General features: G+C 41.6%; 1 protein-coding gene across 1 annotated transcript; it reads right to left on the bottom strand.

Moving 5' to 3' along the window:
* Positions 1-39,136: 39,136 nt before the first annotated feature.
* LOC133535603 (beta-1,4-galactosyltransferase 1-like) lies at positions 39,137-70,247 on the bottom strand. Its single transcript, XM_061875560.1, has 6 exons — positions 70,022-70,247; positions 55,394-55,629; positions 49,776-49,963; positions 43,415-43,537; positions 42,104-42,208; positions 39,137-39,266 (listed from the first exon to the last, which is right to left on the bottom strand). Exons 1-6 carry the CDS (start codon positions 70,245-70,247, stop codon positions 39,137-39,139), a joined length of 1,008 nt encoding a protein of 335 aa, XP_061731544.1.
* Positions 70,248-72,089: the final 1,842 nt, after the last annotated feature.

The raw sequence follows: 72,089 nt of genomic DNA, 5'->3' as shown, positions 1-72,089 counted from the left end.
GGCATGTAGAGTTGGGTGTCATCAGCATAACAGTGAAAGCTAATACCGTATTTGCGTATGATGTCACCTAGCGGCAGCATGTAGATGCTGAAGAGTGCAGGGCCAAGGACCGAACCCTGGGGAACTCCACACGTTACCTTAACGTAGTCCGAGGTCACATTGTTATGGGAGACACACTGCATCCTATCAGTAAGATAAGAGTTAAACCAAGACAGGGCTAAGTCTGACATACCAATTCGTGTTTTGATACGTTCAAATAAAATATTATGATCGACATAAGTACTATTGTTATGTTATGGATTTATTCCTGCTGCATTATTGTACCCTTATCAGAATACTTCATGTTGCTGTATTACATGAGTATTTATTTCGGTTGAACGTACACGGAATGTATTAGCAATTGATTTTATTGAAAAGTATGTGATCGCCATCCTTCCATCCGTTCATCCATCCATCTTCTTCTGTTTATCCGAGCTCGGGTCGCGGGGGCAGCAGCTTAAGCAGGGAAGCCCAGACTTCAGTCCGTGGAACGCTCTCCCTGACCACTTCAGGGCACCACAGACTGCGGATGCTTTTAAAAAAGGCTTAAAAACCCATCTTTTTAAAAAAGCCTTTTTTTTAGTTATATGCATACTACTTCTAGGTATTAGGCTGTTCTAGTTTTTATTTTTATTATCTTTATATTTTTAATACACTGTAGCAATTTGAGGTTGTTTACTCATTGCAAAGTCCATCCATCTTCTTCCGCTTATCCGAGGTCGGGTCGCGGAGGCAACAGCCTAAGCAGGGAAACCCAGACTTCCCTCTCCCCAGCCACTTCGTCTAGCTCTTCCCGGGGGATCCCGAGGCGTTTCCAGGCCAGCCGGGAGACATAGTCTTCCCAACGTGTCCTGGGTCTTCCCCGTGGCCTCCTACCGGTTGGACGTGCCCTAAACACCTCCCTAGGGAGGCGTTCGGGTGGCATCCTGACCAGATGCCCGAACCACCTCATCTGGCTCCTCTCCATGTGGAGGAGCAGCGGCTTTACTTTGAGTTCCTCCCGGATGGCAGAGCTTCTCACCCTATCTCTAAGGGAGAGACCCGCCACACGGCGGAGGAAACTCATTTCGGCCGCTTGTACCCGTGATCTTATCCTTTCGGTCATGACACAAAGCTCATGACCATAGGTGAGAATGGGAACGTAGATCGACCGGTAAATTGAGAGCTTTGCCTTCCGGCTCAGCTCCTTCTTCACCACAACGGATCGGTACAACGTCCGCATTACTGAAGACGCCGCACCGATCCGCCTGTCGATCTCACCATCCACTCTTCCCCCACTGGTGAACAAGACTCCTAGGTACTTGAACTCCTCCACTTGGGGCAGGGTCTCCTCCCCAACCCGGAGATGGCATTCCACCCTTTTGCAAAGTGCTTTTTACAAATAAAATCTATTATTATTATTATTATTAATCCCTCTCTCCATCAACTTTGTCCAGCTCCTCCCGGAGGCGTTCCCAGGCAAGCAAGGAGACATTGTCTCCTCCAGTGTGTTCTGGGTCTGGGTCTCTTACCGGCCGGACATGCCCTAAACACCGCCCCAGAGAGGCATCCGGGTGGCATCCTGACCAGATGCCCGAACCACCTCATTTGGATCCCCTCGATGTGGAGGAGCAGCGGCTTTACTTTGAGCTCCTCCCGGATGGCAGAGCTTCTCACCCTACCTCTATAGGAGAGCCCCATCACCCGACGGAGGAAACAAATCCCAGCCGCTTGTACTCGTGTTTTTCTCCTTTCTGTCATAACCAACAGCTCATGACTATAGGTGAGGATGGGAAAGTAGGACGACTGGTAAATTGAGAGCTTTGCCTTCTGGCTCAGCTCCTTCTTAACTACAACAGATTGGTGCAGGGTCTGCGTTACTGAAGACGCAGCACTGATTTGCCTGTCGACCTCACCATCCACTCTCCCTCACTCATTAACAAGAGTCCGAGGTACTTGAACTCCTCCACAAGATCTCCCCAACCCTCAAATGGCACTCCAACCTTTTTTGGGCAAGAACCATGTACTCGGACTTGGATGATGACGTCACAGGAAAATGGCCAGTGTCTTCGCAGAGAGCCGAAAATAAGGCACTTTAAAGCTTTATTTAGGGATATTCCGAGACTGGTAAAATTTTGAAAAAAACTTCAAAAAATGCAACAAGCCACTGGGAACTGATTTTTATTATTTTTAACCCTTTTGAAATTGTGATAATGTTCCCCTTTAAAAAGTGCATGTTAGATTTTTTTAAGAAATCTTTTCTTAAGGCCCAGCCTCCCCCAGTTTCTGCATCCAGTGGCCACCTGGTAAGTTGAGTTTGGAACCCCTGCACTCGGGGGAGCATTCTCCAGTACTCCCTCGAGGAACTCCAAAAAGGGAGGGTACTCTCAGCTGCTGTTTGGTGCGTGAGCAAAATCAGTCTGGGAAGCTACTCTCTGGTCTACCGGGTTGAACTCCAACGTCCAGGCTCTGAGCTGAGAGACAAGAAGAATTGGCAAACCTAGCCCGTTGCCTCTCACTGCTTGCAACGCAACACTCGAGAGGACTGGTTCCAGAGCCCTTCCTCTGCGCCGAAGTGAGTCCGACCCGATTTAGTTCTACACCTCGCGCACCATCTCAGGCTCTTTCCCCTCCAGCGAGGTAACGTTCCACCTCCCAAGAGCTAGCTAGAGTACCAGACCGCCAAGAGCCCTGCCGTCGGCTGCCGCCCAGCACACGCTACATATCCCAAGTTGTATTTTTTGCTCATGTGCCTTATGGCATCCTGACTTGTTATTGAAGACTTGGAAACCTGAGCTCTTGCCTCGTTTCAGCATCTGAGGTTACAAACCCTAATGGAGCTCCTCTGCAAGTTGTTACGGGTGTGCTGGTTCCTGCTAGTTAGCGCTGTCGTCTGTAGGTGTCATGCACGTGGTGGTGCACGCACACGGAATGGAAAATGAATATCAGACGGGGCCGAGCGATGTGGGCGTGCAGTCGCAGCTGCAATCAATATGTAAAACAAGTGAAGCCGGAGATGGGGGGGTGCAGGTGGAGAGGAGGCGGGAGACGACACTAAAAGCACATTTGAATTTTCTTCATAATTCTCTGCTGGATGGCTGCTTAGCTGAAGGCGACGGATAGATGTGAGAGGGGAGGAATGTGTGGGAGGACGAGGAGGAGGAGGGAGAAGAAACAAAAGGAAGGACATGGACGGGATGCCAGTGTGCGGCCTCTGAGGGGGAGGGAAGCTGGGAATTGATTGGCTTCAAACGGGAAGGCAGCGCAACAGCGCTCGCTCGATTTGACGCTCACAGACGACTCCATCCATCCATTTTCTACCGCTTATTCCCTTTCGGGGTCGCGGGGGGCGCTGGCGCCTATCTCAGCTACAATCGGGCGGAAGGCAGGGTACACCCTGGACAAGTCGCCACCTCATCGCAGGGCCAACACAGATAGACAGACAACATTCACACTCACATTCACACACTAGGGCCAATTTAGTGTTGCCAATTAACCTATCCCCAGGTGCATGTCTTTGGAAGTGGGAGGAAGCCGGAGTACCCGGAGGGAACCCACGCATTCACGGGGAGAACATGCAAACTCCACACAGAAAGATCCCGAGCCTGGATTTGAACCCAGGACTGCAGGACCTTCGTATTGTGAGGCAGACGCACTAACCCCTCTGCCACCGTGAAGCCCTCACAGACGACTCAACTCATCCAAAGTCTTTAACACAGGAGTTGAGATTAGTGTTCCGGCAGTATAGCTCGGTTGGTAGAGTGGCTGTGCCAGGAACATGAGGGTTCCAGGTTCGATTCCCGCTTCTGCCAACCTAGTCACTGACGTTGTGTCCTTGGTCGAGACACTTTACCCACCTGCTCCCAGTGCCACCCACACTGGTGTAAATGTATCTTAGATATTGGGTTTGACTTTGTAAAAGTGCTTTGAGTCAATAGAGAAAAGCGCTATATAAATATAATTCCCTTTCTATGTTCAACATCAACACCTGTTGTACACCGGGTTAGCTCGGTTGGTAGAGTGGTCGTGCCAGCAACTTGAGGGTTGCCGGTTCGATTCCCGCTTCCGCCATCGTAGTCACTGCCGTTGTGTCCTTGGGCAAGACACTTTACCCACCTGCTCCCAGTGCCACCCACACTGGTTTAAATGTATCTTAGATATTGGGTTTGACTTTGTAAAAGTGCTTTGAGTCAATAGAGAAAAGCGCTATATAAATATAATTCCCTTTCTACGTTCAACATCAACACCTGTTGTACACCGGTTTAGCTCGGTTGGTAGAGTGGTCGTGCCAGCAACTTGAGGGTTGCCAGTTCGATTCCCGCTTCCGCCATCCTAGTCACTGCCGTTGTGTCCTTGGGCAAGACACTTTACCCACCTGCTCCCAGTGCCACCCACACTGGTTTAAATGTAACTTAGATATTGGGTTTGACTTTGTAAAAGCGCTATATAAATATAATTACCTTTCTATGTTGTACACCGGTTTAGCTCGGTTGGTAGAGTGGCCATGCCAGCAACTTGAGGGTTGCAGGTTCGATTCCCGCTTCTGCCAACCTAGTCACTGCCGTTGTGTCCTTGGGCAAGACACTTTACCCACCTGCTCCCAGTGCCACCCACACTGGTTGAAATGTAACTTAGATATTGGGTTTCACTATGTAAAGCGCTTCGAGTCACTAGAGAAAAGCGCTATATAAATATAATTCACTTCACTTCACAGTCTGGTACACAGTCTGGTCTACAGTCTGGTCCACAGTCTGGTCTACAGTCTGGGCCACAGTCTGGTCCACAGTCTGGTCCACAGTCTGGTCTAAATTCTGGTACACAGTCTGGTCTACAGTCTGGTACACAGTCTGGTCTACAGTCGGGTCCACAGTCTGGTCTACAGTTCGGTCTTATCTGGTCCGTAGTCTGCTGTCATGATGTTCTGGAACACACTTTTGCTCCAACAGAAGTGGACTCAAGTGGTCCAAGAACCAATAATAGGTGTTCTCCTGTTGCATCATTTTACATGGCCCGCCACATTTTATATGGGCGGCATAGCTCGGTTGGTAGAGCGGCCGTGCCAGCAACTTGAGGGTTCCAGGTTCGATTCCCGCTCCTGCCAACCTAGTCACTGCTGTTGTGTCCTTGGTCGAGACACTTTACCCACCTGCTCCCAGTGCCACCCACACTGGTGTAAATGTAACTTAGATATTGGGTTTGACTTTGTAAAAGCGCTATATAAATATAATTACCTTTCTATGTTGTACACCGGTTTAGCTCGGTTGGTAGAGTGGCCGTGCCAGCAACTTGAGGGTTCCAGGTTCGATTCCCGCTTCTGCCAACCTAGTCACTGCCGTTGTGTCCTTGGGCAAGACACTTTACCCACCTGCTCCCAGTGCCACCCACACTGGTTTAAATGTAACTTAGATATTGGGTTTCACTATGTAAATCGCTTTGAGTCACTAGAGAAAAGCGCTATATAAATATAATTCACTTCACTTCACAGTCTGGTACACAGTCTGGTCTACAGTCTGGTCCACAGTCTGGTCCACAGTCTGGTCTACAGTCTGGTCCACAGTCTGGTCCACAGTCTGGTCTAAATTCTGGTACACAGTCTGGTCTACAGTCTGGTACACAGTCTGGTCTACAGTCTGGTACACAGTCTGGTCTACAGTCGGGTCCACAGTCTGGTCTACAGTTTGGTCTTATCTGGTCCGTAGTCTGCTGTCATGATGTTCTGGAACACACTTTTGCTCCAACAGAAGTGGACTCAAGTGGTCCAAGAACCAATAATAGGTGTTCTCCTGTTGCATCATTTTACATGGCCCGCCACATTTTATATGGGCGGCATAGCTCGGTTGGTAGAGCGGCCGTGCCAGCAACTTGAGGGTTGCCGGTTCGATTCCCGCTTCTGCCATCCTAGTCACTGCCGTTGTGTCCTTGGGCAAGACACTTTACCCACCTGCTCCCGGTGCCACCCACACTGGTGTAAATGTATCTTAAATATTGGGTTTGACTTTGTAAAAGCGCTATATAAATATAATTACCTTTCTATGTTGTACACCGGTTTAGCTCGGTTGGTAGAGTGGTCGTGCCAGCAACTTGAGGGTTGCCGGTTCGATTCCCGCTTCCGCCATCCTAGTCACTGCCGTTGTGTCCTTGGGCAAGACACTTTACCCACCTGCTCCCAGTGCCACCCACACTGCTTTGAATGTAACTTAGATATTGGGTTTCACTATGTAAAGCGCTTTGAGTCACTAGAGAAAAAGCGCTATATAAAATATAATTCACTGACAGGTACATGCATTCGACTGTCTGAAAAGGAATGTCAGGAGATTAGGGTTGTCTCCATACCAATATTTTGGTACCAGTACCAACATTTATTTTGATACTTTTCTAAATAACAACAAAAATATTTGAACAAAAAAATCTTAATATGTTTATTATTGCAATTAAGTCCTTAAATAAAATGTTGAACATACTAGACAACTTGTCTTTTAGTAGTAAGTAAACAAACAAAAACTCCTGATTAGTCTGCAGTAACATATTGTGTCATTTATACACCTATTATTTTGTACACATTATAAAGGACAAACTGTAAACATTGATTATTAATCCATGTGTTCGTTTACTGTTATTTGCTTATTTTCTTTTTTTAACATGTTATATCTACACTTCTGTAAAAATGTAATAATCACTTATTCTTCTCTAGTTTGATACTTTATATTAGTTTTCGATGATACCACACATTTAGGTATGGATCCGATACCAAGTAGTTACAGGATCATACATTGGTCATATTCAAAGTCCTCATGTGTCCAGGAACTTATTTACTAACTTTATAAACATAATATACATTTAATAAAAAGGTAAAAAGATTTTGTGACGATAAAAGTAGTATTGACCAGACACGCTATGGTTCTTGGCATCATTTCAGTGGATGTCAGGTGTAGATCCACCTATGGAGTTTGTTTACATTGTGATGTTGGTGAGCTATTGTATCCTCCGACGGTGTCAAGTAAAGCATGTTTAGCTTTTCCTCGTCCTGCAGTGATAATAATACTTGTAAGAAAGTTACTTTATTTGTTGCCATGGAGGCCAGAATTAGTGATTTAGAAATACATAAAACACTGTTATGTCTTAAAGGGAAGATTATCAGCAGACCTATGTAAGCGTCAATATATACCTCGATGGTGCAGAAAAAAGACCATCTATTTTTTTAACCGATTTCCGAACTCTAAATGGGTGAATTTTGGCGAATTAAACGCCTTTCTGTTTATCGCGCTGGAGACGATGACGTCAGAATGTGACGTCGCCGAGGTAACACACCCACCATTTTCATTTTCAACACATTACAAACACCGGGTCTCAGCTCTGTTATTTTCCGTTTTTTTTGACTATTTTTTGGAACCTTGGAGACATCATGCCTCGACGGTGTGTTGTCGGAGGGTGTAACAACACTAACAGGGAGGGATTCAAGTTGCACCACCGGCCCCAAGATGCCAAAGTGTCTGCCGCACGACCCCCATTGAATGTACCAGAGTGTCTCCACATTTGACCGGCGATGCTAAGGCAGACATGGCACAGAGATGTATGGATAACCTGCAGATGCATTTAAACGATAGTCAACGAAATCACAAAGGTGAGTTTTGTTGATGTTGACTGCCAGCTAATCGATGCTAACATCCTACGCTAATCGATGCTAACATGCTATTTACCGGCGGTGCTAAGGCAGACATGGCACAGAGATGTATGGATAACCTGCAGATGCATTTAAACGATAGTCAACGAAATCACAAAGGTGAGTTTTGTTGATGTTGACTGCCAGCTAATCGATGCTAACATCCTACGCTAATCGATGCTAACATGCTATTTACCGGCGGTGCTAAGGCAGACATGGCACAGAGATGTATGGATAACCTGTAGATGCATTTGCAACTATATTACGTTTCCTTCCAGCCACATTTAATGCGAAAAAAACACTTACCAATCGACGGGTCTCAGCTCTGTTATTTTCCGTTTTTTTGACTATTTTTTGGAGCCTTGGAGACATCATGCCTCGACGGTGTGTTGTCGGAGGGTGTAACAACACTAACAGGGAGGGATTCAAGTTGCACCACTGGCCCCAAGATGCCAAAGTGTCTGCCGCCAGAATGTGCCAAAGTGTCTCCACATTTGACCGGCGATGCTAAGGCAGACATGGCACAGAGATGTATGGATAACCTGCAGATGCATTTAAACGATAGTCAACGTAATCACAAAGGTGAGTTTTGTTGATGTTGACTGCCAGCTAATCGATGCTAAGATGCTACGCTAATCGATGCTAACATGCTATTTACCGGCGGTGCTAAAGCAGACATGGTACAGAGATGTATGGATAACCTGCAGGTGCATTTGCAACTATATTACGTTTCCTTCCACCCACATTTAATGCGAAACAAACACTTACCAATCGACAGATTTAAGTTGCTCCCGTGTCAAAAGATGCGAAAGTCCTGATCGTTTGGTCCGCACATTTTACCGGCGATGCTAACGCAGCTATTCGGCCATGCTATGGCTATGAATAGCGTCAATAGCTATTCGCTCAATAGCTTCAGTTTCTTTTTCAATATTTTCATACTCCAACCATCTGTTTCAATACATGCGTAATCTGTTGAATCGCTTGAAATCCGAGTTTGAATCCGAGCTAATGTCGCTATATCTTGCTGTGGTATTCCCATTGTTTGTTTACATTGGCAGCACTGTGTGACGTCACAGGGAAATGGCCAGTGTCTTCGCAGAGAGCCGAAAATAAGGCACTTTAAAGCTTTATTTAGGGATATTCTGAGACTGGTATAATTGTGAAAAAAAACTTAAAAAAATACAACAAGCCACTGGAAACGGATTTTTTATTGTTTTTAACCCTTTTGAAATTGTGATAATGTTCCCCTTTAAAGCAGATCTTCCTGAGGGTGTTTCAGTGTTATAACTTCACCTTCACCTAAATGCGTCCATTCTCTGTGTCTGCTTGTAAGTACTCTGTGTGTGTGCGCTGCCGAAAATGCTCCTCAGCTCGTCAAACCAGCAATGTCACCACGTGACGACGCGCCGTCATGCTTGTAAAAAAATATATATATATATATGGCGAACTGGTACTTTTCAAACAGAGTATAGTACCGTTTCTGATTCATTAGTACCGTCATACTATACTAGTACTTGTATAGCGTACAACCCTAAAGTAGATATACTACATTAAATAACATTCCTCCAGTCCGAAATAATCCACAGATTGTCAATGAATGTGATATTAAAAACAATCAACCTGCCTGACATTTGTGGTGTTGTTTTTTTTATCATATCATATAATTGTTGGTGAAACGTGGCCAGCATCAGAAGATTAAAGTACCATTTTAAAGGAAAAATAAATGCTATTTATATGCTGAGTCGTGTTTATCCGTTAAACCATATCCAATTATATTTCCATATCGTCCAGACATTCACAAATTGTAACAATTTCGAACAACCATTTTTAATATTTCGCTCCAAATGACGTCACGGGGGTTTAGTGTTAGGTTACAGGTTTCGCTTGGAAACAATTAGGGTGTGTAAATAAACATTTACAAAATATTTCACAAAGTATACGGAGAACTGGACAGCATAGTTGTCTCTGTTGAATGTGAAAAAAGGATTGTATTATGAAACAAATTAATATCGATGAACACATGAACCTGCCATGACTTGTCCAGAGTCTACTCTGCTTTATGCCCTGGTGCAGGTGGGATTAGCTGGCTGGATCTACACCTGACATCCACTGTAATGATACCAAGTACAAGAGCATATCTAGTCAATACTACTATGATTACAAAATCTTTTTCCTTTTTAAAAAAATAATATTATGGTTATAAAATCAGGAAATAGGTACCTGGACACATGAGAACTTAAATCATGACCAATGTATCATCCTGTAACTACTTGGTATCGAATCAATACTAAATGTGTGGTATCATCCAAAACTAATGTCAAGTATCAAAGAAGAGAAGAATAAGTGATTATAACATTTTAACAGAAGTGTTGATAGAATATGTTAAAACAGAAAATAAGCATATATTAACAGTAAAGGAAGAAGTAGATTAATAACCCATTTTTACAGTTTGTCCCTCATAATGTTGACAAAATAATAGGTGTATAAACAGAGGTGGGTAGTAACGCGGTACATTTACTCCGTTACATCTACTTGAGTAACTTTTGGGATAAATTGTACTTCTAAGAGTAGTTTTTATGCAACATACTTTTACTTTTACTTGAGTATATTTATAGAGAAGGAACGCTACTTTTACTCCGCTCCATTTATCTGCAATCAGGTCGCTACTCGCTACTTTTTTTTTTATCGATCTGTTAATGCACGCTTTGTTTGTTTTGATTTTGTCAGACACGCATTCAAAGTAGGAACTACACATGCCTGCGTTTCACCAATCACATGCAGTCCCTGGTGACGTTGGACCAATCAAACAGAGCCAGGTGGTCACGTGACCGCCACACGTAGAACCCGACATGTTGAAAAACTTATTGGGGTGTTACCATTTAGTGGTCAATTGTACGGAATATGTACTATACTCTGGAATCTACTAATAAAAGTATCAATCAATCAATCAAAAATGTAAAGGAAAAAAGGCACTTTTTATTTCAACCGTACTTCCCGTCAAAAGCCTAAAGACTGATCGCACAGTTCCTGTCTTCACAATAAAAGCGCCGCTCCATCGCGCCTGCGCTAACAAAATTAGAGTCTCCGAAAGCCAGAGCAAAAAAACTAGCAAACTACGGAGTTTGCCGCCAATGTATTTCTTGTAAAGTGTATAAAAACGAATATGGAAGCTGGACAAATAAGATGCCAAAAACCAACGACTTTCATGTGGTATTAGACAGAAAAGAGGAACTTTTTTTTCCCTCCACTTGAAAATTTGGACGTTATCAGCACTATACTGTCTGATTCCAATCAATGCAAGTCATCAGAATCAGGTAATACACCAACTTATATTCTTGTCTTCATGAAAGATAGGAATCTATGTGTTAAATATGCTTGTATATTCATTAAAACACCTTTAACATGTCAACAAAAACGGCAAAATAAATAACTACAAATTATATACTGTATATATATATATATATATGATATGTGTGTATGTATATATGAAGTAGATCACCTCGACTTGGTCATTTATTAAGTAATTGATTTACGTTGAAAAACTTATTGGGGTGTTACCATTTAGTGGTCAATTGTAGGGAATATGTACTGTACTGTGCAATCTACTAATAAAAGTATCAATCAATCAATCAATCAATGCCTACTGAGCCTATGGTGCTGTTAAGTTATTGTGACTCAATTTTCCTTAATATTTTTATTTTAATGTATTATTATTTAATATATATTATTGTTTTAGTTGCTTAAGAGATATTCCTGGCTATGAATTTGCTCATTGCTATTTTTATGTTTTTGTGCATTATTTGTTGCCGTCATCATTAAACAAACAGGTTACTCATCAGTTACTCAGTACTTGAGTAGTTTTTTCACAACATACTTTTTACTTTTACTCAAGTAAATATTTGGATGACTACTCCTTACTTTTACTTGAGTAATAAATCTCTAAAGTAACAGTACTCTTACTTGAGTACAATTTCTGGCTACTCTACCCACCTCTGTGTATAAATGACACAATATGTTACTGCAGACTAATTAGGAGTCTTTCTTTGTTTACTTGCTACTAAAAGACAAGTTGTCTAGTATGTTCAACATTTTATTTAAGGACTAAATGACAATAATAAACATATGTTTCATGTACACGAACATTTTTTTTGTTCAAATAAAGACAATAATGTCACTTTTCGTGGTACCCTTTATTTAAAAATGTATCAAAGTATCGAAATGTAACCGGTGGTCTTTTCCTCTGCCTTGTGTGTTGTTTATGGGTTTCTCAGCTGCACTTTACTGACAACACAGAATACAATCGTCATCAAATACTTTGTGCCATCGTCGAGCCCCTACACAAATATAATAATGAACAAGAAATGAATTAAAGTTCTTAACAAGACAAAATATTTTCTGTCGTCGCATGGACGCCTACCTCTCCCGTTATCGTAGACAAAAAGGGAAGTTGGAGGGCGTGTCTAACGCATATAAAAGGACAGGTGTCACAGTAATTATTGCAGTAGGAGAGACAACGAGACAATGGTTCCACATTGACAAAACATCAAACAATATTCAGGTATTTACAAGGAACTTACATCCATCCATTCATCATCTTCCGCTTATCCGAGGTCGGGTCGCGGGGGCAACAGCCTAAGCAGGGAAACCCAGACTTCCCTCTCCCCAGCCACTTCGTCTAGCTCTTCCCGGGGGATCCCGAGGCGTTCCCAGGCCAGCCGGGAGACATAGTCTTCCCAACGTGTCCTGGGTCTTCCCCGTGGCCTCCTACCGGTTGGACGTGCCCTAAACACCTCCCTCGGGAGGCGTGCGGGTGGCATCCTGACCAGATGCCCGAACCACCTCATCTGGCTCCTCTCGATGTGAAGGAGCAGCGGCTTTACTTTGAGTTCCTCCCGGATGGCAGAGCTTCTCACCCTATCTCTGGCGGGGCTCTCCCTTAGGAACTTACATATTTTGTGTAATTATAACAATAATAAAACATTAGAAAATACATTATTTACAAGACGTAATTGACCCTGTTACAGAACTACAATTTGGTACCGGTATAGGTACCAAAATATTGGTATGTAGACAACCCTATAGCAGTGTTAAGTAAAGAGAATTAACCAATAGTAAAAGTGCGGAGCCTTGAAGAAAGTGTTTTCTGCTGACTGTTTATGACAGTCAGTGCTTCTGAAAAAAAGCTATTTCTAAATCTGTTGGCAGGGTGGGTACAGTCGTTTGATATGTTTGTGGATTTGGAGAGAAGTCTACAATTTGCAACATTCTCTGACAACTGATTATTTTCTGTGCTGTGCTCATGCTTCTGTGTATTGTTCTCCTGTCAGCTGCTGACATTAGTACAGAACATGAGAATGCTCTCAATGGTGGAGCGGCAGAAAACGACGAGCAGTTTCTCACAGACATTGTTTTTTTTTTTTTTAAATCCTTAGGAAACTTAGTTGCTGCCATCCCTGAGACACAATAGCTGTCCACTGTCAGAGATGAGGGTTCCCAAGGACTTGAAGTCATTCATCTTTTCCACACAGAGCTCGTTGATGGACAAGGGGCGGGGGGTCAGCTCGAGGCGTCCTGAAGTATATGAGGAGTTTTTTTATTTTAGTAGTGTTGGGTCACCCGGAAAAGGGTGGAGTGCCATCTCCTTGTAGAGGAGGAGATCTAGCCCCAAGTGGTGGAGTTAAAGTACCTCGGAGTCTTGTTCATGAGTGAGGGAAGAGTTGATGGTGAGATCAACAGGCGGATCGGTGCAGCGTCTTCAGTAATGCGGACGCTGTATCGATCCGTTGTGGTGAAGAAAGAGCTGAGCCGGAAGGCAAAGCTCTCGATTTACCGCTCGATCTATGTTCCCATCCTCACCTACGGTCATGAGCTTTGGGTCATGACCAAAAGGACAAGATCACAAGTGGCCGAAATGAGTTTCCTCCACCGGGTGGCGGGGCTCTCTCTTAGAGTTATAGGGTGAGAAGCTCTGTCATCCGGGTAAAGCTCAAAGTAAAACCCCTGCTCCTCCACATGCAGAGGAGCCAGATGAGGTGGTCCGGGCATCTGGTCAGGATGCCACCCGAACGGCGCACTAGGGAGGTGTTTATGGCACGTCCAACCGGGGAAGACCCAGGACATGTTGGGAAGACTGTCTCCCGGCTGGCCTGGAAACGCCTCGGAGTTCCCCTGGAAGGAGCTCCACGAAGGGGCTGCGTAGAGGGAAGTCTGGGCTTCCCTGCTTAGGCTGCTGCCCCCGCAATCCGACCTTGGATAAGCGGAAGAAGATGATGGATGCCTTTGGACCTCTGCTCCGTACACTGACTCCTCTCCTGAAATGCAACCTACGAGGGTGGTGTCATCCGCAAACGTTATAATGGTGTTACTGGGGGGCAGTCATAGGTGTACAGAGCGTAGAGTAGAGGACTCAACACAGAGCCTTGTGGGGAGCCCGTGCTGTGGGTGGGACTGGCAGACTTGTGGAGGCCAAGCTTTACAGACTGTCAACTGGTGAGAAAATCCATGATTCTTGAATGGATTTGGGGAGAGAGGCCTAGATCACATAGCTTCCTGATGAGAATGTCAGGGGTGATGGTGTTCAACGCAGAGCTCTAATCCACAAACCGCATCCCGCTGGTTCAGGGCTCTGTGAAGAGCGATAGTGATGGCGTTTTCCGTTGACCTGTTGGACCTATATAAAAACTGCAAAGGGTCTAATGTTGGTGGGAGCCTGGCTTTGATGTGGTTTAATACCAACCTCTCAAAGCATTTTATATTAAAAGAGTTCAGTGCCTCTGGTCTATAGTCATTTAAAGTGCTGGGGGATGGCTTTTTGGGGACCGGGGTGATGGTGGAGGTCTTCAGACAGGAGGGGATGACAGCTGTGGTGAGGAAAAGGTTGAAAATGTTATTGAAGAGCTGCTTGGTGCATGCTTTGATTACTTTGCCTGCTACTCTGTCTGGTCCAGCAGGCTTCTGTGGTTCTCCTGACCTGAGCACATTGCACTCCTGAACTGAACTGAACTCCTATATGGTTGACTATCAAGGAGTGGGGACATCACATCCCCTGATGGTCTCTTAATCTCAAATCTTGCCAAAAAGCAGTTCAGCTCCTCAGCTCGACAGGCATTCATGTTGGATATTGGAGTTGCTGCTCTTGTACTTGGTGATGTGTCTAATTCCCTGCCAGGTCGGCTTTGGATCAATGTCTGTGAAATGTTGTCCTATTATTATTATTTTTTTTTTGTCCTGGTCCCATGTCACCTCCGTGCTAAACTGGCTCTCGGTTTAAGGACTACTACCTCTGTGGAGTCTGTGGATTATCCTCACCTTTATTGCCACCATCAATAGCTGCTCACCAGGGCTGTGGTTAATGACTCACTCTGGTTGGTCTCCACCCATCATGAGGACCGTGTGTTTGATGCAGATCCAGGGACTACTGTACAACAGGGCTCCCCTGCAACTGGATTTACCACGCAGACCCTGCTAAATCTACACGGGATCTGGCCTAAACACAGCCTCTGGTCTGCAGTGCGTCTCCTCGCCACAGCGCCACCCCATGTACTGATAATCTCTGCGAAACAGAAACCCCAGAGTGGATTATAGTGCCCTTCGCCCACTTAACAAACTGGATTCAAAACACTTCTCACTACAACAACTAAATGTCCAGTCTTTGTCTCACAAATCCCAATTTATTTGTGACCATACTCTAAAAAAATAAATAGATATTCTGTGCCTCTCTAAGACCTGGCAACAGCCGGATGTTTACTCAGTACTCAAAGAGGCCTGCCACCCTGGGCATCACTACTTTCATAAAGCCCGCACAACCGGCCGTGGTGCGAAGCCTGCAGCTTTATTTCGCACCAGCATCCGACTTTTCTCTCTACCTGGCTCCAGTGTCAGCTCATTGGAAAGCCTCGTTCTTAAATGCAATAATCCTTTTGTCAGCAACCAAGCATTTATCTACCATCCTCCTAAACCATAACCATCTTTCATCTCAGACATACATAGCTTTCTCATCTCACTGTGCACATCCTACAAAAGCATCCTGGTCATTCAGGATTTGAATATACACACAAACTCTCACACCTCCTGACAAACTTCTGATTTAAAGCATGTCCGGGACTACCTAAACCCGTAGCAGCTTGTTGTTGGTCCGACACCAAAGGAAGGCCACACATAATCCTCACAAAATCCATCCCTCTTACAGTTCTCTACATCCACAACATTGGTATATCTGACCATCAGGCAGTAGCAAAAGAGGTCCCCGTCACCAACGACATTAATTAAATTGACCATGTCTCGTTCACCCACCACCTTTAGCTTCTTTCCCCCCCCCCTCCACAATCATCAGTTAGTGACCTAATAGACTACTACAACAATAACCTTAGCTCCACCTTGGACATTCATGCCCCACAAAAAACCGGGACTGTCCCCTTCACCCACCCGGCACTCTGGTACACGGACAAGCTCAATGTCATAAAAAGGTCGGGCCGTGCCCTGCAGTGTGCCAGCAAAATATCGAACTTTACAGTGCATAAGCTGGCCTTCCGGGAACACAGTTCTTTTAAAAAGATGGGTTCTTCCGAGGATGTTGTAGTCGTAATGATTTGTGCAGTCCTTTGAGACATTTGTGATTTGGGGCTATATAAAGAAACATTGATTGATTGATTGAAAAAACAGGTCCGTCTAATACATAACAATTGTCAACAACAAACAATCAATCAATCAATGTTTATTTATATAGCCCTAAATCACAAATGTCTCAAAGGACTGCACAAACCACTACGACATCCTCGGAAGAACCCACACAGGGGCAAGGAAAACTCACACCCAGTGTGACGTCGGTGACAATGATGACTATGAGAACCTTGGAGAGGACCACAAATGTGGGCAACCCCCCCAGGGGACCGAAAGCAATGGATGTCGAGCGGGTCTAACATGATACTGTGAAAGCTCAATCCAGGCAATTCTAAAAAATTAGTCTTCACTGTAAACCATCTCCTCAAACCACAACTACCCTCATATCACACAACTATAACAATAAACTGCAACCTTTTCTTTGACTATTTCACATCCAACATTGACAGTGCCAGCTCGTCTCTCACACCTCTGCACAGGTTCATCCTTTACATCCGGATAACACCCATTACACAACATCTTCACACTTGCAACGTAGCAGGAGGTCAAGAGAATTATCTGCATTGCAAAACCATCCCTAGATCCCATTCCCTCCCCTCTGCTCCACGGTTACAAGAAATTCATTAACCCCCTCATAACTAAAATGATCAATCGTTCTCTCAAAACAGCTCTTATGAAACCCCCTCTGAAAAAAACAACCCTTGATCCCAAGCCCCTTTCAAATTACAGACCAATCTCTAATCTTCCATTCTTATCCATGACCACCCTAAAAAAATGTTTCCTCTCACCTCCAATTCAATCTCAAAAGTAACAGTCTATATGACAATTTCCAATCCGGTTTCCGAACCTCCTACAGCCCAGAAACGGCTCTCATCTGAAAAACCAGTGATCTGCTGATGTTTTCTGAAACCGGTTCCACATCCCTCCTCATTATTCTCGACCTCTCAGCTGCAATTGACACAATTGACTACCACATCCTCCTTCACCGTCTCTAGCACTTCATCGGCCTTTCCCCAACACAACCCTTTCCGTTCCTACCTCATTAGCAGGATCGAGGGGGTATGCTAAATCTCGTTCTCAAACTGTCACCTGTGGGGTCCCCCAGGGCTCTGTACTCAGTCCAACCCTCTTCACCATATACATGTTTTCCCTCGGGTGTGTCGTGAGCAGGCAGGGAATTAATTTCCACTGCTAGGCTGATGATACACTACCTCATAGTCTCCCCCTCTGGTTCCCCCACTGCCTCTGTTGCTCGTCTCAGCTCCTGCTTGGATGAGATAAACGCATGGATGAGATAAAACTTCCTGCAGCTGAATGGCTCAAAAACATCCAAAATGGTACCAACAACTCTGCTCTTCCTCCATTGTCTCAGTTTCACTCTAAGGCCACAACACACCCCTCTTTTCAACTGTTACCAGTTTTGGGGTCAAAGTTGACCCCCACCTCTCTTTCGACAATCATGTCTCCCACACCTGCAAAACCTCATTGATCACTTCTTTGACATTTATAAACTCCATCCTTTCCTCTCCCAATCTGCAGAGAAGCTTGTCCATGCCTCTGTGTCCTCCGGGTTGGATTACTGTAAGGCACTTCTCATTGGGATCCCTGGCAGGAGCATCTAAACTGGGTCTTAACGAGGGTGGGGTTATACGAGCCCATCACCCCCATCCTTCGCACACTTCACTGGCTTCCCGTCTCTGTGCGGAACGAATACAAGTTCCTTCTGCCCACCCACCACCGACTGCACGGGGATGCCCCCACTTGTCTCAGATCTGCTCATACAATACACCTCACCCAGAACCAGGTCAGGCCAACGGCACCGTCTGCACGTTCCTAAGAGTCAGACCATGGCGGTTAAGGCTTTTGAAGCTGCCGCTCCCCGTCCGCGAAATGCCCTTCCTGACCACCTCTGGGCCCCACGCTTTTTAAAAAGACTGAAGATGCACCTTTTTAGAAAAGCTTATGTAGCACTTTGGGGTTTGTTTTGAGATGAACAGTGCATTATAAATACATTGGATTATTAATATAATATGTTTAGTTTTCTTGATGCCTCTTTTCAGGTCATCTCTCCTCTTGCTGAGTGACAGCTGGCTCCAAACCCTTACTTCAGGCTTTGAGTATAGTTTGTACATCTTTATTATTATTTTTTAAATTTATTTATCTATTTTTTGTCCTGTCCATCTTCTCAGTTAAAACATATAGTTGATGTAGATGCCCATATCGGCTGTTCAGATTTACTTTACAAAAGAGAAGTGTAGAATACTTCTCTCGTTGCCTTATTTGAATTTGACTTAACTAATGAAAGTTTCTACACCATGGTTTCTAATTTGGAACATGTTTGACATGCTAACTGTGTCAACACAGGTTGCGATGTAGCACATAACAGCCTGAGTGTAGTCTTCCAGGCCTGGTTGTATGAAAATGTCCAAGTGTGTGCGCAATAGCAGTCGTGTCCTGTCCAAGAGCCCCCCTCCGGCCAAGTTTGAAGAGTTTGGATTTCAGGCTTTGTCCTCCTAAGGCTCGTATGAAGAGCAGTGAAAAGGGATCTGAAAGTCCCAGGTGTGGAAAGGGAGCTGCTCTGCATGCTTGCCTGGAATTTACTTTAGCATCGTAGTATCGGTAGATACAGTGGTCTGCCTTTGACTGACAGGGCCTCAATGTCAGGAGAACAGTAGCGGTGTGTAGGTTGATTGTCTGTAGACCAGGTCTGTGCAGATATAGACAAGAGTCCGCCTCCTCTGGTCTTACTGCAGGTTATGCCGCAGTTCTGTCGGTGGATGGTGCAACCTGCTAGCTGCCCCGCAGCGAAGGGTATAGCCGAGTGAAGCCAGGTTTCAGTCCTATCCTGGATGTAGTTCTTTGTCAGCTGTAATTCCAGTTTGTCCATTTTTTGGGCGTTGGAGAGGAAAACACTTGGTAACGGTTCTTTCCGTACCCTAGCAAGTAGTGAAGTGAAGTGAATTTTATTTATATAGCGCTTTTTCTCTAGTGACTCAAAGCGCTTTACATAGTGAAACCCAATATCTAAGTTACATTTAAACCAGTGTGGGTGGCACTGGGAGCAGGTGGGAAAGGTGTCTTGCCCAAGGACACAACGGCAGTGTCTAGGTCTTTTTAGACCAGTTGATCTGCCGCTTCTTTTCTTCCTCCTATGTCCCCCCCTCCCTTGTGGAGGGGGTCCGGTCCGATGACCATGGATGAAGTACTGACTGTCCAGAGTCGAGACCCAGGATGGACCGCTCGTCGGGACCCAGGATGGACCGCTCGCCTGTATCGGTTGGGGACATCTCTACGCTGCTGATCCGCTTGAGATGGTTTCCTGTGGACGGGACTCTCACTGCTGTCTTGGAGCCACTATGGATTGAACTTTCACAGTATCATGTTAGACCCGCTCGACATCCATTGCTTTCGGTCCCCTAGAGGGAGGGGGGGGGTTGCCCACATCTGAGGTCCTCTCCAAGGTTTCTCATAGTCAGCATTGTCACTGGCGTCCCACTGGATGTGAATTCTCCCTGCCCACTGGGTGTGAGTTTTCCTTGCCCTTTTGTGGGTTCTTCCGAGGATGTTGTAGTCGTAATGATTTGTGCAGTCCTTTGAGACATTTGTGATTTGGGGCTATATAAATAAACATTGATTGATTGATTGATTGATAGGATGGTGTAAGCGGGGATCCAACCTGCAACCCTCAAGTTGCTGGCACGGCCGCTCAACCAACCGAGCTATACCTGTACACCACCTGCCGCCCAAATGCCAATGAGATAAGCTCCAGCACCGACCGCGCCCCCGAAAGGGACAAGCGGTGGGAAATGGATGGATGGACATCAGTAAAACGAGGCATGATTACTTAGTAAACCATCTTGCACTCGTCCATTGTCATTTGAAGTTCCTTGGAGTAGGATTTGGAACCTCAGTCACGGAGAGTGGGAGGGGACTACAGAATTTTGACCGTGATTGCAGCACCATTTCTGGCCACATTACTACATATGGCTACTTTAAAGGCCTAATGAAACCCACTACTACCGACCACGCGGTCTGATAGTTTATATATCAATGATGAAATCTTAACATTGCAACACATGCCAATACGGCCTTTTTAGTTTACTAAATTACAATTTTAAATTTCCCGCATAGTTTCTTGTTGAAAACGTCGCGGAATGATGACGCGTAGGATGACGTGTTTTTGTGACGTTATTGGTTGGAGGGGACATACTAGCTCAGCACCACTTACGACTAAAAGTAGTGTCTTTTCATTGCATAATTACACAGTAATTTGGACATCTGTGTTGCTGAATCTTTTGCAATTTGTTCAATTAATAATGGAGACGTCAAAGAAGAATGCTGTTGGTGGAAAGCGGTGTATTGCAGCTGTCTATAGCACCGAGACACAGCCGGTGTTTCTTTGTTTGTTGTGAAGCTTTAACACAGAGCGGTCAAGCGAACATGTTTCTCTACGTCAACCAGCATGTTGACGTAGACCACAATCCAGGGAGGTTTCGCTATTTCCTCTGGATTGTTATTAGTCCACCGGAAAGTCCCGGGTGACGTCTCTACTCACCTGTAGTCCACAGTCGGCTGTAGATGCCACAAGACACACAAAAAAAACCCTCAATGCAAGTGATCTGTAACAATAGAACAAGGAAATCATTTTTTTTTTCCTGATGGTTTAAAGGAAATATGTTGCTCTGGCTTTTACACTTTCACCCTAGAAAAGTCCGGATGGTTCTTTTCCTCTTTGGTCCACAGTTTCCAAAAACAATTAGAAATGTGGACTCGTCAGACCACAAAACACTTTTCCACTTTGCATCAGTCCATCTTAGATGAGTTCAGGCCCAGCGAAGAGTTTCTGGGTGTTGTTGATAAATGACTTTGGCTTTGCATAGTAGAGTTTTGGCTTCACGGTGGCAGAGGGGTTAGTGCGTCTGCCTCACAATACGAAGGTCCTGCAGTCCTGGGTTCAAATCCAGGCTCGGGATCTTTCTGTGTGGAGTTTGCATGTTCTCCCCGTGAATGCGTGGGTTCCCTCCGGGTACTCCGGCTTGCTCCCACCTCCAAAGACATGCACCTGGGGATAGGCCCCTCCCACCTCCAAAGACATGCACCTGTGGATAGGTTGATCGGCAACACTAAATTGGGCCTAGTGTGTGAATGTGAGTGTGAATGTTGTCTGTGTTGGCCCTGCGATGAGGTGGCGACTTGTCCAGGGTGTACGCTGCCTTCCGCCCGATTGTAGCTGAGATAGGCGCCAGCGCCCCCCGCGACCCCGAAAGGGAATAAGAGGTAGAAAATGGATGGGATGGATGGATGGATGTTGCTCTGGAGGGCTTCACGGTGGGAGAGGGGTTAGTGCGTCTGCCTCACAATACGAAGGTCCTGCAGTCCTGGGTTCAAATCCAGGCTCGGGATCTTTCTGTGTGGAGTTTGCATGTTCTCCCCGTGAATGCGTGGGTTCCCTCCGGGCACTCCGGCTTCCTCCCACTTCCAAAGACATGCACCTGGGGATAGGTTGATTGGCAACACTAAATTGGCCCTAGTGTGTGAATGTGAGTGTGAATGTTGTCTGTCTATCTGTGTTGGCCCTGCGATGAGGTGGCGACTTGTCCAGGGTGTGCCCCGCCTTCCGCCCGATTGTAGCTGAGATAGGCGCCAGCGCCCCCCGCCACCCCAAAAAGGGAATAAGCGGTAGAAAATGGATGGATGGATGTTGCTCTGGAACATTCCAAATGGAATCCCGAGCATTTGAGTCCGTGGAGGTTCCACCGTTCATGACGGCACATAATACCTGGGATTTATATAGCGCTTTTTTAAGTACCCAAAGTCGCACATGATGATGTTCGAACGATACACCTTTTTTTCTAGATCATTCCTAAAACTCCACCGCAACTCAAATGTAAGACACACAAGCACACCATATGTGGCTGTGAAATAGTTGTGTGTGTCGTAAACAACCGGAGCTCCTGGAATCACTCAGCTGTCTAAATATGGAGCTGGTGAGGTGGACTCTGGGAGGAAGCTGCAGGCCTTTTCGTCCGAACACACACACACCCGCATACACACTGATAACACACAGACACACAAAAGCATTGACAGTAGTAAAGTATATACTTCAAGAGGAGAGGGAGTGTGAGAGTTCTAAGGTAATATAAATATTTACATGCAGGCTAGATTGTAGTATTTTAGCACACTGTTTACCATATTTGTCTTTTTGTCAGATGTTGACCAGATGACGCCAAGTACAATAGCGAAATGTAGTCGATACCACTACGATTACATCGATATTTTTGGTCTTCACAAAATCTTTTTTTCCTTTTTTAAAAATTCAGATTATGTTGATAAAGTCAGGAAATACGTCCCTGGACACATGAGGACTTTGAATATGACCAATGTATGATCCTGTAACTACTTGGTATTGGATCCATACCTACTTTTTTGGGCGTGGCTTTTGAGCAAGATGGGTGCAACTGTTTCTCTCTGCTGAAAGGCCTAAGGAAATCCACTAAAATCATCAAACTGCACTGACATCCAACAAAAGTCCAGACTGCTCGAAAAACAATGACTACCAATGCAAAGTTAGCAGCTGAAATGGTGGGAATTAAAGATTCCCTAAACTTTATGTCAAGGGAACTCAGTGAAGTGGTGGAACAACAGAGGAAACTGACAGGCCTCATGGAGGAGATCAGGCAGCTAAAGGCTATCATCCAACACAAGAATGAACGGATTGAGCTCTTAGAACAAAGAGTGGATGATTTGGAACAGTATTCCAGAGCTGATGACCTTGTGGTCACTGGCTTGGAGACCAGGCATCGGAGTTATGCCCGGGTTGCTGGCCCACCTGATGACAAGCATGGTGAGGATGCACCATCTGAGGAGCTTGACACCTTGGAGCAACAAGTGGTACGCTACATGAAGAGTAAACATATTCCTCTGGAGAGTCAGCACATATCAGCATGTCACATTATTCCAAGTAAGGACAAAAAAAACAAGCCTAAAGTCATCATCACGTTTGCAAATAGAAAGCACAAAGTGGACATTTTGAAGGCAGCTAAAAAACTTAAAGGCACTGGAGTTTATCTAAATGAGCACCTGACAAAGAAAAATGCGGAAATTGCTTGGACAGGCCGGATCCTCAAAAAGCAAAATAAAATCCAATCGACCTGGACCAGGAATGGAAAAGTTTTCATCCGGACAAACGGACCACCAGAACAAGCCAAAGTGATTGTGATGAGAACAATGAAAGACCTGGATCAGTACAAATGAACATAGTGAGTGCATTTTTCATTTTCTTTTTTTTCTTTTTTTGCTTGATAATTGGATCTCCTGTAAGGAACTCATGACTCTTTCTTTCAAGACTAAAGCCCTATCAAGTGTTGATTACACAGAACGTGGCACATTTGATTTTCAGAATGAAGTGGATCCAGAGACTCATTTATTTAAGCATGTTAAGGATTCTTGCCAGTATTATACTGAGGAACAACTTGATGACGCAAGCATAGAAAATACATTTTCTTTGATTCATTTTAATTGTAGAAGTCTACCAAAACACTTTGCTAAAATCAAAGATGTTTTAGAGTCCCTTAAAGGTAGATTTAAAGTCATTGCTTTATCTGAAACGTGGATAAAGAAAGACAAGGAGATTGATCTGAAATTAAAGGACTATGATCTGTATGTCACTAACAGAGACAATAGGACTGGAGGAGGGGTGGCCCTCTATATATATAATGAACTTAAATGCAGACCAGTTAAATGTATGACAATGGCCATAAATGATTTACTGGAGTGTGTAGCTGTTGAGATAGAATTACAACAAAACAGAAACATTGTTGTTGCATGTGTATATAGAAAACCAGGATCAAAAGTGGAAACCTTCATGGATAAATTAGAGGAAATGATTAATGGTTTAAATAAAAATAAAACTATTGTAATTTGTGGAGATTATAATATTGATCTTCTAAAGGAGGATTCACATAAACAAACATCAGATTTTTTAGAGATATTATATGAAAAAGGGCTGTACCCATTAATTACAAAGCCTAGCAGAATAACCACAACTAGTGCAACCTTAATAGACAATATCTTTACAAATGTTTTAGGGATTCACATCACTACTGGGTTAGTGATAAATGACATAAGTGATCATCTGCCTATATTTGCAATATTTGACTATCAATTCCCTAAAAGAACATACTATCAAATACTTAAGAGGAAAAGAAGTGTCAACCATATTAACAACTTTAGGGATGACCTATTAAAACAAGAGTGGAAAGAGGTGTACACAGACGATATAAATACTGCCTATGATTCTTTTCTTAAACATTATATTACTCTGTATAACAAGCATTGTCCTGAGGTTCCATGCAGATCTAAACAAAGGCAAAATAATGCACCTTGGATGACAAACAGTTTGAAAAATGCATGTAAAAAGAAAAATAGACTTTATAAGGAGTTTATCAAATCAAGAACAGAGAATGCTGAAAAACGATATAAAAACTACAAAAACAAGTTGACCAATATATTGAGACAAGCAAAAAGGGAATATTACAAAAGAATGTTGCATGAAAATAAAAATAACATAAAGGCTACATGGAATATTTTAAATAAAGCAATAGGGAATAGGACAAGGCGAACAGAACTACCTAGATGTTTTAAAAAAGATAATATGTTAATTGAAAACAAAGATGAAATTGTCAATGAATTGAATCAATTCTTTGTAAATGTAGGACCTAGCTTAGCAAACAAAATACCTAGAGCTAATGATCAATCAGGGGATGTCTGGAAAAGGGAAAATAGGGTTATGCAGTCAATGTTTCTTAGTGAAGTGACTGAGAATGAAATATTATCTGTGGTTTACAAACTAAAAAACAAGACCTCAATAGACAATGAGGGCATTGACATGAGTATAATAAAAAACACAATTGATTGCATCATTAAACCATTGCATTATATAATTAATTGTTCTTTTAAAGTAGGAGTTTTCCCAGACAGTATGAAAACTGCTAAGGTTATACCTATATTTAAAACCGGAAATAAACATACATTTGGTAATTATAGACCAGTATCTCTCTTATCCCAATTTTCAAAAGTGCTTGAAAAACTATTTGTTAATAAATTAGACTGTTTTATTGAAAAACATAAATTATTAAATGAAAATCAGTATGGATTTCGATCAAACAGGTCTACGAGCTTGGCCATCATGAACATTATTGAAGAGATTACAACTGCAGTTGATCAAAATAAATACACAATAGGAGTGTTCATTGATTTAAAGAAGGCATTTGACACTGTAGATCATCAAATTCTCATTTCTAAATTATATACTTATGGAGTCAGAGGAGTTGCACTGGACTGGTTAACCAGTTATTTACATCAACGACAGCAATATGTTGAGATCGATGATCATAGGTCAGAATGTATGAATATTGAATGTGGAATTCCACAAGGTTCGATTTTAGGACCCAAACTTTTTACTTTATATATAAATGATATTTGTGAGGTTTCGAAAATTTTACAGTGCGTATTATTCGCAGACGATACAAATTTATACTGTTCAGGAGATGACTTGAACATTTTAGCCAATAATATTAAAGAGGAAATGGTTAAACTAAAATTGTGGTTTGATATAAATAAATTATCTTTAAATTTGGAAAAGACTAAGTATATGGTATTCGGTAATAAAAGAAAGATGGAAGTTAGTTTATCCATAAACAATGTGAAAATTGAGAAGGTGTCTGAAATCAGATTTCTTGGGGTCATCTTAGATGAAAAGTTGACATGGAAAGCTCATATAATGCATGTGAAAAATAAGGTATCTAAAAGTTTATTTATTTTGAACAAGGTTAAATATAGTTTTCCATACAACACAATGAGAATGTTATATTGCTCAATTATTCTACCTTATTTCAATTATTGTGCAGAAATATGGGGAAATACATATAGCAACATAATGCCTTTATTTCTTTCACAGAAAAGAGCAATTCGAATCATTTTTAAAGTAGGATATAGAGACCACACAAATCCACTCTTCATTAGGTCAGGATTACTAAAACTAAAAGACATTGTAGAATTGAATACACTATTAATGATGTTCAAAGCGAGAAATAAAGTTCTTCCGAAGGACATACAAAAGTTATTTGTGTTCACATCTGAAGATGAAAACCACAGAAGGCCGTAAGACTTTAAACATCCAAGAGTGCGAACAAATTTGAAACAAATGTGCTTGTCTGTTGTTGGTGTGAAAGCATGGAATTCTCTAAACAAAGACTTAAAAAGCTGTAAGAATATATTTGTTTTTAAAAAGAGTTACAAAAAGAGAAAACTGAAATTATATCAAACTGAGTTTTGATTTAGATTGGACGTGTCATTGTGAAAGTGCTTAAAGGAAAATGCAAAAGTATGTTGGAGTTTGGGTGTTGGTGGAGGGAACGGTTATAAAGTCATCAAAAATAATTGGTGTTAAAAAGGGGGCAGATAAATATAAGAATATTATTCTTCCATCTGCTCCTTTCTGATCATGGAAATGTATAAGAAAGAAAAACAAAAAAAAAACAATGATAGTGTCAATTGTACGTGGCTTGTAAATATGCATTTTCATGAAAGGAATAAAAATAAATGATGAAATGATGATGATGAAAAGTAGAAGCATTTAAGTCTCACCTTAAAACTCATTTGGATACTCTAGCCTTTAAACAGACTCCCGTTTTAGACCAGTTGATCTGCCGTTTCTTTTCTTTTTCTCCTATGTCCCACTCTCCCTTGTGGAGGGGGTCCGGTCCGATCCGGTGCCCATGTACTGCTCGCCTGTGTATCGGCTGGGGACATCTCTGCGCTGCTGATCCGTCTCCGCTTGGGATGGTTTCCTGCTGGCTCCGCTGTGAACGGGACTCTCGCTGCTGTGTTGGATCCGCTTTGGACTGGACTCTCGCGACTGTGTTGGATCCATTGTGGATTGAACTTTCACAGTATCATGTTAGACCCGCTCGACATCCATTGCTTTCCTCCTCTCCAAGGTTCTCATAGTCATCATTGTCACCGACGTCCCACTGGGTGTGAGTTTTCCTTGCCCTTATGTGGGCCTACCGAGGATGTCGTAGTGGTTTGTGCAGCCCTTTGAGACACTAGTGATTTAGGGCTACATAAGTAAACATTGATTGATTGATCGATTGATAAATGTGTGGTATCATCCAAAACTAATGTAAAAGTATCAAAGAAAAGAATATGTGATTATTACATTTTAACAGAAGTGTAGATAGAACATGTTAAAAGAGAAAACAGCGCAACACCTACCCTTTACATCAGTATTTCTTAAATCATATTATTATTGGTTTATTAGGTATTATATTTTATTGTATGATCCTGTAACTACTTGGTATCGGATCGATATCTAAATGTGTGGTATCTTCCAAAACTAATGTCGAGTATCAAAGAAGAGAAGAATAAGGGATTATTACATTTTAACAGAAGTGTAGATAGAACATGTTCAAACAGAAAATAAGCAGATATTAACAGTAAATGAACAAGTAGATCAATAATCAATTTTACAGTTTGTCCCTCAAAATGACAAAATAATAGGTGTATAAATGACACAATATGTTACTGCAGACTAAATTAGGAGTCTTTGTTTGTTTACTTACTACTAAAAGACAAGTTGTCTAGTATGTTCAACATTTTATTTAAGGACTAAATGACAATAATAAACATATGTTCAATGTACTCTACGATTTTCTGTTAAAATAAGACAATGACATTTTTTTGTGGTACCCTTTATTTAGAATAGTATCGAAATACATTTTGGTACCAGTACCAAAATATTGGTATCGGGACAACCCTAGTCCCGTGTGACACAACACTAAGTTTTGATGTTTCAGGTCTGTTTGTAGTATCTAAAGACAAATACAATATAACCCCCTCGTACTTTGACTCAAACTATCAGCTTTTTTTTCTAACAACATTTGTCTTTTGCCGCTTTTTGTCTTGCAGTTTTACTGTGGGTCATTTCCCTGACAAAATGTTGCGGACCAACAAAACCAATGGCCCCCGGGGCCGCACTTTGGACACCTCCGCTTAAGACCACGTCCAACAGGTGGACTAAGGATGAGACAAAACCCTAACAGAATTGAAAGATAAGTTTGGAGACACTGTCATAATACTGGCTATGGTGATGGAATGCCTCCCGAGGTTTTCTGAAACTCAAATCTGCTATAAGTTGAAGCATCTTTAACGCCTGAGAACTTCAAATCCTGGCACAACTGGTGAACTTGTCCCCGGATCTAATTTGGGTGAAGGATCTCAAGAAAATATAGTTGTGCGGACGACTTGGTGGCCAACCCGAGTGTGGTTGGACGCCTGTATTGAATAGTCAATCGGATGCTTTTCAGTTTGAAGGGAAAACTAAAGGTGAAACCTCAGATGGGGAGGAGAGCCATCGCCCTGCGGATAAGCAATCAGAAAGGACTGAAACAAGAACGCACTGGTCTCTAGAATTCTGGATGATAAGGAACAACATGCATGATCACCCTCCACCTTCATGGTAGAACAGCATTATAAATTGGTTTGGGAAGCAGCAAACAAAAAGAATCAGATTAACTGGATTCCCAGCAACACCTGATTTGGACAACTCCAGGCTGGGTGAGGAGGTCTCAGCCGAGAAGGTGTGCAGAGCGATCAAACGTGGGAACCTCTCCAGTGCTCCGGGCCCAGAATCAATAAAACTCATAAGGGTCAAAGAACGCTCTGGTCTCTAGAATTTTGGATGATAAGGAACAACAGGCATGTTCACTGTCTACCTTCATGGTAGAACAGCATTTATAAGTTAGTATGCGAAGCAGCCACCAAAAAAAATCTGATTAACTGTATTCCCAGCGACAATCAGGCTGGGTGAGGAGGTCTCAGCCGAGGAGGTGTGCAGAGCGATCAAACGTGGGAACCTCTCCAGTGCTCCGGCACCCAGAATCAATAAAACTCATAAGGGTCAAAGAACGCTCTGATCTCTAGAATTTTGGATGATAAGGAACTACAGGCATGTTCACTGTCTACCTTCATGGTAGAACAGCATTTATAAGTTGGTATGCGAAGCAGCCACCAAAAAAAATCTGATTAACTGGATTCCCAGCGACAGCTGATTTGGACAACTCCAGGCTGGGTGAGGAGGTCTCAGCCGAGGTGGTGTGCAGAGCGATCAAACGTGGGAACCTCTCCAGTGGTCCGGGCCCAGAATCAATAAAACTCATAAGGGTCAAAGAGTTGGATCCAAAAGAGGAGAAGTTGTCAGCTTTATTCTCCGCCTCTCTGATCAACTTGTCGTTGCGAAATACTATCTGTCCAATGCCTTGGGTATGAAGATCACACCATCTTCGAGACTCTCTTGCAGGTTGCACACCATCTTCCCAGAAAGTAGTTTTCCAACCATAAAACCACAGCACTTGTTGGCATCAACCCTCATGCCAGACTGTTCCAGGAAGCTCTCAAGGATATCGATGTTGACAGCCATGCCAGCCCAAGAGTGGCTCACCAAGACCAAATCATCAGCAAGCGCAGAAAACTAGCAGATGTGCGTGACTTAAGTGTCTGGCCGATCCAGGCTCTCTGCCTTCTGTGGACGATGTACAGGATAGCTCTTTCTTCTAGTACTTCCTCGTTAGTTATCTTGTCCAACCAGATCTTCATGACCTTCCTCCACATCAGACCTTGGCAAATTAAGGCCCGGGGACCACATGCAAGGGTGGAGTGCCCCAAGTGGAGGAGTTCAAGTACCTAGGAGTCTTGTTCACGAGTGGGGGAAGAGTGGATCGTGAGATCGACATGCGGATCGGTGCGACGTCTTCAGTAATGCGGACGTTGTATCGATCAGTTGTGGTGAAGAAGGAGCTGAGCCGGAAGGCAAAGCTCTCAATTTACCGGTCGATCTACGTTCCCATCCTCACCTATGGTCATGAGCTTTGGGTCATGACCGAAAGGATAAGATCACGGGTACAAGCGGCCGAAATGAGTTTCCTCCGCCGTGTGGCGGGTCTCTCCCTTAGAGATAGGGTGAGAAGCTCTGCCACCCGGGAGGAACTCAAAGTAAAGCCGCTGCTCCTTCACATCGAGAGGAGCCAGATGAGGTGGTTCGGGCATCTGGTCAGGATGCCACCCGAACGCCTCCCTAGGGAGGTGTTTAGGGCACGTCCAACCGGTAGGAGGCCACGGGGAAGACCCAGGACACGTTGGGAAGACTATGTCTCCCTGCTGGCCTGGGAACGCCTCGGGATCCCCCGGGAAGAGCTGGACGAAGTGGCTGGGGAAAGGGAAGTCTGGGCTTCCCTGCTTCGGCTGCTGCCCCCGCGACCCGACCTCGCATAAGCGGAAGATGGATGGATGGATGGACCACATGCGGCCCGTTGCGTCTGGCCTGCCGGACATTCCCAAATATTTTTTTTAGATCTTTAAGATGGAAAGTGTAGCTGCCATTATGATGTGCACTCATGTTTTCTATTGACCGTAAGTCTTGAACTATACAACATATTTCAATGGTTGGAATCTGCGCTTTTGCATGATATTTTAGTGACTAGTGTTGTCCTGATACCAATATTATTTTGATACTTTTCGGTACTTTTATAAATAAAGGGGACTAGAATTAATTGCATTACTGGCTTTATTTTAACTAAAAATCTTAGGTTGTGGCGGACCGGTGCTTTTCAGAGGCGGTATGGTACCGAATATGATTCATTAGTATCGTCGTATTATACTAATACCCGTATACGTACAACCCTACTAGTTGCTATGGTAATCTACGTCACAGTAGGTCAGACGAGACACCAAGCAGTGTGGGTGGGGAGCGTTTCCACAGAACAGCGACAGACGTGAAAGGAGATTTTTACAAGAAAGTTCTAAAGCTTATATCACATATATCAGATTGTAAATGTTTTTTGGTTTTTACCCTTTCGCTGAGTTTGTTGCATTTGGCTTGATTGTAAAACATGTCTATTGAGAGAGGGTATGACGTTCTTACGTTCTCAATATTCAATGTTTTGTCTTTCATAGAAAAAAATCAAATTCCATTCTGTTTTTAAGGCGGTCTGTCATTACATTTTTAGCATGTATTAGTTTTCCTAAAAATAGATAAACCGGTATTCAGACACATTTTTTTCTCTAAATTTGGCCCCCGAGTCAAAATAGTTGCCCAGGCCTGCTCCACATCCACATCTCTATGTCGCTTACCAGCCGTCTGGTCTCTCCTTTGTCAAGTGTCCATGGCTCTGCACCGTACAGCGATGGTACACCAGACCACCGTCTTGATTATTCTCTTTATCAAAGTCACCCGAAAGACCTTCGTCAGTTATTTTCTCTTAGAAAACACATCTTCCGCAGATGTGATCCGTGACTTGATGTCTTTGTCAGAGTATCCGTAATTTAACTCTGTTTTTTTACATGCTCAGCTGAACCAATCTCTTTAGTTATGCTCTTTACTTAATACAGTGGTTCTCAACCTTTTTTCAGTGATGTACCTCCTGTGAACATTTTTTTTTTTAATTCAAGTACCCCCTAATCAGAGCAAAGCATTTTTGGTTGAAAAAAAGAGATAAAGTAAAATACAGCAAGCACTATGTCATCAATTTCTGATTTATTAAATTGTATAACAGTGCAAAATATTGCTCATTTGTAGTAGTATTTCTTGAACTATTTGGAAAAAATATATATAACAATAACTAAAATCTTGTTGAACTTGTTGAAAACTAAACAAGTGATTCAATTATAAAGATTTCTACACATAGACGTAATCCATCCATCCATCTTCTTCCGCTTATCCGAGGTCGGGTCGCGGGGGCAACAGCCTAAGCAGGGAAACCCAGACTTCCCTCTCCCCAGCCACTTCGTCTAGCTCTTCCCGGGGGATCCCGAGGCGTTCCTAGGCCAGCCGGGAGACATAGTCTTCCCAACGTGTCCTGGGTCTTCCCCGTGGCCTCCTACCGGTTGGACGTGCCCTAAACACCTCCCTAGGGAGGCGTTCGGGTGGCATCCAGACCAGATGCCCGAACCACCTCATCTGGCTCCTCTCCATGTGGAGGAGCAGCGGCTTTACTTTGAGTTCCTCCCGGATGGCAGAGCTTCTCACCCTATCTCTAAGGGAGAGACCCAAACTCATTTCGGCCGCTTGTACCCGTGATCTTATCCTTTCGGTCATGACCCAAAGCTCATGACCATAGGTGAGGATGGGAACGTAGATCGACCGGTAAATTGAGAGCTTTGCCTTCCGGCTCAGCTCCTTCACGTAATCATCAACTTAAAAGTGCCCTCTTTGGGGATTGTAGTAGAGATCCATCAGGATTCATCCACTTAATTCTAAACATTTCTCTAAACATTTCTTCACAAAAAAAAATAAATCGTTAACATCAATATTTATGGAAGATGTTCACAAAAATTCTAGCTGTCAACACCGAATATTGCATCGTTGCATTTCTTTTCACAGTTTATGAACTTACATTCATATTTTGTTGAAGTATTATTCAATAAATATATAAAGGATTTTTGAATTCAATGTTTATCAATCAATGTTTATTTATATAGCCCCAAATCACAAATGTCTCAAAGGACTGCACAAATCATTACGACTACAACATCCTCGGAAGAACCCACAAAAGGGCAAGGAAAACTCACACCCAGTGGGCAGGGAGAATTCACATCCAGTGGGACGCCAGTGACAATGCTGACTATGAGAAACCTTGGAGAGGACCTCAGATGTGGGCAACCCCCCCCTCTAGGGGACCGAAAGCAATGGATGTCGAGCGGGTCTAACATGATACTGTGAAAGTTCAATCCATAGTGGCTCCAACACAGCCGCGAGAGTTCAGTTCAAAGCGGATCCAAGACAGCAGCGAGAGTCCCGTCCACAGAATCTCACGTACATCTTGGCATACCTTCAAGTACCCCCAGATTATAAATGCTTTTTGTTTTTTTACCCTTTCGCTAAGTTTGTTGCATTTGGCTTGATTGTAAAACATGTCGATTGAGAGGGGGTATGACGTTACGTTTTCAATATTCAATGTTTTATCTTTCATAGAAAAAAATAAAATTCCATTCCGTTTTTAAGGCGGTCTGTCATTACATTTTTAGCACGTACCCCCATTTGAGAACCACTGACTTAATACATGTGAACTTATGTAGACATTATTTGATTTCTTTTAAACGTTTTAATTGTCTTTCAATACATTATTTGACTTTTCTTTTAGATGTTTCAATTGTCTTTTATGGTTTCAGTCCCGAAACTGTTAAAGTCATTCAGACACACGTGCTGTCATTTGTTGACTCCGAGGAACGTTTTTTCATTTCATATTCTCAGATTGAAGATCTAAGACAGTGGCGGCCTCACATGGAGCGACGCTGCCCTCTTGTGGTCAAACAAAGAACAGGCTTCAGATGCTGATGATTTGAGAAGGGTCAAAATTTAATTGTGTCGACCTGATCAATAAAATAGTCAATATTTCCACACACCTCTGGTGAAGCTTCCAAGCATGAGGATTGGGGAACATTGAACATAGAATCCATTGCTCTGATATTTAGGTAAACAAGTGTTTGTCCTTAAAGGGGAAGACTTTGCATACAGTTTTTGCTACTGACGCACATTTGATGCTTAGACGAGTAATTTTGTTTTAGTCAGTAGTTTGATTATATTTCTGTCTTTTAACTTCCATCCATCCATTTTCTACCGCGTGTCCCGTCCTGGGTCATGGGGGCGGGTGCCGGAACCCCAGCTGCATCCGGGCGGAAGACGGCGTACACCCTGGACAAGATTCACAACTTAGTTGCCAATCAACTTATCCCTGGGTGCATGTCTTTGGAGGTGGAAGGAAGCCGTAGTGCTGCTGTCGAAGTGGAGGCACGTAAGTAAGACCGCCCACAAAACGGCGCATCCATAAGCAACTGTGAAGTGAATTATATTTATAATTATTATATAATGATCTTATTTTCTTCCCTTTCTGGTAGTCTTCCATGGCAGGAAATATGACACTTATCCTTCTTCCATGCTGGCCTCTCTGGTGACGTCATTGAACCGTGGCTCAACTTCAGCTTTCGTGCGCATGGATTTAAAAGGAGCAATGGAAAGACGAGGTTTGAAAGTGGGACCGTCGCATCTTCTGGGCAAGGTGGAGTTCAACTCAGCAGCAGCGGATGTTTCCAGGTGTGTCGTCTGCAAAACAAAACCAACTTTGATACATTATAACTTTACAAATGTTGTTTGCGTAAAGGTTGAACAATTTTGGTCCCTGCATTGATCCCTGGGGTACGCCAGAAGAGGTACTCAGCTGTTTATTCTCCTATCTTCGCGTATGGTTAAGTAGCTTTTAACCTTCGTCTTGTTGTAGGGTCGGCACCGACCCGTTTTAGTTTTTAAATGCATAAAAACACCACATACATTTATTTTTTTGCAACAAAGCTTTTTGACTTTGTCAGGAACCTCTTTGTCAACAAAATAAAACATTTTAATTTTTTTCACTAAATTATAAAATGCTCTGGTAGAAATTATGCCCTTGGTGTTGTTAGGGTCGGTTTTGACCCGGTTATAAAAATAAGATGATAAAGCAATGATAAGAGCCAAAACTGAACACACTGACGTGAGCTTTAGTGGATTCTCATTTTACCTTGTTATCCTGTACAAAACAAACAAAAGACGGACACTAAAAGTGTCACTTTTTGCCACTCTGATTTTGTTTTTTGATTAGTTTTGGAACTAGTAATCTATTTCTCTTGGTTTCATTTGCTTGATTGGTTGTTTGTTTGATGTTGGATTTCTGTCGCTGAAAAAAATAATTTTTAGCCTTTTTCTTGAAGTAAATATATATGGGTCGAAATTGACCCGTAACACCATAGATGTTACTATAGTTAAAATTATTAAAATTAAAAAATAAACAAAATACATTTATTTAAGAGATGTGTTCTAATACCCCTTAGTAATAGTTAGGTAACACAACAACCTTTTTTTATTTATATGATTCACTTGAGGTTTGTTTTACCATTTTTAAAAATTGAAATCGAGGGGTATACTGACAAAAAAAGGCCCAATGGCCCAAACCAAAAATATTAAAACCAATATTTTCAAGGATAAGGAAGCCTAACAAGGTAACCAAGAGATGAGAAACAAATTGGATGATAGATAATTGTTTTTAGTGTATTTTACAGCTGATTTAAGACATGGGTCAAAACCGACCCGTTAACATAAGCGATGGTAACAGAAAGCTAACACAAGAGGAAGGTTAACCAGTTCTAGACCAAGCCCCCATAGTGTTGTCATGATTGTCTAAAAGTGTTAAGTAGCTTCTAACCCAGTTCTAGAGCAAGCCTCCATATTGTTGTCATAATTGTCTAAAAGTGATAAGTATTTTCTAACCCAGTTCTAGACCATGCCTCAATATTGTTGTTGTCTAAAAGTGTTAAGATTATATCCAAGGTCTAGACCATGCCTCCATATTGTTGTCATGATTGTCTAAAAGTGTTAAGTATTTTCTAACCCAGTTCTAGACCATGCCTCCATATTGTTGTTGTCTAAAAGTGTTAAGTAGCCTCTAGCCGTTTCTAGACCATGCCTCCATATTGTTGTCATAATTGTCTAACAGTGTTAAGTAGCTTCTAACCCAGTTCTAGACCAATCCTCCATATTGTTGTTGTCTAAAAGTGTTAAGATTATATCCAAGTTCTAGACCAAGCCTCCATATTGTTGTCATGATTGTCTAAAAGTGTTAAGTAGCTTCTAACCCAGTTCTAGACCAATCCTCCATATTGTTGTCATACAGTAATTGTCTAACAGTGTTAAGTATTTTCTAACCCAGTTCTAGACCATGCCTCCATATTGTTGTTGTCTAAAAGTGTTAAGTAGCTTCTAGCCGATTGTTGTCATAGTTGTCTAATAGTGTTAAGTATTTTCTAACCCAGTTCTAGACCAAGCCTCCATATTGTTGTCTAAAAGTGTTAAGTAGCTTCTAGCCGTTTCTAGACCAAGCCTCCATATTGTTGTCATAATTGTCTAACAGTGTTAAGTATTTTCTAACCCAGTTCTAGACCATGCCTCCATATTGTTGTCATAATTGTCTAATAGTGTTAAGTATTTTCTAACCCAGTTCTAGACCATGCCTCCATATTATTGTCTAAAAGTGTTAAGTAGCTTCTAGCCGTTCTAGACCTAGCCTCCATATTGTTGTCATAATTGTCTAATAGTGTTAAGTATTTTCTAACCCAGTCTAGACCATGCCTCCATATTGTTGTTGTCTAAAAGTGTTAAGATTATATCCAAGTTCTAGACCAAGCCTCCATATTGTTGTCATAATTGTCTAATAGTGTTAAGTATTTTCTAACCCAGTTCTAGACCATGCCTCCATATTGTTGTTGTCTAAAAGTGTTAAGTAGCTTCTAGCCGTTTCTAGACCAAGCCTCCATATTGTTGTCATAATTGTCTAATAGTGTTAAGTATTTTCTAACCCAGTGCTAGACCATGCCTCCATATTGTTGTTGTCTAAAAGTGTTAAGATTATATCCAAGTTCTAGACCAAGCCTCCATATTGTTTTCATGATTGTCTAAAAGTGTTAAGTAGCTCCTAGCCGTTTCTAGACCAAGCCTCCATATTGTTGTCATAATTGTCTAACAGTGTTAAGTATTTTCTAACCCAGTTCTAGACCATGCCTCCATATTGTTGTCATAATTGTCTAATAGTGTTATGTATTTTCTAACCCAGTTCTAGACCATGCCTCCATATTATTGTCTAAAAGTGTTAAGTAGCTTCTAGCCGTTCTAGACCTAGCCTCCATATTGTTGTCATAATTGTCTAATAGTGTTAAGTATTTTCTAACCCAGTCTAGACCATGCCTCCATATTGTTGTTGTCTAAAAGTGTTAAGATTATATCCAAGTTCTAGACCAAGCCTCCATATTGTTGTCATAATTGTCTAATAGTGTTAAGTATTTTCTAAACCAGTTCTAGACCATGCCTCCATATTGTTGTTGTCTAAAAGTGTTAAGTAGCTTCTAGCCGTTTCTAGACCAAGCCTCCATATTGTTGTCATAATTGTCTAATAGTGTTAAGTATTTTCTAACCCAGTGCTAGACCATGCCTCCATATTGTTGTTGTCTAAAAGTGTTAAGATTATATCCAAGTTCTAGACCAAGCCTCCATATTGTTTTCATGATTGTCTAAAAGTGTTAAGTAGCTCCTAGCCGTTTCTAGACCAAGCCTCCATATTGTTGTCATAATTGTGTAATAGTGTTAAGTATTTTCTAACCCAGTTCTAGACCATGCCTCCATATTGTTGTCATAATTGTCTAATAGTGTTAAGTATGTTCTAACCCAGTTCTAGACCATGCCTCCATATTGTTGTTGTCTAAAAGTGTTAAGTAGTTTCTAGCCGTTTCTAGACCAAGCCTCCATATTGTTGTCATAATTGTCTAATAGTGTTAAGTATTTTCTAACCCAGTCTAGACCATGCCTCCATATTGTTGTTGTCTAAAAGTGTTATTATATCCAAGTTCTAGACCAAGCCTCCATATTGTTGTCATAATTGTCTAATAGTGTTAAGTATTTTCTAACCCAGTTCTAGACCATGCCTCCATATTGTTGTTGTCTAAAAGTGTTAAGTAGCTTCTAGCCGTTTCTAGACCAAGCCTCCATATTGTTGTCATAATTGTCTAATAGTGTTAAGTATTTTCTAACCCAGTGCTAGACCATGCCTCCATATTGTTGTTGTCTAAAAGTGTTAAGATTATATCCAAGTTCTAGACCAAGCCTCCATATTGTTTTCATGATTGTCTAAAAGTGTTAAGTAGCTCCTAGCCGTTTCTAGACCAAGCCTCCATATTGTTGTCATAATTGTGTAATAGTGTTAAGTATTTTCTAACCCAGTGCTAGACCATGCCTCCATATTGTTGTTGTCTAAAAGTGTTAAGATTATATCCAAGTTCTAGACCAAGCCTCCATATTGTTTTCATGATTGTCTAAAAGTGTTAAGTAGCTCCTAGCCGTTTCTAGACCAAGCCTCCATATTGTTGTCATAATTGTGTAATAGTGTTAAGTATTTTCTAACCCAGTTCTAGACCATGCCTCCATATTGTTGTCATAATTGTCTAATAGTGTTAAGTATGTTCTAACCCAGTTCTAGACCATGCCTCCATATTGTTGTTGTCTAAAAGTGTTAAGTAGTTTCTAGCCGTTTCTAGACCAAGCCTCCATATTGTTGTCATAATTGTCTAATAGTGTTAAGTATTTTCTAACCCAGTTCTAGACCATGCCTCCATATTGTTGTTGCCTAAAAGTGTTAAGATTATATCCAAGTTCTAGACCAAACCTCCATATTGTTGTCATGGTTGTCTAAAAGTGTTAAGTAGCTTCTAGCCGTTTCTAGACCAAGCCTCCATATTTGTCATACAGTAATTGTCTAATAGTGTTAAGTAGCTTCTAACCCAGTTCTAGACCAAGTCTCCATATTGTTGTCATTATTGTCTAAAAGTGTTAAGTTTATATCCAAGTTCTAGCCCAAGCCTCTATATTGTATCCAAGTTCTAGACCAAGCCTCTATATTGTCGTCGTGATTGTTTAAAAGTGTTAAAGTAGCTTGTAACCCAGTTCTAGACCAAGCCTCCATATTGTTGTCATGATTGTCTGTAAGACGCTCTTACTTGAAAGGATTTAGAAATCCCCCTTCACCCTTCTAAACCAGCCATACCTGCTGTAACACGTCATGTGGTTGTGATGCAACATGACGGGATAATCAGCACAGGTCATCACATTGATTGGCTGGTTAATTGACTGACAATGATTGATTGGTTAATTGACTGACACAGTGAGTGATTGGTTTGAAGGAAAGTGGTTTCTGGCAGTCCGCTTACTGGTCAGGGTTTTCCGATGTCCACTGTGATCTGTGTGAAGAGGTCCAGGGTCTGTCTGGACAGCAGCTTGTAGGACAGAGAATTGATGCCATCCTTGTCCATCGTGTCTTGAGTGTGAGATAACTGCTCAAGCCTTTGAGGAGCAGAAGAAGGAACATGATTCAAAAGATGGGTGAAGAAGGAACATGAAGCAAAGGATGGGTGAAGAAGGAACATGAAACAAATAATGGGTAAAGAAGGAACATGAAACAAAGGATGGATGAAGAAGAAACATGAAACAAAGGATGGGTGAAGAAGAAACATGAAACAAAGGATAGGTGAAGAAGGAACATGACACAAAGGATGGGTGAAGAAGGAACATGACAAAGGATGGGTGAAGAAGGAACATGAAACAAAGGATGGGTGAAGAAGGAACATGAATCAAAGGATGGGTGAAGAAGAAACATGAATCAAAGGATGGGTGAAGAAGAAACATGAAACAAAGGATAGGTGAAGAAGGAACATGACACAAAGGATGGGTGAAGAAGAAACATGACAAAGGATGGGTGAAGAAGGAACATGAAACAAAGGATGGGTGAAGAAGGAACATGAATCAAAGGATAGGTGAAGAAGAAACATGAAACAAAGGATGGGTGAAGAAGGAACATGAAACAAAGGATAGGTGAAGAAGGAACATGACACAAAGGATGGGTGAAGAAGAAACATGAAACAAAGGATGGGTGAAGAAGGAAACTGAAACAAAGGATGGTTGAAGAAGGAACATGAAACAAAGGATGGGTGAAGAAGGAACATGAAACAATGGGTAAAGAAGAGGAACATGAAACAAAAGATAGGTGGAGAAGGAACATAAAACAAAAGATGCGTGAAGAAGGAACATGAAACAAAGGATGGGTGAAGAAACATGAAACAAAGGATGGGTGAAGAAACATGAAACAAAGGATGGGTGAAGAAGGAACATGAATCAAAGGATGGGTGAAGAAGGAACCTGACACAAAGGATGGGTGAAGAAGGAACCTGAAACAAAGGATGGGTGAAGACGGAACATTTGAAACAAAGGATGGGTGAAGAAGGAACATGAAACAAAGGATGGGTGAAGAAGGAACATGAAACAAAGAATGGGTGAAGAAGAAACATGAAACAAAAGATGGGTGAAGAAGGAACATGAAACAAAGGATACGTGAAGAAGAAACATGAAACAAGGGATGGGTGAAGAACAAACATGAAACAAAGGATGGGTGAAGAAGGAACATGAAACAAAGGGTGGGTGAAGAAGGAACATGAAACAAAGGATAGGTGAAGAAGGAACATGACACAAAGGATGGGTGAAGAAGAAACATGAAACAAAGGATGGGTGAAGAAGGAACATGAAACAAAGGATGGGTGAAGAAGAAACATGAAACAAAGGATGGGTAAAGAAGAGGAACATGAAACAAAAGATAGGTGGAGAAGGAAAATGAAACAAAAGATGGGTGAAGAAGGAACATGAAACAAAGGATGGGTGAAGAAGAAACATGAAACAAAGGATGGGTGAAGAAGGAACATGAAACAAAGGATGGGTAAAGAAGAGGAACATGAAACAAAAGATAGGTGGAGAAGGAACATGAAACAAAAGATGGGTGAAGAAGGAACATGAAACAAAGGATGGGTGAAGAAAAAAACATGAAACAAAGGATGGGTGAAGAAACATGAAACAAAGGATGGGTGAAGAAGGACCATGAAACAAAGGATAGGTGAAGAAGGAACATGACACAAAGGATGGGTGAAGAAGAAACATGAAAAAAAGGATGGGTGAAGAAGGAACCTGAAACAAAGGATGGTTGAAGAAGGAACATGAAACAAAGGATCGGTGAAGAAGGAACATGAAACAATGGGTAAAGAAGAGGAACAGGTGGAGAAGGAACATAAAACAAAAGATGGGTGGAGAAGGAACATAAAACAAAAGATGGGTGGAGAAGGAACATGAAACAAAAGATGGGTGAAGAAGGAACATGAAACAAAGGATGGGTGAAGAAACATGAAACAAAGAATGGGTGAAGAAATATGAAATAAAGGATGGGGGAAGAAGGAACATGAATCAAAGGATGGGTGAAGAAGGAACATGAATCAAAGGATGGGTGAAGAAGGAACCTGACACAAAGGATGGGTGAAGAAGGAACCTGAAACAAAGGATGGGTGAAGACGGAACATTTGAAACAAAGGATGGGTGAAGAAGGAACATGAAACAAAGGATGGGTGAAGAAGGAACATGAAACAAAGGATGGGTGAAGAAGAAACATGAAACAAAGGATGGGTGAAGAAGGAACATGAAACAAAGGATACGTGACGAAGAAACATGAAACAAAGGATGGGTGAAGAAGGAACATGAAACAAAGGATGGGTGAAGAAGGAACATGAAACAAAGGATGGGTGAAGAAGGAACATGAAACAAAAGATGGGTGAAGAAGGAACATGAAACAAAGGATGGGTGAAGAAGGAACATGAAACAAAGGATGGGTGAAGAAGGAACATGAAACAAAGGATGGGTGAAGAAGGAACATGAAACAAAGGATGGGTGAAGAAGGAACATGAAACAAAGGGTGGGTGAAGAAGGAACATGAAACAAAGGATGGGTGAAGAAGGAACATGAAACAAAGGGTGGGTGAAGAAGGAACATGAAACAAAGGGTGGGTGAAGAAGGAACATGAAACAAAGGATGGGTGAAGAAGGAACCTGAAACAAAGGATGGGTGAAGAAGGAACATGAAACAAAGAATGGGTGAAGAAGGAACATGACACAAAGGATGGGTGAAGAAGGAACATGAAACAAAGGATGGGTGAAGAAGGAACATGAAACAAAGGATGGGTGAAGAAGGAACATGACACAAAGGATGGGTGAAGAAGGAACATGAAACAAAGGATGGGTGAAGAAGGAACATGAAACAAAAGATGGGTGGAGCTTTCAGAGCACCACAGCTGCTTAAAAGCTGCTTACCGCCGAGGGTTGGACTCGTTGTGTTTGTCTCTTTGGTGTCGAATCATCTTATATTTTCCCACCGCGACGCTCGGCCTGGTGATTGAGATTCCTTTGGACGCCAGTCTGCCAAAAGAAAAAGTCGGACTTCACCAGTAGTTGGGAAATGAGTACAAATCCAATATATTTATTGGTCAGGAACTGCAAGATGAGAGTCCATTTGAAAATCATTGATATACAAAACCCAAAACCAGTGAAGTTGGCACGTTGTGTAAATGGTAAATAATGGCATAGGAGCACTTATACACCCCCATACCATCACTGATGATGGCTTTTCAACTTTGCACCTAGAACAGTCCGGATGGTTCTTTTCCTCTTTGGTCCGGAAGACAAAACGTCCACGGTTTCCAAAAACATTTTGAAATGTGGACTCATCAGACCACAGAACATTTTTCCACTCTGCATCAATCCATCTTAGATGAGCTCGGAGTGAAGCGTTCCCGGGTGTTGTTGGTAAATGGCTTTGGATAATAGAGTTTTAAAAAAATGGCTCTGGATAGTTGAGTTGTACCCTGCACTTACAGATGTAGTATCGACCAACTGTAGTTACTGGCTGTGGTTTTCTTGAGACTTCCTGAGAGCCCATGTGGTGATATCCTTTACACTCTTGATGTCAAATTTTTTTTTTTTTTTTCAGTACCGCCTGAGGGATCCAAGGTGTGTAACGTCTCTTATGTGCAGTGATTTCTCCAGATTTTCAGAAACTTTTGATATTACGGACCGTAGATAAGGAAATTCCTAAATTCCTTGCAATAGTTGGTTGAGAAATGTTGTTCTTGGCATTTGTTGACAAAGTGGTGACCCTCGCCCTGTCCTTGTTTGTGAATGACGAGCATTTCATGGAAGCTGCTTTTATACCCAATCATGGCACCCACCTGTTCCCCAATCAGCCTGTTCACCTGTGGCATGTTCCAAATAAGTCTTTGATGAGCATTCCTCAACTCTCCCTGTCTTTTTTGCTACTTATGCCAGCTTTTTTAAAACATGCTGCAGGCATCAAATTCCAAATGAGCTAATATTTGCAAAAAAAATATTGTATCCAGTATCAAACGTGTCCGCATTATTCAACTTACTGCATAATGAGTTGAACTTCATGAATTATTATGACTACTAAGTGTTATTCAAAAACAATTAGCACTACACTTCAACTTAAAGACAGCTTAGGTCCCTCACACACTACTAAATGATCAAGGATGGAGGATTCCTGCTGATATCATATCGGGTTGATATCGGTATCGGCCAATACTCAAAACTAACCTAGTTGATATTCACCTGTTGTAGACATCATCGTCCTCGCCCCCCCACCCCCAGTAGTTGTTGGGGAAGCCGTTGATGGTCAGGAAGTGTTCCTTGGACATGGAGGACACGCCCCCAAAAGCATGCTCGTAGTGTAACCTGCACACAGGTGGTCATGAAGGACTAGTTAAGTTATTGTTACCACTGGAGTAATGTTAAGTTAATTTATTGTTAAGTTATTAAGTAGTTAGTTTATTGTTACCACTGGATTAATGTTAAGTTAATAAGTAGTTAATTTATTGTTAAGTTATTAGTTAGTTTAGTGTTACCACTGGATAAATGTTAAGTTAATAATTAGTTAAGTTAGTGTTACCACTGGATTTATCTTGGGTTAATAAGTAATTAAGTTAGTGTTACCACTGGATGAATGTTAAGCTAATAAGTAATTAAGTTAGTGTTACCACAGGATTTATCTTGGGTTAATAAGTAATTAAGTTATTGTTACCACTGGATGAATGTTAAGTAAATAAATAGTTGAGTTAGTCTTACCACTGAATGAATGTTAAGTTAAATAAGTAGTTAATTTATTGTTACCACTGGATGAAAGCTACGTTAATAATTAGTTAAGTTATTGTTACCACTGAATGAATGTTAAGTTAATAAGTAGTTAATGTATTGTTACCACCAAAATAATGTTAAGTTTTTAAATAGTTAATTTATTGTTACGACTGGATTAATGTTAAGTTAAAAAGTAGTTAAGATATTGTTACCACTGGATTTATGTTAAGTTAATAAGTAGTTAAGTTAGTTTTACCACTGGATTCATCTTGGGTTATTATAAGTAGTTAAGTTATTGTTTCCACTGGATGAATGTTAGGTTAATTAGTTAAGTTATTGTTACCACAGGATGAATGTTAAGTAAATAAGTAGTTGAGTTAGTGTTACCACTGAATGAACGTTAAGTTAAATAAGTAGTTAATTTATTGTTACCACTGGATGAATAACATGTTAATAATTAGTTAAGTTAGTGTTACCACTGAATGAATGTTAAGTCAATGAATAGTTAAATTATTGTTACCACCAAAATAATGTTAAGTTATTAAATAGTTAATTTATTGTTACCACTGGATTAATGTTAGGTTAATAAATAGTTCAGTTATTGTTACCACTGGATGAATGATAAGTTAAAAAGTAGTTAAGTTATTGTTACCACTGGATGAATAGTAAGTTAAAAAGTAGTTAAGTTATTGTTACCTCTGGATTAATTTTTCGTTATTATTAGTAGTCAATTTATTGTAACCACTGGATTAATGTTAAATTCATAATTAGTTAAGTTAGTGTTACCACTGGATGAATGTTAAGTTAATAAGTAGTTAAGTTAGTGTTACCACTGGATTATCTTGGGTTAATAAGTAATTAAGTTATTGTTACCACTGGATGAATGTTAAGTAAATAAGTAGTTGAGTTAGTGTTACCACTGAATGAATGTTAAGTAAATAAATAGTTTAATTATTGTTATCACTGATTAAATGTTAAGTTAATAAGTAGTTGATGTATTGTTACCACCGAAATAATAAGTAGTTAATGTATTGTTACCACCGAAATAATGTTAAGTTATTAAATAGTTGATTTATTGTTACCACTGGATTAATGTTAGGTTAATAAATAGTTCAGTTATTGTTACCACTGGATAAATGTTAAGTTAAAAAGTAGTTAAGTTATTGTTACCTCTGGATTAATTTTTCGTTATTATTAGTAGTTAATTTATTGTTACCACTGGATTAATGTTAAGTTAATAATTAGTAGAGTTAGTGTTACCACTGAATGAATGTTAAGTTAATAAGTAGTTAAGTTAGTGTTACCACTGGATTCATTTTGGGTTATTATAAGTAGTTAAGTTAGGTTAATAAGTATTTAAGTTATTGTTAACACTGGATTAATATTAAGTTAATAAGTAGTTAATTTATTATTAAGTAGTTAGTTTATTGTTACCACTGGATGAATGTTAAGTTGATAAGTAGTTAAGCTAGTGTTACCACTGAATGAATGTTAAGTTAATAATTAGTTAAGTTAGTGTTACCACTGAATTCATCTTGGGTTAATAAGTAATTAAGTTATTGTTTCCACTGGATGAATGTTAAGTAAATAAGTAGTTGAGTTAGTGTTAACACTGAATGAATGTTAAGTAAATAAATAGTTACATTATTGTTACCACTGATTGAATGTTAAGTTAATAAGTAGTTAATGTATTGTTACCACCAAAATAATGTTAAGTTATAAAATAGTTAATTTATTGTTACCACTGGATTAATGTTAGGTTAATAAGTAGTTAAGTTATTGTTACCACTGGATGAATATTAAGTTAAAAAGTAGTTAAGTTAGTGTTACCACTGGATTCATCTTGGGTTATTATAAGTAGTTAAGTTATTGTTACCACTGGATTAGTGTTAGGTTAATAAGTAGTTAAGTTATTGTTACCACTGCATGTATGTTTAGTTAATAAGTAGTCAAGTTATTGTTACCACTGGATGATGTAAAGATGAAATAATGTACTGTCTCTTTAAGAAGCTTCTCTGAAGTTCCTAAGGTTCAGCTATGTCTTTAGATTACTCCTGATTACTTGATAAAAGTTAAGTTGAATAAACTTATCCTTTGCATGGCTGTGGAAAGAAAACTAGTACCTTTCTAACTCCATCGCACACATTTGGGTTTGTTTTTTTTTCAATTGTTTCTTGGTGTGTGTGTGTGTGTGTGTGTGTGTGCGCACATTTGAATTCTAAAATAGTTGCAAACATTGATCATGCAGCAGCCTACAAAACCCAGTGAAGTTGTCATATTGTGTAAATGGTAAATAAAACGAGACAGGTCTGGACTACAGGCAGGCCAGTCTAGTACCGGCACTCTTTTACTATGAAGCCATGCTGTTGTAACGCGTGCCTTAGCAATGTCTTTGCTGAAAATAAGCAGGGGCGCCCATGATAACGTTGCTTGGATGACAACATATGTTGCTCCAAAAGCTGTATGGACCATTCAGCATTAATGGTGCCTTCACAGATGTGTAAGTTACCCATGCCTTGGCCACTAATGCACCCCCATACCATCACACATGCTGACTTTTACACTTTGCGCCTAGAACAGTCCGGATGGATCTTTTCCTATTTATTCCGGAGGACACGACATCCACGGTCTCTAAAAACTATTTGAAATGTTGACTCGTCAGACCACAGAACACTCTTCCACTTTGCATCAGTCCATCTTAAATGAGCTCGGGCCCAGTGAAGCCGGCAACGTTTCTGGGTGTTGTTGATAAATGGCTTTGGCTTTGCATAGTACAGTTTTAACTTGCACTTACAGATGTAGCGACCAACTGTAGTTACTGACAGTTTTCTGAGGTGTTCCTGAGCCCATGTGGTGATATCCTTTACACACTGATATCGCTTTTTGAAGCAGTACCACCTGAGGGATCCAAGGTGCGTAATATCATGGCTTACGTGCAGTGATTTCTCCAGATTCTCTGAACCATTCTCTGGTGACATCCCTAAATTCCTTGCAATAGCTCGTTGAGAAATGTTCTTATACAATTTGCTCAGGCATTTGTTGACAAAGTGGTGACCCTCGCCCTGTACTTGTTTGTGAATGACTGAGCATTTCATGGAAGCTGCTTTTATACCCAATCCGTCATGACGTGGAGTTTGATGTGGATTGTTTTCCCGAGGTGCGAAGCGACTGGATCAGACATGGCGTGAAAGTAATGACATATTTTAATTTTAACACTCAAAAGTACTACAAAAACAAAGGGTATAAACAACAACTCTCACAAAGGTCGAACTATGGACATAAAACAAAACTTGCTAACTATGGCATGAATGAAGAATTCATACTTGTAACGAGAAAAGAGCAGCATGAATAACAAGGGTGTATAGAGGGTGATGTCGCCAGCCTGACTGCCTGGCAACTGCATGCTTAAATAGTGATGTGGTGATTTACAATAGCTGAATGAGTCCAAATGAATCAGGTGCATGACATGAGGACAGGTGAAAACTAATGGGTTGTCATGGCAACAAAGCATGTAGTAGAGATGCGCGGGTAGGCAATTATATCATCCGCAACCGCATCACCAAAGTCGTCGTCCACCCCAACCAACATTTTATCAGAACCGCAACCGCCCGTTGATACACCTTTAACACTCAAAGAGCTATTTACACCTGTTTCACAGAGTAAAGAAGACAATTGGAGCTGCTATCGTTCTCACGAATATCCGATGGTGTTCATCCTGATGACAAGAATAAGGGCGTGCTGTGATGCCATTGCCTTTGACACCTTCAACAACATGTACAAACCGATTGTTAGTCCGGCAACACGTTGTATGCAGCTTCCGCAATTACACGTACCAGATTGAAAGGCATACTGGGTGGCACAGAGTACACTGATGGTTGTGATATAAACAATTTTAACACTTACTAATATGCGGCACGCTGTGAAGCCATACCAAACAAGAATGACAAACACATTTGGGGAGAACATCCTCACAGTAACACAACATAAACGCAACACAACAAATACCCAGAATTCTTTGCATCTGTGACATTTCCTGAATATATTACCGACGCACGGGTGGGGGTGGGGGGTGGCGGGTATTTGCTGCTAGCAGGGTGTATAAAATAGCCAGGGGTTGTCATGGATGCAAAGGATTCTTGGTATTTGTTGTGTTGCGTTTTATGTTGTGTTACTCTGAGGATGTTTTCCCGAAATGTGTCTGTCATTCTTGTTTGGTGTGGCTTCACAGCGTGGCGCATATTAGTAAGAGTGTTAAAATTGTTTATATCAGAACCATTAGTGTACTCTGTGTCACCCCGTATGCCTTACAGTCGTGTGCGTGTGTCTGCGGACGCCACACAACATGTTACTGTACTGACAAGATCGTACATGTTGTAGAAGGCGACAAAGCCAATGGCTTCATAGCACGCCCTAATACTTAGTGGGTGACTGACGGCAGTCATTCTAGAGAATGTTTGCGTCTCCTTTTGTCTTCTTCGCTTTATGACACGGGTCCTAAATGGCCCTTTGAATGGTAAAGGATACCGATCCCTGAACCATGTATATCAAATATTTCCGAATGGTTCAACCGCCACCCGCCCGAATCTAATTAAAATCGATTTTTTCGTCATGTCACCCGCCCGACCCGCGGTTTATCCGCGGATGAGACCGCAAACCGCGCATCTCTAGCAGGTAGTTTACCATGAATTGATTAACGTGGAGTACCATCTCCGGGTTGGGGAGGAGACCCTGCCCCAAGTGGAGGAGTTCAAGTACCTAGGAGTCTTGTTCACGAGTGAGGGAAGAGTGGATCGTGAGATCGACAGGCGGATCGGTGCGGCGTCTTCAGTAATGCGGACGTTGTACCGATCCGTTGTGGTGAAGAAGGAGCTGAGCCGGAAGGCAAAGCTCTCAATTTACCGGTCGATCTACGTTCTCATCCTCACCTATGGTCATGAGCTTTGGGTCATGACCGAAAGGATAAGATCACGGGTACAAGCGGCCCAAATGAGTTTGGGTCTCTCCCCTTAGAGATAGGGTGAGAAGCTCTGCCATCCGGGAGGAACTCAAAGTAAAGCCACTGCTCCTCCGCATCGAGAGGAGCCAGATGAGGTGGTTCGGGCATCTGGTCAGGATGCCACCCGAACGCCTCCCTAGGGAGGTGTTTAGGGCACGTCCAACCGGTAGGAGGCCACGGGGAAGACCCAGGACACGTTGGGAAGACTATGTCTCCCGGCTGGCCTGGGAACGCCTCGGGATCCCCCGGGAAGAGCTAGACGAAGTGGCTGGGGAGAGGGAAGTCTGGGTTTCCCTGCTTAGGCTGTTGCCCCCGCGACCCGACCTCGTATAAGCGGAAGAAGATGGATGGACGAATGGATGATTAACGTGGACCCCGACTTAAACAAGTTGAAAAACTCCATTTAGTGATCAATTGTACTGAATAGGTACTGAACTGTGCAATCTACTAATAAAAGTTTCAATCAATCAAAATGAAAAAAAACAAGAACTGACAAAATCCAAAAACCAAACAAAACATAGCCAAACTAAACATGATCACCAGGACATGACACAATCATGGCACCCAACTGTTCCCAATTAGCCTGTTCACCTGTGTTCCAAATAAGTATTTGATGAGCATTCAACTTTCTCAAGTCTTTTTTGCCTTTGTGCCAGCTTTGAAGTAAGTTGCAGGCATCACATTACAAATGAGCTAATATTTGAAGAAATTGACAAGGTTTTCCAGTGTGAACATGACATCAATTGAATACAAACTGAAAATGATTTGCATATCATTGTATTCTCTTTTTATTTACCAGTGACAACTTCACTGCTTTTTGGGGTTGGTAGGAGGAGGTCTCACCTGAAGCCGAACTTGTCAATGTAGGCGGCCAAGTGTCGAGGTTGAGGGAAACAGTGGTACATGTTGCGGTCGTCCATGGGGATCAGGTCCACGTCGCTGAAGACAAAACACTTGTAGTCCTCGTCCTTCAGCGCCTCCGTGTAGCCCACGTTCAGCAGCTTGGCTCGGTTGAAGAGCTCGTCTCCGGCCTGGTGAGTACGTACACACACACACACACACACACACACACGTATTTGTTACCTTCTTGAGACCTCTGAAAAATGCCTCCCTCTTTAGGACCAAATTGTGAGATTGTGAGTCCACTTGGGTCACGGGATTCTCAGTTTGGAGGCGTCACAGTTCTGATGTTTGACATAACAAACCATAGTTTCATTGTACAAACAACATGTTACATTTGGGTGTGATCGTATAGTGTTTAGACCAAATCTTTATACTATCCATCCATCCATCCATCTTCTTCCGCTTATCCAAGGTCGGGTCGCGGGGGCAACAACCTAAGCAGGGAAACCCAGACTTCCCTCTCCCCAGTCACCTCGTCTAGCTCTTCCCAGGAGATCCCGAGGCATTCCCAGGCCAGCCGGGAGACATAGTCTTCCCAACGTGTCCTGGGTCTTCCCCGTGGCCTCCTACCGGTTGGACGTGCCCTAAACACCTCCCTAGGGAGGCGTTCGGGTGGCATCCTGACCAGATGCCCGAACCACCTCATCTGGCTCCTCTTCATGTGGAGGAGCAGCGGCTTTACTTTGAGTTCCTCCCGGATGGCAGAGCTTCTCACCCTATCTCTAAGGGAGAGACCCGCCACACGGCGGAGGAAACTCATTTGGGCCGCTTGTACCCGTGATCTTATCCTTTCGGTCATGACCCAAAGCTCATGACCATAGGTGAGGATGGGAACGTAGATCGACCGGTAAATTGAGAGCTTTGCCTTCCGGCTCAGCTCCTTCTTCACCACAACGGATCGGTACAACGTCCGCATTACTGAAGACGCCGCACCGATCTGCCTGTCGATCTCACGATCCACTCTTCCCCCACTCGTGAACAAGACTCCTAGGTACTTGAACTCCTCCATTTGGGGAAGTGTCTCCTCCCCAACCCGGAGATGGCATTCCGCCCTTTTCCGGGCGGGAATCATGGACTCGGTCTTGGAGGTGCTGATTCTCATTCCGGTTGCTTCACACTCGGCTGCAAACCAATCCAGTGAGAGCTGAAGATCCCGGTCAGATGAAGCCATCAGGACCACATCATCTGCAAAAAGCAGAGACCTAATCCTGCGGTTACCAAACCGGAACCCCTCAACGCCTTGACTGCGCCTAGAAATTCTGTCCATAAAAGTTATGAACAGAATGGGTGACAAAGGACAGCCTTGGCGGAGTCCAACCCTCACTGGAAATGTGTTCAACTTACTGCCGGCAATGCGGACCAAGCTCTGACACTGATCATACAGGGAGCGGACCGCCACAATAAGACAGTCCGATACCCCATACTCTCTGAGCACTCCCCACAGGACTTCCCGAGGGACACGGTCCAATGCCTTTTCCAAGTCCACAAAGCACATGTAGACTGGTTGGGCAAACTCCCATGCACCCTCAAGAACCCTGCCGAGAGTATAGAGCTGGTCCACAGTTCCACGACCAGGACGAAAACCACACTGTTCCTCCTGAATCCGAGGTTCGAGGTTCTTTATACTAATTATCATATTAATTTCTTCAATGGTTTCACATGTACTGACAATGGTGTGCTCAAATGAACAATAATCCTTTTTTTTATATATGCAAAATACACAGTAAATTTACAGAAACTACATTTTACAGGATGTCCCTAAACACACCTCGCATCCAAAATGGCTGCTTCAAACCATGCGGTTGATAAACCAGGCTGCGGCCTAGCCATGCTAGCATTAGCATCATAACAATAGGTGAGGACAAATATGTCAACAGCCAAACAAACACAGTGGCATGAAATATAATATTACCTGTAAAACAGTGAGATTGTGAGTCCACTTGGGTCACGGGATTCTCTAAAAAACACATCAATAATCACCAATTAGTTTACACAGTGAAAGTGTGTTATTGTCTTTAAAATATCACTCCAGGATACAGTTTTGGTCGATACCAATTAGCGAAACTTTTTATGTGTCTGTTACAAAGTAGTAATCAAAATATAAACAGTCAATATTCACTAATTAGTCATCAATCCCGGACAATACAAAAACGTGTCTCAGTTTGGAGGCGTCACAGTTCTGAGCACTTCCACTTCTCGCCAGCAACAGGCGCTGTTGCAACACTTCATTCATAATTTAATCAAGCATGAGGATATTCTGTTTTCTACACCGTTACATATATACATACTATGCAAATATAAAAAAGGTAAGCTTTTAGTTATTTTGTTTTTTTGTTGGCAATTGGTTTTTAATCTTCATTATTAACTTCAAGTTATTACAGTATGTCTCTGCAGTATGCAGTAACACATTGTGTCATTTATCGTTTTGTCTACATCAGGGGTCACCAACGCGGGGCACCAGGTCGCCCGCTGGCCTGTTCTAAAAATAGCTCAAATAGCAGCGCTTACCAGTGAGCTGCCTCTGTTTTTTAAATTGTATTTATTTATGTATTTATATACCGATCTGTTGTGGTGAAGAAGGAGCTGAGCCGGAAGGCAAAGCTCTCAATTCACCGGTCAATCTACGTTCCCATCCTCACCTATGGTCATGAGCTTTGGGTCATGACCGAAAGGATAAGATCACGGGTACAAGCGGCCCAAATGAGTTTGGGTCTCTCCCTTAGAGATAGGGTGAGAAGCTCTGCCCTCCGGGAGGAACTCAAAGTAAAGCCGCTGCTCCTCCACATCGAGAGGAGCCAGATGAGGTGGTTCGGGCATCTGGTCAGGATGCCACCCGAACGCCTCCCTAGGGAGGTGTTTAGGGCACGTCCAACCGGTAGGAGGCCACGGGGAAGACCCAGGACACGTTGGGAAGACTATGTCTCCCGGCTGGCCTGGGAACGCCTCGGGATCCCCCGGGAAGAGCTGGACGAAGTGGCTGGGGAGAGGGAAGTCTGGGTTTCCCTGCTTAGGCTGCTGCCCCCGCGACCCGACCTCGGATAAGCGGAAGATGATGGATGGATGGATATTTTCCACATTTCAAACATCCTGGTGAATGCGTCGGATATGGCTGCTGCCTTATGGGACTCCTTTGAGTGAAATACAATCTTTTGTAACGTGAAATCCTCGTCTAGCCACTGTGCAGTTAGTCAGCATGCTGGTGGGACTGACATCCGCGTTCCATATGTCTGTCGTGAAGCTGAAGTGAACATCATTAACTTTAACCAAGAGCTCGTGGACGCGGTCATACATCTCCGATAAGCACACATCAGAGAAATACCGTCTGCTCGGTATCGTGTAATGTAATGTGCTCCATGAGTCTCCGAAAGCCAACGTCCTCCATAACACAAAACGGTTGATCATCATCAATCAATCAATGTTTACTTATATAGCCCTAAATCACTAGTGTCTCAAAGGGCTGCACAAACCACTACGACATCCTCGGTAGGCCCACATAAGGGCAAGGAAAACTCACACCCAGTGGGACGTCGGTGACAATGATGACTATGAGAACCTTGGAGAGGAGGAAAGCAATGGATGTCGAGCGGGTCTAACATGATACTGTGAAAGTTCAATCCATAATGGATCCAACAAAGTCGCGAGAGTCCAGTCCAAAGCGGATCCAACACAGCAGCGAGAGTCCCGTTCAGAGCGGAGCCAGCAGGAAACCATCCCAAGCGGAGGCGGATCAGCAGCGCAGAGATGTCCCCAGCCGATACACAGGCGAGCAGTACATGGCCACCGGATCGGACCGGACCCCCTCCACAAGGGAGGGGGGGACATAGGAGAAAAAGAAAAGAAACGGCAGATCAACTGGTCTAAAAAGGGAGTCTATTTAAAGGCTAGAGTATACAAATGAGTTTTAAGGTGAGACTTAAATGCTTCTACTGAGGTAGCATCTCGAACTGTTACCGGGAGGGCATTCCAGAGTACTGGAGCCCGAACGGAAAACGCTCTATAGCCCGCAGACTTTTTTTGGGCTTTAGGAATCACTAACAAGCCGGAGTCCTTTGAAGGCAGATTTCTTGCCGGGACATATGGTACAATACAATCGGCAAGATAGGATGGAGCTAGACCGTGTAGTATTTTATACGTAAGTAGTAAAACCTTAAAGTCACATCTTAAGTGCACAGGAAGCCAGTGCAGGTGAGCCAGTACAGGTATATATGTATGTATATATGTATATAAAGGTATATACAGTACAGGTATATATGTATGTATATATGTATATAAAGGTATATACAGTATAGGTATATATGTATGTATATATGTATATAAAGGTATATACAGTATAGGTATATATGTATGTATATATGTATATAAAGGGTTATATAGTACAGGTTTATGTATGTATATATGTATATAAAGGTATATACAGTACAGGTATATATGTATGTATATAAAGGTATATACAGTACAGGTATATATGTATGTATATATGTATATAAAGGTATATACAGTATAGGTATATATGTATGTATATATGTATATAAAGGTATATACAGTACAGGTATATATGTATGTATATATGTATGTATATATGTATATAAAGGTATATACAGTACAGGTATATATGTATGTATATATGTATATAAAGGTATATACAGTACAGGTATATATGTATGTATATATGTATATAAAGGTATATACACTACAGGTATATATGTATGTATATATGTATATAAAGGTATATACAGTACAGGCGTAATGTGATCAAACTTTCTTGTTCTTGTCAAAAGTCTAGCAGCAGCATTTTGTACCAACTGTAATCTTTTAATGCTAGACATGGGGAGACCCGAAAATAATACGTTACAGTAGTCGAGGCGAGACGTAACAAACGCATGGATAATGATCTCGGCGTCTTTAGTGGACAGAATGGAGCGAATTTTAGCGATATTACGGAGATGAAAGAAGGCCGTTTTAGTAACGCTTTTAATGTGTGCCTCAAAGGAGAGAGTTGGGTGGAAGATAATACCCAAACTCCATTACCTTCTCTGTAATCCCGTTTGCTTCGGCACAGTCAGTCACAAACTTTTTCAGTCGCAGCCGTCTCTTTCTCGTACTCGGCATGCTTTTCTGGGTGTTTGGCTTTTAAATGATAAATTAAAGCAGTAGTGCTGAAGGTCTTTGCTGAGGCACCTCCTCACTTTCCGACACTTTAAAATATCTCCACACTGCTGACATTTTTCCGAAGGCGCCTCAAAAAATTGCGTCATTGCGTCAAACGGTCAATCAATCAATCAATGTTTATTTATATAGCCCCAAATCACAAATGTCTCAAAGGACTGCACAAATCATTACGACTACAACATCGTCGGAAGAACCCACGGTAACTCATTCCACCGAAGACCGACTGACTAATCGGTGCATCCCTACTTTAAACCTTATTCACCACTCTCTCATGAAGAAGTTGTTCATGGCCGAACAACCACTCTGTTTTGGAAAAAAGTCACACAAAAATTACTTAGAGCGATTGATTTTTTTCAAATCAGTGCTCAATCCAGAGAGCGAGACAGGACCTGGTTGATGACGTAGACTCCATAGTCCAGCTGCTGGCGCTGCAGGATGGGGTGCAGGTAGTACAGCCACAACTTGAGGTGCTCGTATCGATTGCGAAACGGGATGATGATGGCGACCTTCTGACGCGCCTGGCAGTATTTGGGCTTGTAGCGTCCGCCCGGCTCCAGGTTCACATTGTTCGCCTTCACAAGCTCCAGACTCACCGCCATGTTGAACTCCACCCTCAGAGGACCCACTGGCGACAAAAAAAGGGGCGGGTCAAGCGAGGCCTTGGATCCCCCAAACATTTTGCACCACAAGCAGTGAAGTTGTCACGTTGTGTAAATGCTAAATAAAAAGAGAATACAATGATTTGCAAATCCTTTTCAACTTATATTCAATTGAATATAAGTTGTGGGGCGGCATAGCTCGGTTGGTAGAGTGGCCGTGCCAGCAATTTGAGGGTTGCAGGTTCGATTCCCGCTTCTGCCATCCTAGTCACTGCCGTTGTGTCCTTGGGCAAGACACTTTACCCACCTGCTCCCAGTGCCACCCACACTGGTTTAAATGTAACTTAGATATTGGGTGTCACTATGTAAAGCGCTTTGAGTCACTAGAGAAAAGCGCTATATAAAATATAATTCAATAGACTGCAAAGACAAGATATTTCATGTTCACACTGCAAATAATCATAAACTCAGAAATCCTTTGCAGCAACACATTTTTAAAAAATTGGAGGGGCATTTTTACCAGTGTGTTACATGGCCTTTCCTTTTAACAACACTCAGTAAAGGTTTGGGAACTGAGGAGACACATTTTGGAAGTGGAATTCTTGCCCATTCTTGCTTGATGTACAGCAGCGTTTCTCAAAGTGTGGGGCGGGCCCCACTGGTGGGGAATAGAGACATGACAGGTGGGGCGCGAGAAATGGGAGGACATTTAACTTTAATTTTTTTTTTTTTATTATATTCTTAGATTTTTTTTTTTTACAACCCCATTTTCTATTCAAACTGTAAATCGCTGTCAAACTGCACTGTTGCGAGACGTATATGCGACATTGCAAGTGATCTTGAGGAACAACTCGTAGACAAATTAAAAGAAAGTCGTTTTGTTTTATAAGTGGACGAAGCTACTGACGGAAATAAAGACTGCCTGTTCATCGCATACGTGATACGTCCGCTTTGTGAATGGCGAGTCACTGTGCGAGGATTTGCCGTTTTGCAAATACAAAAAAAAGATAGAGCCAGTGCTGATGAGCTGTTCTAGATAATGGACATTTTCCTCAAAAAACACGACCTTAAATGGGAAAACTGTGTGGGCTTTCGCTCTGATGGCGCACAGACCATGGCAGGGTCAAGAAATCGGCTGCAGGCTCTAACAAAGAGAGTTGCGCCAAATGCGCATTGGACACGTATCATTCACCGGGAAGCACTCGCGTCAAGGCAGCTCAGCCCCGAACTCAATGAGGTTTTAACAAATGTGAGCGCGGTAAATTTTATCAAAACACAAAAAAGTGGCACTTTTAATTAATTTATTATTGAACTTGATGCAAGTAATTTGATTTATTATTGAACTTGATGCAAGTTATTTGATTTATTATTGAACTTGATGCAAGTAATTTGATATATTATTGAACTTGATGCAAGTTATTTGATTTATTATTGAACTTGATGCAAGTTATTTGATTTATTATTGAACTTGATGCAAGTTATTTGATTTATTATTGAACTTGATGCAAGTAATTTGATTTATTATTGAACTTGATGCAAGTTATTTGATATATTATTGAACTTGATGCAAGTTATTTGATTTATTATTGAACTTGATGCAAGTTATTTGATTTATTATTGAACTTGATGCAAGTTATTTGATTTATTATTGAACTTGATGCAAGTAATTTGATTTATTATTGAACTTGATGCAAGTTATTTGATATATTATTGAATTTGATGCAAGTAATTTGATTTATTATTGGACTTGATGCAAGTTATTTGATATATTATTGAATTTGATGCAAGTAATTTGATTTATTATTGAACTTGATGCAAGTTATTTGATTTATTATTGAACTTGATGCAAGTAATTTGATTTATTATTGAACTTGATGCAAGTTATTTGATTTATTATTGAATTTGATGCAAGTAATTTGATTTATTATTGGACTTGATGCAAGTAATTTGATATATTATTGAACTTGATGCAAGTAATTTGATGTATTATTGAACTTGATGCAAGTTATTTGATTTATTATTGAACTTGATGCAAGTTATTTGATATATTATTGAATTTGATGCAAGTTATTTGATTTATTATTGAACTTGATGCAAGTAATTTGATTTATTATTGAACTTGATGCAAGTTATTTGATTTATTATTGAACTTGATGCAAGTAATTTGATTTATTATTGAACTTGATGCAAGTTATTTGATTTATTATTGAACTTGATGCAAGTAATTTGATTCATTATTGAACTTGATGCAAGTTATTTGATATATTATTGAATTTGATGCAAGTTATTTGATATATTATTGAACTTGATGCAAGTAATTTGATATATTATTGAACTTGATGCAAGTTATTTGATTTATTATTGAACTTGATGCAAGTTATTTGATTTATTATTGAACTTGATGCAAGTAATTTGATTTATTATTGAACTTGATGCAAGTTATTTGATTTATTATTGAACTTGATGGAAGTTATTTGATATATTATTGAATTTGATGCAAGTAATTTGATTTATTATTGAACTTGATGCAAGTTATTTGATTTATTATTAAACTTGATGCAAGTTATTTGATATATTATTGAATTTGATGCAAGTTATTTGATATATTATTGAACTTGATGCAAGTTATTTGATTTATTATTGAACTTGATGCAAGTTATTTGATTTATTATTGAACTTGATGCAAGTAATTTGATTCATTATTGAACTTGATGCAAGTTATTTGATATATTATTGAATTTGATGCAAGTTATTTGATATATTATTGAACTTGATGCAAGTTATTTGATTTATTATTGAACTTGATGCAAGTTATTTGATTTATTATTGAACTTGATGCAAGTAATTTGATTTATTATTGAACTTGATGCAAGTTATTTGATTTATTATTGAACTTGATGCAAGTTATTTGATATATTATTGAATTTGATGCAAGTTATTTGATATATTATTGAATTTGATGCAAGTTATTTGATATATTATTGAACTTGATGCAAGTAATTTGATTTATTATTGAACTTGATGCAAGTAATTTGATTTATTATTGAACTTGATGCAAGTTATTTGATTTATTATTGAACTTGATGCAAGTTATTTGATATATTATTGAACTTGATGCAAGTAATTTGATTTATTATTGAACTTGATGCAAGTTATTTGATTTATTATTGAACTTGATGCAAGTTATTTGATATATTATTGAATTTGATGCAAGTTATTTGATATATTATTGAACTTGATGCAAGTAATTTGATTTATTATTGAACTTGATGCAAGTAATTTGATTTATTATTGAACTTGATGCAAGTTATTTGATTTATTATTGAACTTGAGGCAAGTTATTTGATATATTATTGAACTTGATGCAAGTTATTTGATTTATTATTGAACTTGATGCAAGTTATTTGATTTATTATTGAACTTGATGCAAGTGATTTGATTTATTAGCGAACTTGATGCAAGTTATTTGATATATTATTGAACTTGATGCAAGTAATTTGATTTATTATTGAACTTGATGCAAGTAATTTGATTTATTATTGAACTTGATGCAAGTTATTTGATTTATTATTGAACTTGATGCAAGTTATTTGATATATTATTGAACTTGATGCAAGTAATTTGATTTATTATTGAACTTGATGCAAGTAATTTGATTTATTATTGAACTTGATGCAAGTTATTTGATTTATTATTGAACTTGATGCAAGTTATTTGATATATTATTGAATTTGATGCAAGTTATTTGATATATTATTGAACTTGATGCAAGTAATTTGATTTATTATTGAACTTGATGCAAGTAATTTGATTTATTATTGAACTTGATGCAAGTTATTTGATTTATTATTGAACTTGAGGCAAGTTATTTGATATATTATTGAACTTGATGCAAGTTATTTGATTTATTATTGAACTTGATGCAAGTTATTTGATTTATTATTGAACTTGATGCAAGTTATTTGATTTATTAGCGAACTTGATGCAAGTTATTTGATATATTATTGAACTTGATGCAAGTAATTTGATTCATTATTGAACTTGATGCAAGTTATTTGATATATTATTGAATTTGATGCAAGTTATTTGATATATTATTGAACTTGATGCAAGTAATTTGATTTATTATTGAACTTGATGCAAGTAATTTGATTTATTATTGAACTTGATGCAAGTAATTTGATTTATTATTGAACTTGATGCAAGTAATTTGATATATTATTGAACTTGATGCAAGTTATTTGATATATTATTGAACTTGATGCAAGTAATTTGATTTATTATTGAACTTGATGCAAGTAATTTGATTTATTATTGGACTTGATGCAAGTTATTTGATTTATTATTGAACTTGATGCAAGTTATTTGATATATTATTGAACTTGATGCAAGTTACACCACAGCTGCACAGTTATTGTATTTAATATTGAACTTGATGTTATTTTATGTTATTGAGTTTGAATCTATACAACTTGATGTTACTTGATGTTCAATAAATTTGAAAATGTTAGTCTTGGCATTAGGGTTCTGTTTGGGCGATGGGGGCAGATGGGGCTTGAAAACTCCCCCTTGTCCAAAGTGGGGGATGACAAAAAAAGTTTGAGAACCACTGATGTACAGCTTAAGTTGTTCAACAGTCTCCTGCCTTGCTGAAATAAGCAGGGGCGTCCATGATGGCTTAACATATGTTGCTCCAAAAGCTGTATGTAACTTTCAGCATTAATGGTGCCTTCACAGATGTGTATGTTACCCATGCCTTGGGCACTAATACTCCCCCATACCATCACACATGCTGGCTTTTACACTTTCACCCTAGAAAAGTCCGGATGGTTCTTTTCCTCTTTGGTCCACAGTTTCCAAAAACAATTAGAAATGTAGACTCGTCAGACCACAAAACACTTTTCCACTTTGCATCAGTCCATCTTAGATGAGGCCCAGCGAAGAGTTTCTGGGTGTTGTTGATAAATGACTTTGGCTTTGCATAGTAGAGTTTTAACTTGCACTTACAGATGTAGCCCCCAAATGTAGTTTATGACAGTGGTCTTCTAAAGTGTTTCGGAGCCATTGTGGTGATATCCTTTACACACTGATGTCAGTTTTCGATGCTGAGGTATCGAAGGTCCATAATATTATCACTTACATGCAGTGATTTCTCCAGATTACCATGAATTGATTAACGTGGACCCCGACTTAAACAAGTTGAAAAACTTATTGGGGTGTTACCATTTAGTGGTCAATTGTACGGAATATGTACTGAACTGTGCAATCTACTAATAAAAGTATCAATCAATCAATCAAGATTCTCTAAACCTTTTGATGATATTATGGACCGTCCTTAAAATAGCCGGTTGAGAAATGTTTTTCTTAAACAATTTGCTCAGGTATTTGTTGACAAGGTGGTGACCCTCACCCCGTCCTCGTTTGTGAATGAGTGAGCATTTCATGGAAGCCGCTTTTATAACCAATCATGGCACCCACCCGTTCCCAATCAGCCCGTTCACCTGGGGGGTGTTCCAGATAAGTCCTGGACGAGCATTCCTCAACTTTCTCTGGCTTTTTTGCCACTTGTGCCAGCTTTTTTTGAAACATGTCGCAGACATCAAATTCTAAATGAGCTATTATTTGCAAAAGCTAACAGTTTTCCAGTGTGAACATGAAATATCTTGTCTTTGCAGTCTATTCAATTGAATATTAGTTGAAAAGGATTTGCAAATCACTGTATTTTTTTATTTATTTACCATTTACACAACGTGACAACTTTACTGCTTTCGGGTTTCGTACTTTGCACTCGTGCCAGATAAATACATCCAAAATAAGTGCATGAAAGATACAACTCACTATAACACTGAATTCGTGGGAGCTCTGGTGTGTTTCTTTGCAGATGGAAACACATTCATATTTGATCTGTTGATGAATGTGTTGGTGCCAGGCAAGCAAAATGACATTGAGGCCATTGGAAAGCTGGCACAAACGGTCGCTCACAATCCTCGACCGAAAACCACAACCAACAATCCTCACTGTTTAGTTCTTCAAAAATATAGACTGCTTAATTTTGCTAACATTCAAAGATTAGTATCAGCACCAATGGCCCATCCATCCATCCATTTTCTACCGCTTTCTATGCGTATGTTCCTTTTTGACTTGAAAGTATAATAGATTGTATTTATGTTATTTACATGTGAATAATGCTGTATAATAGACTGTATTCATGTTATTTACATGTGAATAATGCTGTATAATAGACTGTATTTATATTATTCACATGTGAATAATGCTGTATAATAGACTGTATTTATGTAAGTCACATGTGAATAATGCAGTATAATACTGTATTTATATTATTCACATGTGAATAATGCTGTATAATAGACTGTATTTACATTATTCACATGTGAATAATGCTGTATAATAGACTGTATTTATATTATTCACATGTGAATAATGCTGTCTAATAGACTGTATTTATATTATTCACATGTGAATAATGCTCTACAATAGACTGTATTTATATTATTCACATGTGAATAATGCCGTATAATAGACTGTATTTATATTATTCACATGTGAATAATGCTGTATAATAGGCTGTATTTATATTACTCACATGTGAATAATGCTGTATAATAGACTGTATTTATGTTATTCACATGTGAATAATGCTGTATAATAGACTGTATTTGTATTATTCACATGTGAATAATGCTGTATAATAGACTGTATTTATATTATTCACATGTGAATAATGCTGTATAATAGACTGTATTTATATTATTCACATGTAAAAAAAATACCTAAGTGTTTTTTGTCTATTGTGAGCGAACTGTGGTGCTGAATTTCCCCCCAGGGATCAAGTGGCTCACAGGTGCAATTTTGGTAAACCAACTATACAGGTAGTTCTTAGAGCTTTCATAGCGGGTCTACTGACAAGATATAAGTTAGAACTTTACGCTACTCTATATTAGAAATGCCGCATAACAAGAAGATAGAGAAATAGAAGAAGCTTATTGACTATGGTGTTGGCACAGACCAGGGGCGTCGCCAGACATATTTCACTGGGGCACGTACCCCACTGTGTATCTGCAGTGCCCCAGTAAAAATGTCCCCAATAAGAAAAAAAAATGCTTCAGAGTTTTAAGTCTACATAACATAGACAACAGCGCACATACTACTTAGTACGGTCATTGATTGCAACTCTATTCACTCCACTTAACAATGAGCACATGGCTAATTAATATGGTAATTTATTCACGTGTGGATCGAGACTTCGGTTGAAAGAGAGAGGGGGGGGGGGCTGCTAATCACTGCGTGAGGTAGGTAACGTTAGCCAACAAAAATTTGTTAATTACATTATTTTGATTTTGATTAGACTCAAACTGTAACTCCTAGATGGATTTAAGAAAGTTATTGGCCCGCAGCAGAGAAGAAGCAGCAGGAATGAGAGATGTTAGTGAAGTCCTAGCTAGCTAGGCAACATCATTGTCTTAAGTTGATGCTAAGTTAGCTAACGTTATTCCTTGTATCAAGACAAACATATTCATTTGTTGTACGAGCTGTCGGGGAATTTCCAATGAACATGAAACATCATGTTGGTTATTGTCTGCTGCTTCTGCATCAATGAGGATTTGGAGTCAGCATGTGTGAGTTGAGTGCTTCTCAAATGCTTTATCTTCAGGAAGAAAAACATTTTTTTCCATATCATCAAGTCGTGAGCCAAATTTTTAAATCATTCAGGTTTATTTCACAGAAAAGTAGCACAGTAGACTTGTCTTGTTAATCGGTGCGACTTTGACTAAAATAATCTGGTTTTGTTTCCAGAAAAAAATAGTAACATTTCTGTATTCGTTTTCAGAAAGATGGCTGATAATAACTTTTATGGACAGAATTTCTAGGCGCAGTCAAGGCATTGAGGGGTTCCGGTTTGGTGACCGCAGGATTAGGTCTCTGCTTTTTGCAGATGATGTGGTCCTGATGGCTTCATCTGACCGGGATCTTCAGCTCTCGCTGGATCGGTTCGCAACCGAGTGTGAAGCGACCGGAATGAGAATCAGCACCTCCATGGTTCTCGCCCAGAAAAGGGTGGAGTGCCATCTCCGGGTTGGGGAGGAGACCCTGCCCCAAGTGGAGGAGTTCAAGTACCTAGGAGTCTTGTTCACGAGTGGGGGAAGAGTGGATGGTGAGATCGACAGACGGATCGGTGCGGCGTCTTCAGTAATGCGGACGTTGTACCGATCCGTTGTGGTGAAGAAGGAGCTGAGCCGGAAGGCAAAGCTCTCAATTTACCGTTTGATCTACGTTCCCATCCTCACCTATGGTCATGAGCTTTGGGTCATGACCGAAAGGATAAGATCACGGGTACAAGCGGCCCAAATGAGTTTGGGTCTCTCCCTTAGAGATAGGGTGAGAAGCTCCGCCATCCGGGAGGAACTCAAAGTAAAGCCGCTGCTCCTTCACTTGGAGAGGAGCCAGATGAGGTGGTTCGGGCATCTGGTCAGGATGCCACCCGAACGCCTCCCTAGGGAGGTGTTTAGGGCACGTCCAACCGGTAGGAGGCCACGGGGAAGACCCAGGACACGTTGGGAAGACTATGTCTCCCGGCTGGCCTGGGAACGCCTCGGGATCCCCCGGGAAGAGCTAGACGAAGTGGCTGGGGAGAGGGAAGTCTGGGTTTCCCTGCTTAGGCTGTTGCCCCCGCGACCCGACCTCGGATAAGCGGAATAGGATGGATGGATGGATGGGCTGATAATATCAGGTTTTGTTGCCCCATTTAGATTTTTAAAAAATATATTTCCATGTCTGTCCTGAGTCCTCCTCCAACTTGTTTGTCGGTTTGGCTTTTTGCTAAAATTTTCACTAATAGTCACTAGGAAAAAGGCTAAAATAATCTGGTTTTGTTGCCACAATTTGATTTTTTTCTCCTTAAACTTTTTTTTTTTCCATGCACACGTCTGACTGCGACTCACTGAAAATGACACACAATCCACTTTTATGCCACGACCCAGCAGTTGGGAACCACTGGTCAACTGTATAACAGTTACTGTAATATTTCCATGTCTGTCCAGAGTGATTGACCACTTTGCAAAAATGAAAAGGAGACGTTACAATTTACTTCTCAGAAAATGATTCCCTGACCAGACACACAACAGTTGTTCATTTATTCTACTACTGTGGCTTTATTGTTTTGTGGATGTTAAATTTGCAGATGATTACTGCAATAAACATTTCAAAAAGATTCATTATTCTTCCTTTTTGCTTTTACCAGTAGCAGTTTTAGAAGTCTGGAGTAAAAAAGTGCACAAGTAGGTCAAATGCATGAGTTAATTTCAGGCGGTTCATCAAAGATCCATACAACATCATCTTTTAAAGCACTATTTATGTATTTTTTATGCTAAATAAGTGCTAAAAATGTTTTTGCTTGCGGACTTTGCACGCTCACATGAATCATTTTTGCCCCAGGTGTGCCCCAGTACAGTATTAGGTCTAGTGACGCCCCTGGCACAGACTATAATGGCAGACCTTCGCACATTTACAGGAATTATGCAGATCCCAAATACAGATCAGCAGGTACCAGAAGGTAAAAAAGGTTGCTTTTGCATAATATTGCGAAACAAAACGCCAGATCCATCCATCATCTTCCGCTTATCCGAGGTCGGGTCGCGGGGGCAACAGCCTAAGCAGGGAAACCCAGACTTCCCTCTCCCCAGCCACTTCGTCTAGCTCTTCCCGGGGGATCCCGAGGCGTTCCCAGGCCAGCCGGGAGACATAGTCTTCCCAACGTGTCCTGGGTCTTCCCCGGTTGGACGTGCACTAAACACCTCCCTAGGGAGGCGTTCGGGTGGCATCCTGACCAGATGCCCGAACCACCTCATCTGGCTCCTCTTGATGTGGAGGAGCAGCGGCTTTACTTTGAGTTCCTCCCGGATGGCAGAGCTTCTCACCCTATCTCTAAGGGAGAGACCCAAACTCATTTTGGCCGCTTGTACCCGTGATCTTATCCTTTCGGTCATGACCCAAAGCTCATGACCATAGGTGAGGATGGGAACGTAGATCGACCGGTAAATTGAGAGCTTTGCCTTCCGGCTCAGCTCCTTCTTCACCACAACGGATCGGTACAACGTCCGCATTACTGAAGACGCTGCACCGATCCGCCTGTCGATCTCACGATCCACTCTTCCCCCACTCGTGAACAAGACTCCTAGGTACTTGAACTCCTCCACTTGGGGCAGGGTCTCCTCCCCAACCCGGAGATGGCATTCCACCCTTTTCCGGGCGAGAACCATGGACTCGGACTTGGAGGTGCTGATTCTCATTCCGGTGGCTTCACACTCGGCTGCGAACCGATCCAGCGAGAGCTGAAGATCCCGGTCAGATGAAGCCATCAGGACCACATCATCTGCAAAAAGCAGAGACCTAATCCTGCGGTCACCAAACCGGAACCCCTCAACGCCTTGACTGCGCCTAGAAATTCTGTCCATAAAAGTTATGAACAGAATCGGTGACAAAGGACAGCCTTGGCGGAGTCCAACCCTCACTGGAAATGTGTTCGACTTACTGCCGGCAATGCGGACCAAGCTCTGGCACTGATCATACAGGGAGTGGACCGCCACAATAAGACAGTCCGGTACCCCATACTCTCTGAGCACTCCCCACAGGACTTCCCGAGGGACACGGTCCAATGCCTTCTCCAAGTCCACAAAAGGCCAGATAATATGTCTTATCTTATACACACACCATAACAATACTCCGATATCGAAGCACAGTACTATCCATTAAGCGGTGTGGCTTCATAGCTTACCAAAGTCCTACTAAAACATTTTGATGGATTTTTGAGCGTTGTGTGTAATGTTCTATAGTTCCAATGGAACATATAAAATGTTGGCGTTGTTTACTTGAGTCATACTGCAGTCTACACACATCTCTTATGTGTGACTGCCATCTACTGGTCACACTTATCATTTCACCATGTGCCAAATAAAATTGCTTTGAGGTCGGTAAGCACAACCAGAATTATTCCGTACATTAGGCTGAGTTTTGAGAAGAAAAAAAAAAGATTTCAAGTGTTGACTTATAGTACGGAAAATACGGTACATGTGCTCTGACAACTGGAAACCCACAAGCCTCCACCAGGGGGCAGTGTAGCATGTGACTTATTTTACCTTTTCATATTAAAGCGATAAAGGAATGGAACGACCTCACAACAAACTTGAAATGTCAAACAGATTCTTTGGAGCGATCAAAGCCACTGACACGGTCCCTGAGGTGGGCACCATGTGTGACGTGTCATCTTAAAGTGTTTTATATTTATGGACGACAACATTTTGTTGTATCTCTTATGTGTGACTGCCATCTACTGGTCACACTACTCAGTGGCTTGGTGTCAGCCCTGAGATCAGTAGGTCGTGAGTTCAAACTCCGGCCGGGTCATGTTGGCCAGAGGGGGAGCACTTCAAATTGTTACACACTTGTTATTTCATATGTTGACCAGAAGGGGAAGCACTTTTAAAACAGACAGTCAAAGGAGCACTTCAAATTGTTACACACTTGTTATTTCATATGTTGACCAGAAGGGGAAGCACTTTTAAAACAGACAGTCAAAAGAGCACTTCAAATTGTTACACACTTGTTATTTCATATGTTGACCAGAAGGGGAAGCACTTTTAAAACAGACCGTCAATTTGAAAAATCCCTCCTTTTTGGGACCACCCTCATTTTGATAGATTTCACCACCAGGGGGCGCAAATGAGACACTCTGTTTTTTGTAATGTGCTTAAAGCCGATGACAAAGGAGTCACGGACCACAGATGGCCCCTGTGCCGCACTTTGGGTAACCCGGCTGTAGAAGCTGGCTGGTATAGTCTTAGTAGCGTAGTGTATTTGTTCATCCTATGGCCACAAATGGGACGATGGTTGTCTTACGTCAGCACCAGAAAACGTAAAATCAGCTTTTCACCTGGCGGGTTTTTTCGGGGATGAATAGGGAAGTCTTTGTTTAGCTGCCGTCTTGTTTTATCATATATTGCTGCCTTTTCACCTGTTTACTTTTGTATGCACATTAAATTAACAAGACTTTGGAGCAATGTTCACGGACTCCAGTATTTTGGCTCTCTATGAGATGCAATGGCTTTCTTTTGTGTATGCACATTACATTAACAAGACTTTGGAGCAATGTTCACGGACTCCAGTATTTTGGCTCTCTGTGAGATGCAATGGTTTTCTTTTGTGTATGCACATTACAGCAACAAGACTTTGGAGCAATGTTCACGGACTCCAGTACTTTGGCTCTCTGTGAGATGCAATGGTTTTCTTTTGTGTATGCACATTACATCAACAAGACTTTGGGCAATGTTCACGGACTCCAGTATTTTGGCTCTCTATGAGATGCAATGGCTTTCTTTTGTGTATGCACATTACATCAACAAGACTTTGGAGCAATGTTCACGGACTCCAGTACTTTGGCTCTCTATGAGATGCAATGGTTTTCTTTTGTGTATGCACATTACATCAACAAGACTTTGGAGCAATGTTCACGGACTCCAGTATTTTGGCTCTCTATGAGATGCAATGGTTTTCTTTTGTGTATGCACATTACATCAACAAGACTTTGGAGCAATGTTCACGGACTCCAGTACTTTGGCTCTCTATGAGATGCAATGGTTTTCTTTTGTGTATGCACATTACATCAACAAGACTTTGGAGCAATGTTCACGGACTCCAGTATTTTGGCTCTCTATGAGATGCAATGGTTTTCTTTTGTGTATGCACATTACATCAACAAGACTTTGGAGCAATGTTCACGGACTCCAGTATTTTGGCTCTCTATGAGATGCAATGGTTTTCTTTTGTGTATGCACATTACATCAACAAGACTTTGGAGCAATGTTCACGGACTCCAGTACTTTGGCTCTCTATGAGATGCAATGGTTTTCTTTTGTGTATGCACATTACATCAACAAGACTTTGGAGCAATGTTCACGGACTCCAGTACTTTGGCTCTCTATGAGATGTAATGGTTTTCTTTTGTGTATGCACATTACATCAACAAGACTTTGGAGCAATGTTCACGGACTCCAGTATTTTGGCTCTCTATGAGATGCAATGGTTTTCTTTTGTGTATGCACATTACATCAACAAGACTTTGGAGCAATGTTCACGGACTCCAGTACTTTGGCTCTCTATGAGATGCAATGGTTTTCTTTTGTGTATGCACATTACATCAACAAGACTTTATAGCAATGTTCACGGACTCCAGTATTTTGGCTCTCTATGAGATGCAATGGTTTTCTTTTGTGTATGCACATTACATCAACAAGACTTTGGAGCAATGTTCACGGACTCCAGTATTTTGGCTCTCTATGAGATGCAATGGCTTTCTTTTGTGTATGCACATTACATCAACAAGACTTTGGAGCAATGTTCACGGACTCCAGTACTTTGGCTCTCTATGAGATGCAATGGTTTTCTTTTGTGTATGCACATTACATCAACAAGACTTTGGAGCAATGTTCACGGACTCCAGTATTTTGGCTCTCTATGAGATGCAATGGTTTTCTTTTGTGTATGCACATTACATCAACAAGACTTTGGAGCAATGTTCACGGACTCCAGTATTTTGGCTCTCTATGAGATGCAATGGCTTTCTTTTGTGTATGCACATTACATCAACAAGACTTTGGAGCAATGTTCACGGACTCCAGAATTTTGGCTCTCTATGAGATGCAATGGTTTTCCGTATTGGGACCATGATTCCGGTCCTAACTTGTTCACCGGTCCTCATCGGCACCTTGTCGATGTCTCAATAAGGGTAGAATACAAGTTCACACACACGGACGTGACTAGGATGGCGAAAGCCGGGTTCGAAGCAGGAACTCTCATACCCCCCAAGCCACGCCCTGTTATCCATGTGCTTTGACCAGCAACAGTTTGTGTGTAGCGTGCTCCTCCCACTTCTGCACTCGCCCTTGAAGGCTCAAAGCGTTTGATTCTAACCTGAGTCACGTTGAGAGTTTCAGTCGCATGGAAACGTAGCGTTCTGGGCACTGGCATCTACCAATTGTTGGCATCTACCAATCAGCCGAGTAAAGGTGGCCAAGAGAGAGGACACACACAAGTCCCTGATCTTGTGGTGCATTCAATGTTTTGTTGAGAACATCCTAAATTTCCTGAAGACCAAAGTCCAACACTAGCATGAGTTCAGTGGTCCAAGTGACACCCACACCCAAATCTCCACCAACCAGGCTTAGGCTAGTGGGCTATGGGGAGAATCAATACCAAGCAACCGTATTGAAAGAATCCACTTGAATGACAGGATTTTAAGACACCTGAACCTCACTGACTCAGCAGTCGCACAAAACCGGGACAAGTCCGAGACAAGAGAGAAGCACAAAAGTGAAATGTGAACATTGAAAGCAACAAAAGTCTCACCGAGCAGCGGAGGTGTTTCAGGACATTTGTTCACCCCTTCCTTTTGCTCTTTGGGGACGGTGGACACCTGGACCAGGTCAGACTGAGTACCTGTGCTGGAACTGGGGTTCTGCTGGCTGTGGACGAAGGCAAAGGTGAAGTTCCAATGGCGACTGTAAAGGACCATGACCACTGGGATGAGAAGACATAACAGCAGCAGCAGCTTGACCACCTGGACCAGAGCCATCCTTAATTCCGGTTTTGGGACTGCCAGCTAACTCTTGATTTTTCTCAGTCTTGGCAGTGATGTGTCGAGACTGTGAGGCGTGTGTGGAGTCACGGAGGGGGCGTGGCCACAAAGGACAAAGCAAGTTGATGACACATAAACCCACCAAGCTCCACTTATAAAAGGTGTTTTGAAACCCTTAAAAGTGCAATTTTACTTTGAAAGGCTTTAAAAACGAACTGAAAACCCCCAAGAATAGTGTGTAAATCAAGATAAAAGAGCAAGGGACTCTTTCAAATGTATCTAAAATTTGATAAAATAAGTTTTGCTTATGGAGGAGTTTAAGTACCCTGGAGTCTTGTTCATGAGTGAGGGAAGAGTGGATCATTCAATCAATCAATGTTTACTTATATAGCCCTAAATCACTAGTGTCTCAAAGGGCTGCACAAACCACTACGACATCCTCGGTAGGCCCACATAAGGGCAAGGAAAAACTCACACCCAGTGGGACGTCGGTGACAATGATGACTATGAGAACCTTGGAGAGGAGGAAAGCAATGGATGTCGAGCGGGTCTAACATGATACTGTGAAAGTTCAATCCATAATGGATCCAACACAGCAGCGAGAGTCCAGTCCAAAGAGGATCCAACACAGCAGCGAGAGTCCCGTTCACAGCGGAGCCAGCAGGAAACCATCCCAAGCGGAGGCGGATCAGCAGCGCAGAGATGTCCCCAGCCGATACACAGGCGAGCAGTACATGGCCACCGGATCGGACCGGACCCCCTCCACAAGGGAGAGTGGGACATAGGAGAAAAAGAAAAGAAACGGCAGATCAACTGGTCTAAAAAGGGAGTGGTGAGGATCGGTGCGGCGTCTTCAGTAATTAAAGTTAAAGTACCAATGATTGTCACACACACACTAGGTGTGGTGAAATTTGTCCTCTACATTTGACCCATCCCCTTGATCACCCCCTGGGAAGTGAGGGGAGCAGTGGGCAGCAGAATCATTTATGATGTTTTAACCCCCAATTCCAACCCTTGATGCTGAGTGCCCAGCAGGGGGGCAATGGGTACCATTTTTTTTTATAGTCTTTGGTATGACTCGGCCGTGGTTTGAACTCACAACCTACCGATCTCAGGGCGGACACTCTAACCACTGCGCCACTGAGTAGGCAGACGCTGTATCGGTCCGTTGTGGTGAAGAAGGAGCAAAGATGTCAATTTACTGGTTGATCTAGGTTCCCATCCTCACCTATGGTCATGAGCTTTGGGTTATGACCGAAAGGACAAGATCTCGGGAAATTAATTTCCTCCGCCGTGTGGCGGGTCTCTTCCTTAGAGATAGGGTGAGAAGCTCTGCCATCCGGGAGGAACTCAAAGTAAAGCCGCTGCTCCTCCACATGTAGAGAAGCCAGATGAGGTGGTTCAGGCATCTGGTCAGGATGCCACCTGAATAACTCCCTAGGGAGGTGTTTCGGGCACGTCCGACCGGTAGGAGGCCACAGCGAAGACTATCTCTCCCGGTTGGTCTGGGAACCCCTCGTGATCCCCAGGGTGGAGCTGGAGGAAGTGGCTGGGGAGAGGGAAGTCTGGGCTTCCCTGCTTAGGCTGCTGCCCCCGCGACCCGAGCAGAAGAAGATGGATGGATGTTTAGCTTCTTTAGCCCAGGATCCACAGCAGCTTGTGTTGGAAGGTGAGAACTGGTGACAAGAATAGAAGCGTCAAAAGCTGTTGACATGACCATGAATTGATTAACGTGGATCCCGACTTAAACAAGTTGAAAAACTTATTCGGGTTTTACCATTTAGTGGTCAATTGTACGGAATATGTACTGAACTGTGCAATCTACTAATAAAAGTATCA

The sequence above is a fragment of the Nerophis ophidion genome, linkage group LG16 (genome assembly GCF_033978795.1).
Source record: "Nerophis ophidion isolate RoL-2023_Sa linkage group LG16, RoL_Noph_v1.0, whole genome shotgun sequence".
NCBI classification, from domain to species: domain Eukaryota; kingdom Metazoa; phylum Chordata; class Actinopteri; order Syngnathiformes; family Syngnathidae; genus Nerophis; species Nerophis ophidion.
The sequence above is the reverse complement of the archived record's forward strand: the minus strand, read 5'-3'. Positions and strand labels throughout refer to the sequence as shown.

Excerpts from the sequence above, each read along its gene's own strand:
- LOC133535603 (XM_061875560.1), bottom strand. The coding sequence starts at position 70,247 with ATGGCTCTGGTCCAGGTGGTCAAGCTGCTGCTGCTGTTATGTCTTCTC. Across the intron at positions 49,964-55,393 it reads GAGTCTACGTCATCAACCAG|GCCGGAGACGAGCTCTTCAA; the intron begins GTCCTGTCTCGC and ends CGTACTCACCAG. Across the intron at positions 43,538-49,775 it reads ATTGACAAGTTCGGCTTCAG|GTTACACTACGAGCATGCTT; the intron begins GTGAGACCTCCT and ends ACCTGTGTGCAG.